The sequence below is a fragment of the Petromyzon marinus genome, chromosome 55, assembly GCF_048934315.1.
Source record: "Petromyzon marinus isolate PM22_M1 ecotype Great Lakes invasive population chromosome 55, UKy_Petmar_22M1.pri1.0, whole genome shotgun sequence".
In the NCBI taxonomy this organism is placed as follows: Eukaryota; Metazoa; Chordata; class Hyperoartia; order Petromyzontiformes; family Petromyzontidae; genus Petromyzon; species Petromyzon marinus.
The window spans coordinates 5665882-5737970 of record NC_133721.1 but is presented as its reverse complement, the minus strand read 5'-3'; the positions used below and the strand labels follow the sequence as shown (position 1 = coordinate 5737970).

Sequence of the window (72089 nt, the reverse complement as noted above, 5' to 3'; positions counted from 1 at the left end):
ACAGAGGTTCTTTGTAAGCCATCTGGCTACCATGAGAGATTCGTTCATGAGGCTATCCACATATACAAGCACAGAGACAATTTCAACCGAGAAGATGGATTCTGGCTTAGCAATCATTGGAAAGATTTGATAAACCATTTCAGGTCTTAATTGATTGTTCACGCTTATGGTGGCTTTCAGACAGCATACATTAATTTTTCGTCTCCCCCCTCCTCTTTTCAGAACATATATGGACTCGTCCTTCTAAATAAACTGCCAAATCGCTGCGTGTGGCGCTGACGTTTTTTATAAATAAATAAATACACCATTTAAAGCTTTCGTGACTGCAATGATTCATCTTCTTTGGTTCTTTCGGTAAAGTCACGTAGAATGTGAATAAAATAATAAATTGATAAAATAAAATAACACAATAATATTCTCACGACGTTTCGGCCACAACACAATCGGCCTTCATCAGCTGAAGGGACGAGAATGTCTGGAATATTATTGTGTTATTTTATTTTATCAATTTATTATTTTATTCTCATTCTACGTGACTTTACCGAAAGAACCAAAGAAAATAAATACACCGTTTAAAAATAAATAAATTTATGCAAACCGACACACCTGATGACGACCGTTTGTGTTATGGTCGAAACGTCGTGAGAATTTTTATTGTTTTATATATATATTGTTATTTTATTGTTTCCCTTCAACGTGACTTTACCGAAAGAGCTAAGAATATGAATTACTGCAGTCACGAAAGCTTTAAATCAAAATTTAAGATCATCACTAGTTCAACTTCCCTAATTGAACCAACCAAACGTCCCTCTCTAAAACCCTCCGCTGCAAGACCTCCCAGATTCTATGGTCTTCCCAAGATCCATAAAGAAGGTACCCCACTACGACCCATCGTGCCCATTATCAACTCACCTACATACAAGCTAGCCTGTTTTCTGTCAGATACTCTGCTTCCCTTCACTGGCAAGACCAGCTCGGTAGTACTCAACTCAACCCAATTGGTCTCTATGGTTAAGGACATTGTACTGTCTCCTGACGATATACTCGTCAGCTTTGATGTGGTCTCTCTGTTTACTAAGGTCCCAGTACCTGATACCATCACAATAATTGAAGATTTAGTCCAACATGGACTTGACCCCGATGTACCGACTTTGGTTAAGCACTGCCTCACCAACACCTACTTTACTTGGAATGGTACCTTCTACAAACAAAATGAGGGTACTCCCATGGGTTCCCCCTTGTCACCAGTGATAGCCAATGTTTTCATGGAGAAATTTGAATCAGACGCCATCCAGTCATCCACCCTCAGCCCTTCCTTGTGGAAGAGATATGTGGATGACACTTTCGTCATTTAGCCACATGGCCTCCCAGCTTTGAACCTTTTCATAGACCAAATCAATTCCAAACACCCTTCCATTAAATTCACCATGGAAGTGTAGAAAGATGGCAAGCTACCATTCTTGGATGTTCTGTTTGAGAGAAGGCCTGATGGCTCTTTGGGACATTCTGTTTACATGAAGCCCACCCAATAAAGACTCCTACTTGAAACCTGATTCCCACCACCACTCGACTCAGAAGAATTATCTCATCAAAACGTTAATCCATAGGGCTCATTGCATTTCTGACAAACACCACCTGACTAGTGAATTAAAACATGTACATATGGCCCTCAAGATGAACGGCTACTCTGACCGTACCATCCGCCAAGCTGTTTCTCCCACCACACAGAAACAACCACTTGACACTCCGATCAAAATCATCACGTTACCATACATATCAGGCGTTACTAAAAAGATTTCCAAAATTCTAAACAAACACAAGATCCAGGTCCGGTTCAACACAGTGCACAAAATCCGCGATCTGATCCCGTCAGTAAAGGATGTGATATTTGACCTACAGTACACTGGTGTTTACAAATTGAGTTGTACCTTCGGGGACTGTTATATCGGGGAGACGAAACGACATATCTCTGACCGAATCCGTGAGCACAAATCAGATTTTAAACGCGGCAGAACGAATTATTCTGCCGTAGCTGATCATTGTTACAACGCTGTGGGTGATCATGATATCGTCTTCTCCGACACCAACGTGCTCTGCAAACCTACAGGCTATTATCAGAGATTTGTCCACGAGGCCATCCAGATTTACACGGATAGACACAACTTCAACCGATAGGATGGTTTCAAATTGAGTAATCACTGGAAATATGTTTTAAATCAAGTCAAACGTTAGCTGCCTTTCAATTTTTTGTACAGCCATTCCTCAGTGGTTGTATATCATAGTGCCCTTTGATCGCGTTCACAGAGAGCTCACATCGGGGAGCCCTTGGATGTGAGCTCACATCGAGGGGCCCTTTGATGTGAGCCCTTTGATGTGAGCTCACACTGGGGGACCCTTTGGTGTGGGCTCACATCGAGGGGCCCTTTGATGTGAGCCCTTTGATGTGAGCTCGCACTGGGGGACCCTTTGATGTGAGTCCATATCGGGGGGCCCTTTGATGTGAGCTTTCAGAAGTGGGTGTTACCCGCAGCATTCTATCAAAAGGCAGCTTAGCCCAGCCCTCCCACCCACCCACGCCCCTTTACTGTCTCCTCCCCCCTCCCTTTACCTGTATATAATCCAAGGTCGTCTCTGAACCGTGCTCCTGACACAGATATTCTGCGTTGACTTTTCCACCTGAAGACGGAAGCTTGTGTTGCCTCTGAAACGTCGTGATTTAATTGTTTTATTTTCATTTTATTTTATCTACGTGACTTTACCGAATAAACCAAAAAGTATGAATACACACACTGTCGCAAATACACTATAATCACAAATACACTATCGTCACAAATAAACTATAATCACAAATACACACACTATCATCACAAATACACACACTATAATCACAAATACACACAGAAACCCAAAGCACAAACGCACATGTACACAATCACATACACATGCACTCCCCACAGACACTCACTGCCACAAATAAACAAAACAAAGATGCCCCATTTGGCCTCTTAAGAGACTGTGAGCGAGCACCTATTAAGGCCGGCACGGCACACGATAGATACACACAAACCACTCACTCTCACGTGCACATAAAACATTCCCGCTTAAAGTAGCACACTCAAACAATGACACACATGCACTATCACTTCACACACTTCACACTCACAATTAAATGCACGCAAAATAACATTGCTTTAATAACATTAATAACATAAATATACAAATTATTTTAGCCACAGCATAGGCGTTGACGTTACGGTGGCCATGTTGCATGGGGACTTGAAGGAACAAGTGTAGCCATGTTGCATCGGGATTGTTTTCCTTGCAGCTGATTGGCTGGTGTAGCAGGAGTGATGACGTAACCCCTCGCAACCACTGACGCGCGTTTTTGTGAAGTTACACACACAGATATTCTATGTTTTGCACTACACACTTGCAGAGTGCACGCATATCAATGTCTAGCAGGATTTACGCAGTTTTTTCTGTACCCAGCCCACATATCTTAGCACGGTTAGCCTTCATAAAATATTTTTTTCTCATCAAACTTGACACATTCATCATAAGTTTAATGACTCCCTTGCAACATTCATACTACACGCTCGTCATATTAACTGTGCAGCCCAGTTTTTTTGAGTTATATTGATCATGGATGGATCAATATCAAACGAATTTACTTAATTTATATATCCGACTGTCGCATATCCACCCTGACCAATTAACCAGCCACCCCAGTGTAGGCCTCTCTGCATGTTGTTAACAGTCACTTTGTATAGATATTCACAAATGTGAACTTTTCACACAGGTCATGTGTTCACGTACACTCGCTCACTTCTAAAGGGTAGTAAAACATTTCCCCACGTTTATCGCAGTTTGCAATGTGCAGGTTTTGTTGTCGACTAACATATTTGTGCATGGTATAACTATAAATCGTGTTGGTATATATATATTTAGCTGTTCAGATATCGGACCTTTTCACATTTCCGCCGATACCCCAGTCACCAGCAAGTGGAATACGCGGCGTTGTACCGTACTGCCGCCTACAGCCACTTCTGTAGAGGTGGGAGGCTTTGTTCACCTGATCATCGGTGTCCCGCCATCGCTACCTCCAGGTTGCCAGATGACAGGGGATGTGCCAGCATACCCGGCCATCATGGGAGGATTATCCCATGGAGGCTTGGAACCTCAGTCACGTGAAGCATTGATCTGGGGCTCATGACTGTAGATCCAGTTTGGGTTGCCACCTGTCAGGGTTTGCCCTGGGCAAGTCCGGCAATCGGCGTCTGTGCTCGGGTTACAGGAATGGTGTTTCAACCAAGTTCTGGTACCGGCATCGCTGTATTATGCAGAGGGGGCACAGTGTTGATGAAATACCGAGAAATGAAACGTGGCGATTCTACTGGATAACGTGTTCACCATTCAGGCACCGGTAACGAACTTAATTGCTTCGTGCTTCGTGGCAACTGGGGTGGACTGCCCTGATTTATATCAGTGTTCTGATTTACATCACTGGTCTGATTTATGTCACTGCTATGATGTCTATCACTGCTCTGATTTCTATAACTACTATGATTTATATCACTGTTCTGATTTACATCACTGCTCTGATTCATATCACTGCTCTGATTCATATCACTGCTATTATTTACATCACTTTCTGTGATTTCTATCACTACTATGATTTCTATCACTGCTCTGATTTATATCACTGCTATGATTAATATTACTGCCATTATTTATATCACTGCAATGATTTCTATCACTGCTCTGATTTATATCACTACTATGATTTATATCACTGCTCTGAATTATATCACTGCTATGATTTCTATTACTGCAATTATTATATCACTGTTATGCCATTACATTACACATTTTCAACACAAGGGGAAGGATTCGTTTAACTCAGAATTTAAACCAAATGTGGTATTTCAAATGTGGTATTTCCTTTAATAACGCATGCATGAGAAAATTACATTGATCAGAAATACAGCATTCGTTTCAGGTTACCATTGTAAAACATTTGATGAAGATGTTTATTCCAGGTTAAAACAAAATGTCAACAGTGCGATTGGAAAAATAAAATCACGACATTTCACGGGCGAGTTTGTTTGCATTCTCAGCAGACAGAGCCAACTCAGCGGCTCAGCAAGATATTTCAAAACACATTCATTAATCCACACGCGGGAGCAACCGATGAAGCGACATTCCATTCGAAGACCTGACAAAGTGAGTCCAAACTACGAGGGGACGCATCGAATAGCACAAGAGACAGATTGAACTGCCACAGAATAATATGGGCTAAGGCATTAGCTTAGAGAGAGAGGACTTATGTTACCAAGGCTACCAATGAACGATGATTGTGAAAGGCTAAAACATGTGCAATGACAATGGATCCTGCATGCATTGTGAGGGGACTGGTGGCCACGGGAGGTGGTGAAAGGGGTGTCAGTTGTGAGTACGAAGGGACTGGTGGCTACGGGAATGTTCGAGAAGGGAGCGTGGTCAGGTGACGGAAGAGGACAGCAGAGTCTTCCGGTAGAGCGAGGGTCCAGAGTCAGCAAGAATGATCGAGAAGGGGGGCGTGGCCTCGTGTTGGTATATAAGGGAGATGTGCGAGACACTCGGGGCTATTACAGTGTGGTCTTCGCCTGATGTCAAGTGAACATGTATTCAACAAAGTGCCATCTCAAGAGAAGTGTGTCAAGTCGTCACATGTATAAACTAGGTATCTCAGATTCGAACTCCTTGAGTCCTGCGGTAGGGAGGAACAGTGGAGGAAGTTCTATGATCGCATGCCAAGATGACACCGGTCCGTCGCTACGCCTCGAGCTTGCATAGGACGCTGTGTGCTTGCTACGTGCCTGCAGTTGTGCTGCGCTTTGCGCTGTGTTAGGCAGGGCCACAGCCGCACTGTGGAAGTTTGGGGAGTCTCACGAGCGAGTGGTTCCCCGCGATTCTGGGATACATCGCCGATAGCAACCGCGACGTTCGCCCCAAGATTACGTCACGGTCACAACTGGATCCACTAAACCATAATTACATTTTCCGATTTAAAGCTTTCGTGGCTGCAGGGATTCATCTTCTTGGTTCTTTCGGTAAAGTCAAGTAGAATGGGGATGAAATAATAATAAAAATTCTCACGACGTTTCGGAGGCAACGCAAGCTTCCGTCTTCAGGTGGGACAGTCACAGCAAGATCGCTGCATCAAGTGGGGAGGCTCTGAGAGCCTCGAGCTTATATACAGGTTAAAGGGGGGGGGGGGGGGGGAAGGACGGCAGGGCCAAGTGGGGGACATTTATGGGGTGTGGGGCTAAGTTAATCATGCAATTAATGATCAGAATAATAAGGTTTCATACTCGTTGGTTCTTTCGGTAAAGTCACGTAGTTAGAAATAAAATAAAACAAATCACGACGTTTCAATCGCAACACAAGTGGTCGAAACGTCGTGATGTGTTTTATTTTTTATTTAATTTCTAACTACGTGACTTTACCGAAAGAACCAATGAGTATGGATTCCTGCAGTCACGAAAGCTTCAAATCAAGATCATAACGTTTGTTTGTACTGGAGGAATCCGATGAACTTTAAAGTTGTTTATCACAGATGTCCAGTAGAGGCTCGCGGAGCCAGACTGAGGCACCGACCTCTAGGTAATAGAACATTTAAATAAATAAAAGCAGCTCCTCCAAAAGGATAAGTGCAATATATACAGTATATTTATCTCGATATGCGCCACGATGAATAATGATCAGAATATGTATTTACACTGGAGGAATCCGATGAGCTATAAAGCTATTTTTCACACATGTCCAGTAGGGGGGGGGGGTAAGAACGTTACAACAAATAATACAAAAACATAACAGTCGTTAAAAGTACAAGAAATGTAAAAAACATCACCCAAACACATACAAATTAAATGAAACCATCCCCATCCTACCAGGCAAAGCCCCCACTGAGGTATTAACTTATTGTTCAGAAGCAACCTGGCCACAAATGATCGCTCAACAAAGTGGCCCGTCATTTGGACATTCATAGCACCTACTGCCTCTCACTGCCTGCTATCCGTGCAGTACCGCGCATTTAAAGGGACCACCATCAGCACAATCAGCATTTCTGTCACCTGCACGACTGGAGAAAAGCGCAGCCCGAAAAAAAAAACGCCGGGAATTTTGCACCCAAACTATTTCGGGTGCCTCTTAGCCGCGAGGACCCGGCATGAGGACGTGTAACAGCTTGAATGTGAGACTTTTTGTCGCTCGCAAGTGAATGACTCCTCACTTCACTATCGCCCACACTCTGTGAGGCCTCGAATCGCGAAGGCGCCTCGGGAACATTTTCCGAAGCAAAGTCGCCGCCTCCTTCCTGAGCGCTCGCGTTCTGAAGAAGTAAATGCCGACGTTCGCGATCGGGATGAAGAAGGTCGCGAACTGCGACGCGCAGCGGATGTTCCTCGCGCGTGCGTTCGGCTCGTTCCTCACCAACCTGGGGACGAGAATGGAGATGAAGAGCGTGCTGAAGAAGACCGTGAGCAAGAAGGAGTGCGTGAGCAGCGTGTGCGTCGCCTTCCTCCTGAAGCCGCTCGCCTGCGTCCTCTTGCACTCCAGAAGGATCTTGCAGTACGTGACGCTGATGACGCACAGCGGCAACACGAAGAGCAGCGCGACCATGCCCGAGCTGTACGTTTCTGGGACGCTCGTGTCGTCGGCGGAGAGACGCATGAATCCCATGTAGTCGCAGAAAATGCCCGGCATTTGCCGATCGTCGTCCTTCAGCGTGAGTGGCGCCACTAGGATCGTGAGCGGCACGAGCAGCGCCGCCGTGAAGCTCCACGCGGTCACCACGACGAGCAGGGTCCGTTTGGCGGTCACGATGGCGTGGTAGTGCAGCGGGTGGCAGATGGCCACGTAGCGGTCGACGGACATGACCGTGAGCGTGACGCACTCGGTGCAAATGAACACGTTCATCAAAAACATCTGCGCGACACAGGACGCGCGCGACACCTCGTTGTCGCCCGTGAGGAAGATATGCAGTTGCTTGGGCAAAATGACCGTGCAGCCGATGAGGTCGCCCAAAATGAGGTTGCACATGAACGCGTACATGGGCTTGTGCAGCTCCCTCTGCACGGCCACTGTGCCGAGCACCAACAGGTTGGACAGCGCCGTGACGACGAAGAGCGGCAGGCACAGGCCGAACGCGAGCAGCTGCACGCCGTACGGGGCTTCGAGTGTCCCGAGGAGGATGAACGATTTGTTGCCTTCCATGGTCGCCTTCAGCTGTGGGGAACAAACAGAGGCACGCATTGCAGCTCGCGCTCGTCGTGACTGCGCACTAGATTGCGATGTGTGAGACAAGGGCTCACATTTCGTTTTTAAAAGAGTATAACCAATCCTCTTATGTGCACTGCACTCAACACTAATGCAAGACGTGCGAACAACCACGTCAGATATATCTCGAGTGAAATTGGGCAGAGTGAATACATACAGATAAGCATCATCTGCGCACAGCCTGTGATGCACACTGCCTGCCGAGACGGATACAGCAGCCTGTGTTAAATCCAACCTGTTGTGCATTGCATGACCTTGTCACAAAACAAAATATAAAGATGCCCCCCTATACTGTTGGGGCAAGTGCTGTTAGCGCGCACTGCACACGAGGTGGTGGGTGGCCAGCACCACGCCCGGCCGCCTTTGTCTCCCTTGTGGCAATGTTTATACACCGCATCAAGTAGTAATTTGAGGCTGAGTCGACCTAGGGCAGGCCCAGAACAGATTCTGATAATCGTCACTGGCGTTGTTGGCCGTAAACGAGAATCGAACTCGGGTCGCTGAGTTCGAAGCGCAGCACGCTAACTTGTGCACCACCGTTCCAGGTCACACACGCACACTGGAAATGCTGTTTTGCATGAGTGTATGCACTGGCTCTCCTAGCAATGCAGTGCTCACTGTATTCACTAATTATACGTTTTGTTAGGCAGTGTCAATGTACAGAGATGGGTAAACATGTTTTATTTAGAAATGAAAGCTTTATTGGTTGGAGACACGTTAAAATTTTACGTCTCATTTAACACCTTCCATCCCCACCAGATTCCACTTGACTTACATGTGTACTGACACCCATAATGAAAGACTAAAAGTCAACGTTGCATTGCTTTTGAATGTCCTTCCCAGCACAATCGTAGGGTTTGTTTTTTTGAGGTTGTGAGCAAGCTGGCCAGGACTGGGCGAGTTCTTCGAGACTCAGCACCGCCAATACTTAGCCAAGCAACAGAGGACACTTCTCTCAGATATTATTTATTGACATCACTAAAACAACACTTGCAACACATTTAAGAATGCACAATTAAATACTGCATATACAGTACGTATAAAACTAAGGCTTGAAAAAAAAACGATTAAACTTAAAATACTGTGCCTCGTATTTTACCAGCAGCATGATTTTACTCAAAGGTTCATCTGGCCTCAATGTGGCTCTCAACGGGCAATATAAAGGTGACTATGGCACAGATATTGACACCTTACCTGCTTGCGAGGGTTTTTCGCTGTGGTGGGTTCTGCGAGGGCTGCATATTTATACACCTCCGAGCATCACGTGATCACCCCATCTAACGGCTTGCCGCTCAAGGAATTCTTAATTGACCCCGCCGCATTAAGGTATTTAATTTCCCCTAACAGCTCCCCCACACGTAACATGTTTTTTGGTGAAGGACAATTTAATTGCTTCACTCAGACTTGTGCTAAGCATCCCTTGAGGTAGCCGGTTGGCGTCAGTGCACTCACCCTGAATGCCACCGACTCTGTATACACGTCACGTAGTGGGGAGCGATGTTCCTGTGATTAGTGCACTACGCTACGAACCCGGCGGGCCCGAGTTCAACTCCCGTCCACGACCAAAAACAGTGGCGAATATTCGTAACCGGTCCTGTGCCTCCGCTGGGTCGATTGAGCCTGAAACGAGGACCTGGTGTGGTGTGTAAATATCAACACTGCGGAGACAAAGGTGGCTGGGCGTGGTGTTTTACACCCACACTCTCGTGCGCCGTGGCTACGTGGGCTGACATCCGCTCAGAGGAATGTCGTTGTGCAGTCCTGTACAACAGAATGCCACGGTGGCGGGATGTTAACCACCTCGCTTGGTATGAAGGGGGTCGGGGGGGGGGAAATGAGGACTCAAAACAATGCCATGATTTTTGTCCAATTTTCTGTGGGTGTCTCTCCGCCCTATCTCTAACCATATATAGTGGGTTTCTGAACATCCGTTGCCCCCACGGTGGCTGCACCCTCGCTGTCTACACTAAACCCCTTGTCGTGACCTCTGTGAGCGGCCGCGGTGGCGAGATGTTAACTACCTCGTCTGGTATACAGGAGATTGTGGGTTTGATCCCGACCCTGACGCCTGTTTATTTGGAGTTAAGATGTCCTTCTCGTGTTCGTGTGGAATTTTTCCGCGGGTCCTCCGGTCTGTCCCTCCACATTTGGCTGCTACAAATGTCCACGCGATAACAATCCACTTCACTGAGCTATCATCTGTGGCCAGGTCGCTTCAGAAAAAGAGTTACACAACTCAGTGGGCCTTACTTGGTAATAACAGCATTCGTGAAATTAAACGACGACGACGATGAGGAGCACAGATGAGAAAAGCCCTGCTGTACGTGCAGGAGGTGCAGATGTGGCTGCACCACAAGGCGGGAGTGGGGTCCGAGCAGCAGCACACACGTAGCACCCCTTCATTTTCCTCCTGGTACACCTGCACGCACGCGCGTATCAGATAGCCCGATTTGTGTCGGTGGGGATTGTGCCACGGACACCAACACGCCGGTGGAATTCTCCTCGGGCTGTCCCTAGCTTGGGACGCATTTGTGGAATGGACTCGTGCCCCCCGGGCCATCCACTATCGCCCCTTTATCGCTGGCCCATCTTCGTGGCACGGGAACTTTTCCACTGGTCATTTGCCGATCCGAGCCAGAACCAAACCGTTATACACTGGCCTCACAAAACATTAAAATTTGTCTCGGGGCCAAGCAGGGCCAAGGGTGGGGCTAACGGTGCTTTCATTTTCATGTGACGTCTGCAGGATGACTCGGCGTCTGCTATGGGAAGGACAAAAAATACAATGATAATATAATTAATTTGGGGCCTCTTGAGCCATGCTGGGCTGGCTCGGCACGGCCCTGGCAGCTCGGTTGCACCGTGGATAAGGGGTAAACGTGAGTTAGGCTCGCACCAGGGGTCGGCAACCAAAATAACAAGAAGAGGCATTGTTTTTTAGAATTCGGCAAAATAAACCAACTAAATATTTCAAGAGCCTCCGTAATGCGTTGTGGTGAATACGAGACGGTGGTGGTTCTTAATAAATAACTGTCACGTAGCATAAGTCCTTTAAAAGAGCTGCATGCTGCTCCGAAGCCACAGGTTTCCGACCCTGGCCCACGGTAAACTGGACTTCCATTGCAAACTGGGCTTCCATGGTGTACTGGACTCCCATGGTGAACTGCACTCCCATGGGAAACTAGAACTTAAACCGGTCTTCCATGGTAAACTGGTCTCCCATGTAAACTGGACTCCCATGGTAAACTAGACTCCTACGTTAAACTAAACTTCCATGGTAAACTGGACTCCCATGTAAACTGGACTCCCATGGTAAACTGGACTCCCATGGTAAACTAGATTTCCATGGTAAACTGGACTCCCATGTAAACTGGACTCCAATGGTAAACTGGACTTCCATGGTAAACTAAACTCCCATGGTAAACTGGATTTCCATGGTAAACTGGACTCCCATGTAAGCTAGACTCCCATGGTAAACTGGTCTCCCATGGTAAACTAGACTTCCATGATAAACTGGACTCCCATGGTAAACTGGACTTCCATGATAAATTGGACTCCCATGGTAAACTGAACTCCCATGATAAAAGGCCGGCAACCAAAATAACAAGAATAATCATATTTTTTTCGAATTCGGAAAAACCCCTCAATATTTCAAGAGCAGCAATGCAGTCCTTAAAGAGCCGCACACTGCTGACCCCTGGGCGAGCAAAAAGGTCGTCATCGCGGAACCTTCCACAACACCGGAATCTGTTTGGTTACGCGAATTGCACCCCTGATATTCGTTTTACTCCGCCCACACATCCCAGCCTCTGCATTATAAATACGCATCACCGCCACCGTGTAAGCCGCTTTGATCATTCCACCCTTAAGAACCCAGACCCTTGAAACAGTAAGAGGAGTTCTGAACTACTGAACGATTTCCACCGTTAATAACCACGCTGTAATAAGCAAAACGTTTATTGGAAATGTTATATTTGTTAGTTTATCCAAAAAAAACTTTGTAAATTATTTTGACATTTTTCAGAGAAAAACGACAAGAAATTGTGTCAGTAAACAAATATACGACATCGATTTTGCGGAACAGCTGACAGTGGCAGTCATAAACTAAACTAAAAGTATTTATTTTTTTATTTTACGAAGTATGGGCCATTGAGCTATTAAGCTCTTCTTCAGAAGCGACCTGGCCAATGAAGTGGCTTGTCATGTGGAAATTCATCGCAGCCATATACCCTAAGGGGCCGTCCATAAATTATGTCATGCGATTATGGACCATTTTTGACCCCCCCCTCGTCACACATTGTCACAAATGTCTGACCCCCCCCCCCCCCCCGGTGCTTGACGTCATTTATGGACAGCCCCTAAACGCATGTTGATTCTCAATGTGGAGCGAAAAACCGGAGGACCCGGAGAAAAATCCAAGCAACCACGGAGAGAAAATGCAAATTCCGCATATAATGGCGTCAGGCTCGGGATCAAACCCACGATTTCCTGTATATCATGCGAGGTAGTTAGTTAACATCTCCCCTCCGCGGCCACTCACGGGGTCAAGATAAAGGGGATTAGTGCAGCCACTCTGGGTGCCACGGGTGTTCGGAAACCCCTAATAGGATTAGAGATATGTCGAAGAGACATCCACAGAAACTTGGACGAAAATAATGTTTTTGTTTGAAGTCCTAATCCTCCCCCCCCCCTTCAAATGGTACGTACGTATATATGTTGAACTTCTTTCGCATCGTACGCATCCAATCTTGCAATTAAGAGGTGCGTCGCGAAACGCGTTAAAATGCGGATCATCCTGATGGATGGAAACCTTCAACTGCACAGTAGAGCACCAAGAACGGATAGGCTCAGCGTCAGAACGCAGTCGTTGCGTCGAATTAATTTAATTATGACTCCATAGAACTTCAGTTGTCCGTGACGTAGTGGAGGGTGAACCTCGCGTATCCCATCTGTACTCGAAACCAAACAGCACAGGGAAACACACAGCAACAACAACCTCCATTCTCCACTAAGTGGCGGTGACGTCACCATGGCGCTCGTGCCAGGCTACGTGCACGTTGAGGCCACGTGAAGTGTCGAACGCCCGCTGGCAGGAGGTCACGGGGCAGACCCAGGTGCACCCCCTGCTGTACCAACATGCTGTGTTTTATCCACCCGGCGCTCTCCTCGTTGTTGTGAAACAGACGCCTCCGAGGACGGCCCCAACTCCACACGGTTGTGTCCAATACAAAAACAACATGACGCTACTTTCCATTCGGATTACCTGCGCGTGTTGTATTCACACTTCGGAGACGAATATTTAACACAAGCGCTTGGGGTAGTGGGGGTGGGGGGAGTCATCAGGGAAAGAGAACGTGAAATTATTATTCAGAATCGGAATCTTTATTTCGACTGGAGGAGGAATCCGAAGAGCTATACAGCTCTTTTTCACAGATGTCCTGTATGGGGCACGGGGTCAGCGAGTAACAAGGACAAAAATCTAACAAACCAATAATATATACGAGTGCAACATAGAGAACCAGGTAAGCAAATCACAAAATATTAATTAACACGAAGTAAATTTATTATGTAAGCTTGGGCAAGGCAGCAAAAACAACAAGAAAACAGTGCCAGACCACAGAAAGATCACATGCAGTAGTATTGTTTAATTCGGGTCTTTCGGTGAAGTCACTTAGATAGGTTAAAAAAAATAATGAACCTATCGATGTGACTTTACCGAAAGAAAACCCCCGAGATTTGGAGCGAGTGCATGTCGCAGGCCCATCGTAGGGGGCAGGCGGCTTCCATAGTGGTCCAGGCGGGGCAGGTGAGTCGGCAGGCACACCCGGGGAGGCCCGTGATGATTCGGCATCTGCAACGGGCGACCTTGCGTCATCTGCAGGAAGGGCGACACGACTGCGAAGTGGGTTAGGCACCAACGAGGCATCACTCAGCTCGTCGGATGTGTCGCACGCTCGGCCCCCATGATGTGTGTGTGACGTGGGAATGCGCGGCGCAACGAAAGGCTTCAACCAGGAGGGGTGAATGAACCAGTGACGCTTTCCCCATCGGATTTTAATGCACTGGGGCTGAACAACCTCAACGATTTCGACCGGACCCCACCATGGCTTAAGAAGTTTGGCCGATGTGGACACCGGCACCTGGGGGCGATGAAGCCAGGCTTTGTCCCCCGCTGCCCACGCGTGTGTGGACGTCCTAGGGGTGCGCAGCCGCAAATTAGCAGGCTGGCGAGAGGCCGAATTCTCAATGGCAACCTTGCACGCCATCGACAGTTTATGAAGGTTGAACGGCAGATGGTCTGCGAGTTTTGATTTTTGCGGTGGCTGGTCGATGAGCAAGCGAACGTCAGCTGGGGGGGACTGCATCCCTACCATACATTAAGAAAAACGGCGAGAAGCCGGTCGCCGCGTGCGGCGCCATTCGATATGTGGCGAGAACCCAGGAATCTGCAAGTCCCAGTCGAGCTGGGATTCATCAACCTACAGGCGCTCTACCATGCCGTTGGTTTGAGGGTGTTAGGGTGAAGTGCGCACCTTCTCTGTGCCCAACAGGCTGCACACATCGCGCAAAAGGGCACCCGAGAAATTCCTTCCCTGGTCGGTCAGCAGCCATTCGGGAGCACCCTTATCCAGGACGTAGCCCTGAACAAAGGCGTCCACGATGGCTGCTACCGACTGGTTGGGGTGAGGCCAGGCCATGGGCCAACGAGTGAAATACTCCACCCCAACCAGAAGATACTTATTACCTCTCGCGTAGTAGAGAAAGGCCCCAGTATGTCCAAAGCCACCAGCTCATTCACGCGAGACACAGAAATGGGCTGCAAGGGCAGACATGAAGGCCGCACTGGTGGTTTCCGGTGTGCACACTGGGTACAGCCCTGCAGGATGTCGGTTACGTCACACAACATACCCGGCCAAAAAATTTGCAGGCGCAGCATACCAAGGGTTTTGTGGGTCCCCAAGTGTAGAAACCGCTCATGTGCTACCGACACGGCCTTACCCCATAGGGCAGAGGGTACGACAATCTTATACTGACAGGAATAACTGTCCCAATGCATAAGAAGACCCTGTCGTAAAATGACGGAAGCAACCCGGCTCCGGCGCTTGGTCGGATCACCGACGTGACGTCGTATAGCCAGCAGAGACACGTCTTCCAACTGGTGGCGCCCCCATTCCGCTAGCGTCAACCCTAGCAGGTCGTCACAGCCCGTCACATCGACGGGGGCGTCAAGCGGAACCGGTTCAAGGGGAAGAGCGACAGCCACCATCGCAGGGGGTGCGACAGACTCCATCAGCGGAGGCTTGCAACAGCCCGACCCCAAAAAACAAGCACATTTTTGAACCGGCGGAAGACGAGACAACGCATCGGCATTAGTGTGTCTGGTACCTTTACGGTAAGTGACGGTGAAATCGTAGTCCTGAAGGACTTCCAGCCACCGGGAAAGCTGGCCCGATGGTTGGTCTACCCGCAAAGCATATTGCAACACGGAGTGGTTGGATAGAACAGTAAAATGCTGACCATATAGGTACGTCCTGTACTGTTGAATAAAGAACACAATAGCCAGCAACTCGCGGCAGGTTACACAGTAGCGTTTCTCAGCAGGAGACAACACTCTGCTACCGTATGCGATGACCCTTTCGACGCCACCAACAATCTGGGAGAGCACCCCGCCAATCCCAGTGTTGCTAGTGTCAGTGTCCAGTATGAATGGCTCCGAGACGTCGGGGTAGGACAAGGGCGGTGCCTTCATGAGGGCATCGCGCAAGGATTCGAACACGGCCTGCTCGGTGTCCCCCCACTGAAATTTCACCCCTTTTGATGTGAGGGCATGAAGTGGCTTGGCGATGGTCGCAAAGCCAGCTACAAACCGTTAATAGTAGGACACGAAGCCAATAAAGCTGCGAACGTCCCTCAATAAAGGTGGGGGTCGGCCACGAGCTGAAACATTTTGTCTTCTTGGGATCGGTGGAAAATCCCGAGCGGCTGACTATATGGCCCAAGTACCGCACAGACTCGCGCAGAAGATGACATTTCTGTGGCTTGAACTTCAAGTTAGCAGCGCGCATCTTTAGAAAAATAGCTAGCGGACGCTCAAGGTGCTCGTAGAACGTGCGGCTAAAGAAGATCACGTCGTCAAGGTAAATGAGACATGAGTCCCACTGGAGCCCAGCAAGGACAAGTTCCATGAGACATTGGAACGTCGCTGGGGCCGAGTGGAAACCCATGGGCAACCAATTAAATTCGAAAAGGCCCTGCAGTGTCCAAAAAGCAGTCTTAGGTTTCTATGCTGCATCGAGGGGGAGTTGCCAAAACCCCGACAGCAGGCCCAGCGTGGAGAAGTAACGTGCCCCTGCCAGGGCATCCAACGACTCATCCATACGCGGAAGATGGTAAGCGTCGGCTACAGAAATTTTGTTCAACCGCCGAAAATTAACACAAAACCTGAGGCTGCCATTGTGTTTCTTGACCAACACTATGGGAGCACCCCAGGGGCTAGTCGAAGGAAAAATGAGGTCTGCAGCCAGCATGCATCAACTGCCAATTTAACATGCTGTTTCTCTGCTGGAATGAGCTGAAATGGGTTTTGCCGGATAGGGGCAGCATCACCGATATCAATGTGGTTACGCAGCAGCTTGGTGCAGCCAATGTCAAATTTAGTCTTACTGAAGACATCAAAAAATTCCCGCAGAAGAGCACTCAATTTCACGCATTGCGATCCGGACATGTCACCAGTGTCCCCACAGAGCGAATCAAGCCAACTCTCATCTGAATTAGGAGGAGGCTGAGACTGTGGATCGATATTTACGTGCCCTACAACCTCGGTCTCCAGGGGTGCCGGCGTTGCGTGAGTGAGTACGGTTCCCTATGGAACGACGGTTTTGGACAAGACCTGCAGGAACGGTACTCTGTCTGCTGCTACGAGAGTCTGTGCAGCCAGCAGTTCGAGGCCCTTGATTGCTGTGTTGGAAGGGCCCAATAAAATGCCATGTGACGAGGTGTCTGGAGCAAGCGTTTTGCGCAATCGCAAAGGCATATGCATCTGCGCCCCTGGCGGAATGCATATTGTGCAAGCAGCCAATGCGTGCGCGGAGGCATTGGCTGTGCATGAATGCGTGGAGGAAGGCAAAAACGCCATGCGACGGCCTGACAGAAGTTCAATACATCCTTGGTCGACAAGGATTTAAATCGGCATTTTGGCAAGGAAATCCGTGCCCAGCAAGCACGGCACCGTGAGAGATGATGAGACTAAAATAGGCCCGGCCAATTTGATGTCGCCAATTGAAATTTGAGTGTAAATTTGGCCGATAATGCCCAGCGAGCCTCCATTTGTGGCAAAACATGGGACAGACACCCGTTGCAGGGGCTGACATTGAACGGGCAAAATATAAATTAAATCTGAAATGATAGTGGCAGACGCATCGGTATCGACGAGAACGCGGAATTCCACCCCTTCGATGGAACCGATAACCAAGAAAGAACCCGCGTTGGCAGCGACAACCCTATGGGCAAGCTCCGACCACTGAACAGGTTGAAGTGCCCTTGTCGAATCCCTCCGACACCCCGTTACATTCGCCAAACCGTGAACATCAATGACGGCTCGTTGGTGTGTGTATGGTGCAAGTGAGGGCCAAGCGTGTGAAGCGCTGTGACTAGCATGAGTGTGTCATGATGTCGGGGAAGCCTTTTGGTCTTGGCCCCAGAGGTCCGGAAGTGCGACGTCGGGGCGCCCGGCAGTCGGGTCGACACGTGCCCTCATCGGCCACAGTTGAAGCAGGTGATGTAGGTGCGAGGAGAAGGCCGTCCCCGCTTCTGGTCGTCGCGTCGCCCAGTGCAGTCGGACGACCTCCGGGCAAAAGGCTGGGTTGTTGCGAAGGCCTGGTCGGAAGAGGGCCCATCGTCCATGCAGGCAGACTCCGACGTCGAAGCCAAGGTGGCAATGGTCGAGTCCCGGTGGAGCAACAGGTGGGCATGGATGCTCCGGGCAGCACGAAGTGAACACATGTTCTCATCATCCACCGCCTGGATGATGATGCGAAGTTCACGTGCCAACTAGAGAAGTTTTTGGAGGACAAGGGCATCGATGGTCTCGTCGTCCATCTGCGGATAGCCATGATGTCGAACATCTGAAGGCGGTCCGTAAATGTCGGACATCCGCCGAAGTGCTGACTGCAGCGTCGCCCTTTCCCGTTTGGGAACGGTGATGAAGGCGGTGAGAGCATCGTCATCCATGGAATTGGACCACAACATTCCCAAGATGCATTTGGCTTTCATGTCCGGCAGAAGCACGTGGTCCCTCAGCGGGAATTTCAAATGTGCGGGCTGTCCAATGGCGGGAATGGCCGTTGGCGGCTGCTCCGCTCCACCTGCAGCCTCCAGCGCCGGTTGATCTCTTCAAAAATAGAAGCCGCAGCATGGAGAAGTTGGGCGAGGCGGGAGTGCGCGGCGCGGACCACGCCGCCCACACCAGGAGGGGCGATCTGTGGCCGGGCTGGTGGTTGGGCGGCCGGCAGCATGCCGGCATCTTCTGCAGGGTTTTTAGCCCCCGCAGGTAAGTCTGAGTTATCTTCATACGGACTTCGCACGCGGGTCGTTCATTTTGTTTCCATGTTTTTAACCACTTTTGACTCCAGTTGTAGTGTTGTATTATGACGAATAAACTTCTTTATGAGGCACACGTTGTTTATTGTCTTTCACTACAGGGTCCCTAGTATGAAGGGTATATCGGTCCCTTCCACCGATACCTGGGCGCTATGGCCTCCGAACTATACGGGACCTAACTCTGGTCACCCGTTCCCTATCGTCCTCCGGCTGGGACCTAGGGGAGGCTAACTGACCTCCTAGTCCGTGGGTCCTGACCACTGGCCTCACTGAGCTCCAGCCCTTAGAAGGACTGTGGAGCTTGGGGTCCAGGGTCCTCTCTGCCAGGGACCTATTCTCCCTTGACTACTGGCCTCACTGAGCTCCAGCCCTTAGAAGGGCTATAGAGCTTGGGGTCCAGGGTCCTATTCTCCAGCCCGGTCTTCTGTCTTCGGCGTGTAGATAACTGAGCCAGAGGTCTCTGAGCTCTGGCTTATATACCCGTTAATGGCCAGCTCCGCCCAGGCCACGCCTTCCTTATGGAACCTTCTGGAAGGTCACATCATTCTCCCGGTTCCCCCCCACCTGGGGGTCCAGGGAATGTGTCCTAGGATCCGTTTACCAGGATTTACCGTTGGCCTCTCTCTGGCCCATGGCATTTGCCCTGGTGAGGAAACGCCTCTGCACTCTATTGACAGTAAGTGGAACTGCAGGGCTGTTGCATGGTGAGTGACAATCACTCCTACACAAGCAACAGTCGCACAGCATGTGTCATATCATGTCACGGGGTCCTCACCTTTAGCCATTGATCCTCTATTGAAATGTAGACATGGTGGGGGTAGTGGTGGTGTAGCGGTCAGCACGCTGCGCTACGAACCTGGCCACCGCAGTTCGATTCCCGCTCACGGCCAACGCCAGTGACGATTATCTGAACCGGTCCTGAGCCTCTCCTAGGTCGGCTCAGTCTCAAATGAGTACCTGGTGCTGTGCGTGAAAACATCGCCACTAGGGAGATAAAGGCGGCCGGGCGTGGTGCTGGCCACCCATCCCCTCCTGTGCCATTCTGGAATTCATAGGTGCTCGCTAACATCACTTGCCCCAACAGTCTGTTACAAGCTATACGGGGAATCTTTGTCTTCGTTGGTGGGTTTGTTGAACGCCTGTTCATGGGGGTGTTGGTGTTGGTGAGGGTGTTGGTGGGGGTATTGGTGGGAGTGTTGGTGGTGTTGGTGGTGGCATTGGTGTTGGTCGGTGGTGGTGTTGGTGGTGGTGTTGGTGGGGGTTTTTGTGGGGGTGTTATTGGGGGTGTTGGTGACTTGGTAGTATAAGCGCAATGTGCTCAGAAAACGGCAACCAGATATTGATTTCTGGCCACTGCTAACAAGTTTCAAGTTTTTTTTCATTTCAAGTTTCATTTATTAGGTATAGCCCTGTGAGCCATGCGGCTCTTAAGTCAGGTGCAACCACAACGAACAAAATATGAACAGAGAACATCTTAAAGCGACGACGCGCAACAGAAACATCCTGGATAAACCAGCAAATCTTCCAGAAAAAAATTACAACGCTGTGTGCAAAAATTCCAGTGTGATGCAAGTCAAACAATAACAACCATAAGACAATTTAGATTAAAGTTATCAGGCCAACTCCGCACTTCCGCAAGAAACGTGGCTTAACCAAATGTTTTCGAAATCACCAAAATAAAGCTATAAAACAATGTAACAACATCAATCATAGGAACTGTGATTCATATTTAACAATAAACGATATACATAACATGTATGACCAAACTTGCAGCCATAGCTGGCAGCATGACACTCCCAGTGTATGATGTGTGAGTGAGTCAGCGGTAGTGTGAGTCAGTGTATGATGTGTGAGTCAGTGGTAGTATGAGTGAGTGTATGATGTGTGAGTGAGTCAGTGTATGATGCGTGAGTAAATGTATGTGTGAATCAGTCAGTGTATGATGTGTGAGTGAGTCAGTGTAAGATGAGTGAGTGTATCACGGCATCCTCCACACCATCACGGCCTCCTCCCCGCCATCACGGCCTCCTCCACACCATCAGTCTTAATAGTGAGGATTTCATGGATAAATTACTAGACAGGCAGTATGTTGTAGTGCATGATGGAGCTGCAGTCGTATGGAGTTACTAAATCATGTGAAGTTGATACTATCTTCACAACGTCACCCTTCCACTCATCTTTCACGTTCTCTGACACCACCCAGACGTGGTCGTCACGGTCGCTGCGGCAGTGCTCGTGGTGGAAGTGATGAGTGATATTATAACTGGCCTAGGCACCCCCTATGTCAAATCAACAATATAAACAAGCTCATGGTCTCACGCTCCACACACAATTCGCAATCTCCTCTCCATACCAAAAGGACCAGGAACTTCCCTACCAGGCGTGGTTTCTCCACGGTCGCCCTCCGTTCTGACTGGAACGCAATCACACAGCATGCACCTCGCAGCATTCAATCGACACGAGGGCCCACCTCTTTCGCCTGGCTTTCAAGTGGCACTGAGCCCCGCGGAGTTACGGTCATTGAAGTCCACAGAATATCGCGTGCGTTATAAATGGCATTGTTCAACGTGCACAGATGCCGTGTACGGATTGTATCCAGCTCCGCATGGGAAATAGCCAGTGGAAAAGCAACCATGCCACGAGGACCCCGCGTTGGCTCGACTCAGATGTGCCACCCTTTGTCCTACCTTAGATTGGCAGCCGGTTTCAGTGTGAATTGGCATCCATCCATCTCATGCCTTCCAGCAAATTGAACAGAACAATATATTTCTGTTGCGACAGAACTAATGGTAAAAAAATGGAAATCGCTCATCATTCCTGCGTGGACCTGAAAACTTGTGAAGAAACGTGAAAATATCATACCATTTTTTGACGTTAAAATATTTAGAATTTCAAACAACAACACGAAATCACGCATGCTGACCAGACATTTGTAGCAGATAAAACAGTTCACCAGGCTCAACACGGACAGAGGAAGCCCCATGCCTACATCAGCAGCGGTGAGCATGTAATTACACAAATACACAGGTCACTTTCTCACCCACTCTGCCAATGAGAGTAGTACTGTTGGTCACTTGACATTCAAATTGACGTTTGTCATTTGCTGAGCTAGAATGTTTGTCCACATTCAGTGCAGGAACCAAATTGAATCTGAAGTCTGCTTCTCGTGTAGACATTGGTATACCAGGCTGAGACCGCTACGCTTGAAAATCCCGTTTCATCACAAGCGGCTGCCTGATTTCTTAACCCTTGGATCTCAGAGGTACTTTTCTTAGCTTCACGCTCTGATCACAGCCACCCAGACGCCTCAAGGCATCAGCATTAAGAGACCATCGTCCAGCAATGGATAACAACTGATGCCTCTGATTAGCACGGTTGGCTATGTACGGTGCGAAAGAAGTTCAATATACATACAATGATAAAACATTATTTTTCGAACAAATAAAATTCGGTAAAAAAAGTATATTCATGAAAATATGATATTACCTTTGGAAGTAGTGCACAAACACAAATAAAAAAAATAAGTCAAAAAAATGCTCCTTTGATTTAAATGATCAGGCAGAGAGCCTGATTAGCTGTTCCACAAACATTAGCCGACGACGCAATACATTTAACTTCGTTATGAGCAGGGTTTAATATCTCACTCAATATTTTCTGTGTCGCTGGTAGACTGGATGCGCCCGTGTGACTCTTGTAGCCAGAGGCGTAGTGAGAGGCACACTGGGATGTGGTGTGCCGGACATCAGAATAATTTTCTGGGAAGCTGACCTGAACCTAGGGCTTAAGTTAAGCCCTCAGTTCAGAGTCAAAGATGATGGTGCAGGTGGTGAGAGTTTTTTTGTTTGTTTCAAATCGTGTCATTAATTTACGTTTGAGAAATATTGCAGTTCTTTTGAGGAGATATAAGAATAGCTGATACCATTCTGTGGTCAAAAGCCAATATGAGGTTAAGGCGAGATGTTAACGCCGTCGCCTGGTATACAGGAGATCGTCGGTTCGATCTCGACACCAACCCTGAGGTATGTATATTTTGAGTTTGCATGTCTCCTCCTGGCCGCATGATTTTTTTCTCCAGGTCCTCCGGTTTTCCCTCTACATTTAAAAACATGCGCTGAGAGTATTTGGCTCCTGCTTTAAATTTCCACATGATGATAGACCACTTCGTTGAGCTATCATTTGTGACCAGGTTGCTTCTGAAAAGAGATGTACAGTATAGGTCAGTGGGCCTTACCTGGTAAAATGAAAAAAAAAGTTGTTTTAAGAGTATAGTTTTCGCTACAGGTGGCACAAACGTAGGGCGAGAAGCCCGCTAATGGACGGTTGAGAGTTCAATTCCTGGTTGGTGGCTGACTCAACCCATCATCCTACTGGGGCCAATAAAATAAGTGCGACTTTGTGGGAAAGTCACAATCGGTTGTCCTGTGAAAAGACTTGCCCCCGTCATTGGAATGTGGCTTCTCGACCACTGGCTCGGAACTGTAAACAGGAGGTTAGCACTGGCTCAATGCTCATTTGAGCAGAACATCACTTTGACTGAAGCTTCTACGTGACCGACATTTTACCCCGCTTACGACGTTGCTCTGTGCTACGTGCCATCGCACTGACCGTTCAGGAAGGAGTGTTCAGAACCCCTCTAAACGATTGCCGATACCTTGTGGACCCTCGCTCCGCAGAAATCGCTCGGAATAATCGCACGGAGGCAATGCGTCATCTCCCTCCTCAGCTCCTTCGTTCTGAACACGTAGATGCTGACGTTGGCCATGGGGATGAAGAAGATGGTGAAGCCGGCGGCGTAGCGCATGTTCCTCGCCTGGGCGCTCTGCAGGTCCTTGACCAAGCGTGACACGAGGACAGACAGGAAGATCGCGACGAAGAAAACGGCGAGCATGAAGAAGTGCGTGAGGAAGGTGTTCACCGCTTTCGCCTTGAAATCGCTCCGCCGCGTCCTCGCACATTCGACAATGACCCTCGCGTACGTGTACGCGATCAGCAACAGCGGCACCACGAAGAGCACCACGACCATCGCCGTGCTGTAGACCGCCTGGAGCTGCGTGTCGCCCTGCGACAGCCGGACGAACCCCATGTAATCACATATCACGCCTTGTATCTGCCTGTCGCCGTCTCTCAGCTTCAGCGCGCTGACGAGAATGGTAAGGGGCACAAGCACGGCCCCCACGAAGCCCCAGATGGCAGCGATGGCCATCAACGTCCGTTTGCCAGTGACGATGGCGTGGTAGCGAAGTGGGTGGCAGATGGCCACGTAGCGGTCGACGGACATCGAGGCGAGGGCGAAACACTCGATGCCGATGAACAGGTTGATGGAAAACATCTGTGCGATGCAGGAGGAGCGCGGGATGCGCGTGTCCCCCGTCAGGAAGATGTAGAGCTGCTGGGGCAAGCTGACCGTGCAGCCAATGATGTCGGCCGTCATGAGGTTGCACATGAAGGCGTACACGGGCTTGTGCAGCTGCGGGCGCACGACCACCGAGAGCAGCACCAGGAGGTTGGCGAGCAGTGAGGCAACGAACACGATCAGGCACAGGGTGAATGCGAGCAGGCGGACGTTGTGGGGAGCTTCCAATGTCCCCAGGATGACATAGGAGTCGTTGCCTTCCATCGCGCGCAAGTCCTACAAATGGAATACGGTCATCTCCTAGGGCCTGCATGGGGGTGACATTTATGGGAACGCAATGCAAGGTTCTGGTTAGTATGGCAGTTGCGTCTCAATTGAACATTTATGAATTCTGTAAAATGACTGCAAATAATACATTGAAATCAGATACAACCATATTGGCTATTGTGTTCAACAATCACACTGCAGGTCACCTCCCTTCTCTTCTCTTTCTTACCTCGCACAGCTTCCGCTTTGTAATTCCCTCCTCCCCATAATTGTTTCTTACCCCCCCCCCCCCCAAAGTCTTTAAAATAACCTTTGCTATTTTTTTGGTCTTACGTAACAAAAACAATCGAGAATTGGTTTTACCTCGCAGTACACATTCATTCGTGCTTTATCTCTTGCTGGGCGCTTGGCATGCCGGGCTTTGGGCTGCGCTCGGCAACCCTAAAGATGACGATCCGAGCAGAAAACCGCCGCTTCGCGGTGCCACTTTGAGTGGCGCGACGCTTCTGTCGTTACAGCGAGCGGTCGCACGCGAACGCAGTGGCAGTGATACGCTCTGAATAAAGCGGACTTTTCTCTCTGTCTCTCTCTCGTCGGCACTTTCCAGGAATAGCCTCTGCCTGTTGAAGCGGCATTAGATGGGGGGTTTACTTAGGTTGTTTTTGGCATAAAGGATAATTGTGAAAGCTTTCACGAAAAAAGATTACAATGGATTATTATTTTTTATTTAACCCATTCCTGGTTCTCAGATTCAAACGCTATGTTGGTTTTCATTTTACAAAAAAAAACGCAAATGCTCCACTTGGCTAAAAAGTGTTCGCACACCGGAGCGAGCACCGCTAAAATTAACAAAGTACCACCGTGCCTACGTGTGTGCCATTGCACTGAGCACTGTGTGGCAATGCTGTATCGCTCCTGCATGCTGACATTGGAAGTAAATGCGTATTGTTAAATTTTTAGGAGCGTTCGTACCTGCGGGTTACGGAGTTTGTCAAATGGCTCTTCACCGTGGTAGAAATAAAGGTGACCGGTCCCCGCATGTGTTGGAATCTAACCTCGGCGCCAGGTGTCTTTACAGTGACGGGAGTTGCGGCGTACCGACGGAGGGAAGATTTATATACACCGCAGAGCACCACGTGGTCACGTCACCTGATTGGTGTGGCCAGCAATGTTTAATTATCTCTTCTTGATCTCGGCGGTTTTCATGGATGTAACGACTCCCCGTGCGGCCAAACAAGATGCGTGTGTGTGTGTGTTTTTAAATATAAACTGCAGTTTTAATTGGTTCACCGACGTGGCTTGGGTGGGCCCAGCGGAAGTTGCGGTGCTGGCAGTTTAGTCTGCAGTGGAAGGTCGCTCGCTCGGTGATTTCTGCAGGGAATTTTAAAAGAACGAATCTTCTTTTATATATATGTAGGTAAACACGCAGACAATGTCTCCTGCCTATGTCTGTTCCCAACATAAAAAACACAGGTATAATATAGTTTTTTTTGGGTTAGATCACGTAAATATAAATGTGTCAATAAACCCACCACAACCCGACACAGCCAATTAATAAGGTTTGTCATGTAAACAGAACATGCCAATTCGTTACTAGTACAGCACACCGGTGTAATGGACAGCAAATCCACAACATTTACAATCTGAGTACGACGTTTCATCAGTAATTGCAACTAGCTTCATCAGGCGATAGGCAGTAGTAACTATTTTGCACAGAACTTCAACATTTTCAAAATCAATTGAGTGTCCTTGTTGGCACGCGTGTTCTTCCACTGCCGACAGTTGTATTTGGAGTATTTTATATTTATTTGGTGTTTTTTTTAGTCTCTTTAACTCATAATATATAAAAAACACAATATTATGGATGATTTGGGTCGCGAAAGACTACGTGTTAAACAAACACAGGTATATATTTACACATCCCATCAGACACACATTTACCAATACACAACCCCCCCCCCCATAGCCTTAATAACTTTTTGGGACAAGTGCGGTTAGCGAGCACCTAAACAACTATTTTTTTTTATCTCAACAGGTGAGGCCCACTCAGCTATACAGCTCTTTTGCAGAAGCGACCTGGCCACGAATGATAGCTCAACGAAGTGGCTTATCATCGTGTGGAAATGTAACTTGCTGACCCGCCCATGCCGGACAATTGTGAAAAAGAGCTTCATAACTCATCAGATTCCTCCTGCAGTTTAAATAAAGATTCTGATTCACTATAGCGGCCAAATACTCTAAACCTATGAAGACACATACGCAGAGACATGCAAACTATCTTTCTTTTTTATTTTCTTTCTTCTTCTTACCTATAAAAGGCATTTTTGTCTGTCTGTCCCTCTGTGTACGCGCGCTTGCGAGGGATTTGACGCTCTGACGGTGGGGTTTACATAGAAAAACATTTGCCGGGCGGCACACCCCAAGCCCCGCGGTGCGAATAGGCTATTCTGTTTTCCCATCCGTCACCTTTAAAGTAGTAAAATTAACGATTTAGTTCGATTTATCTTTATTAATTTATTTAACTTTTGTCGCTCGAAGCTGCTGGTGGTTGCCCCTGGCAATGCATGCGCGTCATCGGTTGAGGGTGGGGGGGATTTGTCCTCAACGCTGAGTTAAATTCATCAAAGTGTCACGTCCTCTCGCCACCCCCACCCCAATGTGTGGACTTACTACTATAGCGTCGGTAGATACTAAAATTATAGCGCTTAGACAGTACTATTTTAGCGCGGGGGGTAGCGACCCAGCCCCACCCTCGCCTGGCTGGGCAATCTAGGCGAGGCCGGGGGCTCTGCACGGGACCAGGCCTCACCACGGCACTCTGTCATGTGAGTACTTTGTGCTATAGAGTCGATATATGCTGCTCCTAGTGGGAAGTACCCGACGTTGCCCAGGGGAAAATATATATTTTAAAACTTCTGAAAATTGAAAAACATAACATATACAAATGAAAATAAAACTTTGATCATTACCTCATTAATTAAAAATCTAATAAAACCCAATGCGCCGTGGAAAAAAACAACTTTCGCTTGCGCGCCAAGATTCGAATCTTTAAATCGTGCAAAGTAATCGAAGGTTGTAGATTTCTTTAGAATCAGCCTATTCCCGTTTAATCGATACCACAAACGCTCACAAGATATCGATTCTCGCCAGTCCTGTATGCGGGTTGACGCCACACACTTCATGGTAATTTAACCACCCCCCCCCCCCAAAATACAAAAGTCTATTTTTATATTTTTTACGTTGTGTACAGTCCGGAAGCTACCCACATGCCAAATTTAAAGTTTGTTGCATGTCGGGAAGTATGCTAAACATTTCCAACAGACACACAGATTCATAAATGTCCTTTTTTATATATCCATTATTGCGCCCCCCCCAAAAAAAAATATATAAAAGTCTATTTTTATACTCTTTGCATTGTGTACAGCCTGTAAACTACCCACATGCCAAATTTCAAGTTTGTTGCTTGTCAGGAAGTATGCTAAACATTTCGAACAGGCACACATTGGTTAAAAAATTACCTCTTTTCTCGCACCCAAACTGTATTCACAGATGGTTGGAGGTCAAACAGTGTTAAGATAACAAAAGGGGTTCCACAGGGTTCCATCCTCGGCCCCCTCTTGTTCTCTCTTTATGTCAATGACTTGGGCACTGAACTGGATCATTCCAGGGTAAATCTTTTTTCAGATGACACAATACTGATTACTGCTGGCCGCTCTCAGGATGACGTGATTGCTAAGCTCCAGGGTGATTTCAACAAACTACAACATCAGCTAGTTTCTCTTAAACTAGTCTTGAATACCTCCAAAACCAAGGTGCTATGCTTCTCTCCGGGACTAAAGCAGGAAGTTATTTTTCCCCAATTACATTCCTTGAATAATTATCAAATAGAGCAAGTCAAGATCTATAAGTATCTTGGGGTCATCCTGGATTCAAAACTTAGTTTTGACGATCACATTGATTATATTGGTAAAAATAAAATTTGGTTTTCTGTATCGACACAAGCACTGCTTCCCCCCAATGTTCCGTTTGGAATTGATAAAACCTACCATACTGCCTCTACTTGACTACTGTGACATCGTGTATAAATCAGCCCCAAGTACTGTACTGAAGAAGCTTGATTCCATCTATCACTCGGCCTTAAGATTTGCATTGAACTGCCCATATAGGACTCACCACTGTGATCTCTACATTGGGTCAAACTTAACATATCTTAATGTTCGACGGCTTGTGCACCAGATCTTATTTATTCACGATGTACTTACAAAAAATTCCGCAGACTACCTACTGGATCTCCTCTCTGTTTCAAAGAACAAATTTGACCTCAGGTCTTCGCTCATTTACCAGCTTCACATTCCCTATTGCCGTACAAAAACTGGAGGAAGGGCCTTTGCTATTGATGTCCCCAGGGTCTGGAATGCTATTGCCAATAAACTGCAACTTGAATCACTACCTATGAGATCTTCACTCAAAACTGCTCTAGAGGAGTTGTACAACCCTAGCTGCCACTGCTATTCAGTGGCCTAAAATATGGCTCTAGATTTTGGTGTTATAATTTATTTATGTAGTTTATTGTAAAAAATTCGGTCACAGTCCCTATGATCACTGTTACATTGGATTTATGGCTTTTATTTTGGTGATTTCGAAAAGTTTTTTTTGTTTTGGCCATGTTTTTGTTTATTGTGGTACGGAGTTAGACATATGGCCTTAATCCTAGTTGTCTTGTGGTTGTTGTTGTTTGACTTGCTTCCCACTGGGATTTTTGCACACAGCGTTGGTGTACGGTGCTATTTCAGGAATATTTTGATATTTTTTCCTATATTTTCTGTTTGCACAGTCACATAATCACTTTAAGATGTTTTCTTGTTCATGTTTTTGTTTGTTGCGGTTGCACCCGATTCAAGAGCCGAATGGCTCACAGGGCTATACCAAATAAATGAACTATGAACTAACATTCACTAATTTCCCTTTTATATATAAGATACTAGTTGCACTACCCGGCTTTGCCCGGGACCTGGATCAACCGGCCGCCTTTGTCTCCCCAGTGGCGATGTTCACACACCACACCAGTTACTAGTTTCAGGCTGAGTCAACCTAAGGGAGGCCCAGGACCAGTTCAAATAATCGTCACCGGTGGTGGTGGTGGCTGTGAGCGGGAATCGAACTCGGGTCGCCGGGTTCGTAGCGACAGCGCGCGAATCGCTACGCAGTCGCTGCCCCCCCCCCCCCCCCCCCACACACACAGGATAAAGATCCCCCATGTAGCCTGTGAGACTGTAGGGGGCAAGTGCTGTTAGCAAGCACCTATGAAGGCCGGCACTGCACACAAGGGGGTGGGTGGCCAGCACCACGCCCGGCCGCCTTTGTCCCTCCAGTGGCGATGTTCACACACCACAGCAGCTACTTGGTTGAGGCTGAGACGACCTAGGGGAGGCCCAGGACCAGTTAAAATAATCGTCACAGGTGGTGGCCGTGAGCGGGAATCGAACTCGGGTCTCTGGGTTCGTTGAGCAGCGCGCTAACCACTACACTACAATGCGTTACGCTTCCACATGAGCGGGTCACATGACAGATTTCACGTCACAGCTCACTTGCCGTGCAAAAAATATAAGAATTATTGAGCTCCCCCCCAAAATAGTGTATTTTTATAATTTCTGAATGGTGTACAGTCTGGAAAGTACCCACAATTTCAAGTTTGTTGCATTTCAGGAAGTACGCTAAATATTTTGAACAGACACAATCATAACTTTGCCTTTCATATATATATGGAGAGTCAGAATGTACTACTGTACATAGCAGATACCACCACAGTCAGTATGTACTGCTGTAATCTTACAGGTACCACCACAGTCGGTATGCACTGCTATAATGAAACCAGGTACCACCACAGTGTGCACTGCTGTAATCATAGCAGGTCCACCACACTCAGTATGCACTGCTGTTATCATAGGTACCACCACAGTCGGTATGCACTGCTGTAGTGAAAGCAGGTACCACCACAGTCGGTCTGCACTGTTGTAGTGAAAGCAGGTACCACCGCACTCGGTATGCACTCGTGTAGTGAAAAAGGGTACCACCACAGCATGCAATGCTGTAATCATAGGTACCACTACAGTCGGTATGCACTGTTGTAGTGAAAGCAGGTACCACCGCAGTCGGTATGCAAGGCTGTATTGAAAGCAGGTACTACCACAGTATGCACTGCTGTAATCATAGCAGGTTCCACCACAGTCAGTATGCACTGCGGTTATCATAGCAGGTACCACCACAGTCAGTATGCACTGCTGTAGTGAAAGCAGGTACCACCATAGTCAGTATGCACTGCTGTAGCGAAAGCAGGTACCATCACAGTCGGTATGCACTACTGTGGTGAAAGCAGGTACCACCACAGTCGATATGCGCTGCTGTAGTGAAAGCAGGTACCACCACAGTCGGTATGCACTTCTGTAGTGATAGCAGGAACCATGACAGTCGGTATGCACTGCTGTAGTTAAAGCAGTTCCCACCACAGTCAATATACACTGCTGTTATCATAGCAGGTACCACCACAGTGAGCATGCACTGCTGTAATCATAGCAGGTACCACCACAGTCAGTATGCTCTACTATTCTGAAAGCAGGTACTACCACAGTCAGTATGCACTGCTGTAGTGAAAGCAGGTTGCACCACAGTCAGTATGCACTGCTGTAGTGATAGCAGGTGCACCACAGTCAGTATGCACTGCTGTAGTTAAAACAGGTCCCACCACAGTCAGTGTGCACTACTGTAGTCATTGCAGGATACGACCACAGTAAGTATACACTGCTGTTATCATAGCAGGTACCACCACAGTCAGTATGCACTGCTGTAATCATAGTAGGTAACACCATAGTCAGTATGCACTGATGTAGTGAAAACACGTCCACCACAGTCGGTATGCACTGCTGTAGTGAAAGCAGGTACCACCGCAGTCGGTATGCACTCGTGTAGTGAAAAAGGGTACCACCACAGCATGCACTGCTGTAATCATAGGTACCACCACAGTTGGTATGCACTGTTATAGTGAAAACAGTTACCACCGCAGTCGGTATGCAAGGCTGTAGTGAAAGCAGGTACTACCACAGTATGCACTGCTGTAATCATAGCAGGTTCCACCACAGTCAGTATGCACTGTTGTTATCATAGCAGGTACCACCACAGTCAGTATGCACTGCTGTAGTGAAAGCAGGTACGACCATAGTCAGTATGCACTACTGTGGTGAAAGCCGGTACCACCACAGTCAGTATGCACTGCTGTAGTGAAAGCAGGTACCACCATAATCAGATATGCACTACTGTGGTGAAAGCAGGTACCACCACAGTCGGTATGCACTGCTGTGGTGAAAGCAGGGACCACCGCAGTCGGTATGCGCTGCTGTAGTGAAAGCAGGTACCACCACAGTCGGTATGCACTTCTGTAGCGATACCAGGTGCCACCACAGTCAGTATGCACTCCTGTAGTGATAGCAGGAACCATGACAGTCGGTATGCACTGCTGTAGTTAAAGCAGGTCCCACCACAGTCAATTTACACTGCTGTTATCATCGCAGGTACCACCACAGTCAGTATGCACTGCTGTAATCATAGCAGGTACCACCACAGTCAATATGCTCTACTATTCTGAAATCAGGTACCACCACGGTATGTACTGCTGCAGTGAAAGCAGGTACCACCACAGTCGGTATGCACTGCTGTAGTGAAAGCAGGTTGCACCACAGTTGGTATGCACTGCTGTAGTGATAGCAGATGCACCACAGTCAGTATGCACTGCTGTAGTTAAAACAGGTCCCACCACAGTCAGTGTGCACTACTATAGAGATTGCAGGATACCACCACAGTAAGTATACACTGCTGTTATCATAGCAGGTACCACCACAGTAAGTATGCACTGCTGTAATCATAGCAGGTAACACCACAGACGGTATGCACTGCTTTGGTGAAAGCAGGTACCACCACAGTCGGTATGCACTGCTGTGGTATAAGCAGGTACCACCACAGTCAGTATGCACTGCTGTGGTGATAGCAAGTACTACCACAGTCGGTATGCACTGCATGTAATTGAAATCAGGTTCCACCACAGTCGGTATGTACTGCTGTAGCGAAACCATGGACCACCATAGTCAGTATGGACTGCTGTAGTGAAAGCAGGTACCACAACAGTCTGCACTGCTGTAATCATAGCAGGTAGCACCACTGTCACTTTGCACTGCTGCTATCATAGCAGCTACCACCACAATCAGTAAGCACTGCTGTAGTGAAAGCAGGTATCACCCCAGTCGGTATGCACTTCTGTAGCGAAAGCAGGTACCATCACAGCCAGTATGCACTGCTGTGGTGAAAGCAGGTTGCACAACAGTCGGTATGCACTGCTGTAGTGAAAGCAGGTTGCACAACAGTCGGTATGCACTGCTGAAGTTATAGCAGGTGCCACCACAGTCAGTATGCAATGCTGTAGTGATAGCAGGAACCATCACAGTCAGTATACACTGCTGTTATCATAGCAGTTAACACGACAGTCAGTATGTATTGCTGCAATCATAGCAGGCACCCCCACAGTCAGTATGTTCTACTTTTCTGAAAGCAGGTACCACCACAGTAAGCACTGCTGTAGTGAAAGCAGGTACCATCACAGTCGGTATGCACTGCTGTAGTGAAAGCAGGTTGCACCACAGTCGATATGCACTGCTGTAGTGATGGCAGGTGCCACCACAGTCAGTATGCACTGCTGTAGTGAGAGCGGTTTGCACCACAGTCGGTATGCATTGCTCTATTGATAGGAGGTGCCACCACAGGCAGTGTGCACTGATGTAGTGATTACAGGTCCACCACAGTCGGTATGCACTGCTGTGGTATAAGCAGGTACCACCACAGTCAGTATGCACTGCTGTAGTGATAGCAAGTACTACCACAGTCGGTATGCACTGCATGTAATTGAAATCAGGTTCCACCACAGTCGGTATGTACTGCTGTAGCGAAACCATGGACCACCATAGTCAGTATCGACTGCTGTAGTGAAAGCAGGTACCACAACAGTCTGCACTGCTGTAATCATAGCAGGTAGCACCACTTTCACTTTGCACTGCTGCTATCATAGCAGCTACCACCACAATCAGTAAGCACTGCTGTAGTGAAAGCAGGTATCACCCCAGTCGGTATGCACTTCTGTAGCGAAAGCAGGTACCATCACAGTCAGTATGCACTGCTGTGGTGAAAGCAGGTTGCACAACAGTCGGTATGCACTGCTGTAGTGAAAGCAGGTTGCACAACAGTCGGTATGCACTGCTGAAGTGATAGCAGGTGCCACCACAGTCAGTATGCAATGCTGTAGTGATAGCAGGAACCATCACAGTCAGTATACACTGCTGTTATCATAGCAGGTAACACGACAGTCAGTATGTATTGCTGCAATCATAGCAGGCACCTCCACAGTCAGTATATTCTACTGTTCTGAAAGCAGGTACCACCACAGTAAGCACTGCTGTAGTGAAAGCAGGTTGCACCACATTCGATATGCACTGCTGTAGTGATGGCAGGTGCCACCACAGTCAGTATGCACTGCTGCAGTGAAAGCGGTTTGCACCACAGTCGGTATGCACTGCTCTATTGATAGGAGGTGCCACCACAGTCAGTGTGCACTGCTGTAGTGAAAACAGGTACCACAACAGTCAGTATGCACTGCTGTTATCATAGGTACCACCACAGTATCCACTGCTGTAATGTTAGCAGGTACCACCGCAGTCGGTATGCACTGCTGCTATCATACGTGCCACAACAGTCAGTATGCACTGCTGTAGTGATTGCAGGTACCACCACAGTCAGTATGCACTGCTGTAGTGAAAGCAGATGCCACCACAGTCAGTATGCACTGCTGAAATGAAAGCAGGCACCACCACAGTCACTACGCACTGCTGTAATCATAGCAGGTACCATCAAAGTCAGTATGCACAGCTGTTATCATAGGTAACACCACAGTCAGTATGCACTGCTGCAGAGATAGCAGGTACCACCACAGTCGGTATGCACTGCTGTAGTGAAAGCAGGTATCACCACAGTCGGTATGCACTGCTGTAGCGAAAGCAGGTACCATCACATTCAGTATGCACTGCTGTGGTAAAAGCAGGTACCACTACAGTCAGTATGCACTGCTGCAGTGAATGCAGGGACCACCACAGTCGGTAGGCACTGCTGTAGTGAAAGCAGGTACCACCACAGTTGGTATGCACTGCTGTAGTGATAGCAGGTGCCACCACAGTCAGTATGCACTGCTGTAGTTAAAACAGGTCCCACCACATTTAGTGTGCACTGAAGTAGTAATTGCAGGATACCACGACAGTAAGTATACACTGCTGTTATCATAACCGGTACCACCACAGTCAGTTTGCTCTGCTGTAATCATAGCAGGTACCACCACAGTTAGAATGCACTGCTGTAATCATAGCAGGTACCACCACAGTCAGTATGCACTGATGTAGTGATGACAGGTCCACCACAGTCAGTATGCACTGCTGTGGTATAAGCAGGTACCACCACAGTTGGTATGCACTGCTGTGGTGATAGCAAGTACTACCACAGTCGGTATGCACTGCATGTAATTGAAATCAGGTTCCACCACAGTCGGTGTGTACTGCTGTAGCGAAAGCATGGACCACCATAGTCAGTTTGGACTGCTGGAGTGAAAGCAGGTACCACAACAGTCTGCACTGCTGTAATAATAGCAGGTACCACCACTGTCACTTTGCACTGCTGCTATCATAGCAGGTACCACCACAATCAGTAAGCACTGCTGTAGTGAAAGCAGGTATCACCCCAGTCGGTATGCACTGCTGTAGCGAAAGCAGGTACCATCACAGTCAGTATACACTGCTGTGGTGAATGCAGGTTGCACAACAGTCGGTATGCACTGCTGTTGTGACAGCAGGTTGCACAACAGTTCGTATGCACTGCTGAAGTGATAGCACGTGCCACCACAGTCAGTATGCAATGCTGTAGTGATAGCAGGAAACATTACAGTCAGTATACACTGCTGTTATCATAGCAGGTAACACGACAGTCAGTATGTATTGCTGCAATCATGGCAGGCACCCCCACAGTCAGTATGTTCTACTGTTCTGAAAGCAGGTACCACCACAGTAAGCACTGCTGTAGTGAAAGCAGGTACCACCACAGTCGGTATGCACTGCTGTAGTGAAAGCAGGTTGCACGACAGTCGATATGCACTGCTGTAGTGATGGCAGGTGCCACCACAGTCAGTATGCACTGCTGTAGTGAAAGCGGTTTGCACCACGGTCGGTATGCACTGCTCTATTGATAGGAGGTGCCACCACAGTCAGTGTGCACTGCTGTAGTGAAAACAGCTACCACCAGAGTCAGTATGCACTGCTGTAATCATAGGTACCACCACAGTATGCACTGCTGTAATCTTAGCAGGTACCACCGCAGTCGGTATGCACTGCTGTTATCATACGTGCCACAACAGTCGGTATGCACTGCTGTAGTGATTGCAGGTACCACCACAGTCAGTATGCACTGCTGTAGTGAAAGCAGGTGCCACCACAGTCAGTATGCACTGCTGTAATGAAAGCAGGCACCACCACAGTCACTATGCACTGCTGTAATCATAGAAGGTACCATCACAGTCAGTATGCACAGCTGTTATCATAGGTACCACCACAGTCAGTATGCACTGCTGCAGAGATAGCAGGTACCACCACAGTCGGTATGCACTGCTGTAGCAATATCAGGATACCACCAGAGTCAGTATGCACTGCTGCAGTGATAGCAGGTTCCACCACAGTATGCACTGCTATAGTGAAATCAAGTACCGCCACAGTCACTATGCACTGCTGTAATCATAGCAGGTACCACCACAGTCAGTATGCACTGCTGTAATCATAGCAGGCACCACCACAGTCGGTATGCACTGCTGTAGTAACAGATACTGTTATCGAGTTGGTAGATACTGCTATATAGAGTTAGTAGATACTACAACAGTCAGTATATACCACTTCGGTCAGTAAATACTACTATACAGTCAGTAGCTACTACTGGCTTAGTAGATACTACTGTACAGTCAGTAGATACAACTACAAAGTCAATAGATACTACTTACTTTGTTGTATGTAGGTATGTAGGGATATATACCTACGCGGGGGTAAAGATATTTTTCAATTTTCGGAAACCTTTTAGATCAACTATTTACCCCACACTTTATATTACTTTTTGGACTTTTGCAAGCCTCTTATAATTTTGTTGTTGGAGAAATGGACATCTGGGCCACCGGACTTTCACAATACCTTAGTATATGTGTATGTATATGTAAGGTTTTTAAGAGAAGTTTTGAAATATGTTTTTCGCCCGGGCAATGCCGGGTACTTGCCGCTAGTCTTCTTCTTTCTTCTTTCTTCGTATATATAAAAGTCTCCACGTGCGCATTTGCGAGGGATTTGGCTCTCGAACGGTGGGCTTTACATTGAAATTTTTTTGCCAGCCAGCACGCCCTAAGCCCCGCGGTGGGAATAGGCTATTACTTTTTCACATCTGTCACCTTTTAATTAGTTAAATTAGCGTGTTTTTGGATATCTTCATTAAATAATTTTGTTAGTTTCCATATTAATTATTTAATTCCCTTTGCCGCACATTGGGTCACAACGCAGCCAGCTGCACTTGCGTCAGAGCGCCCACGAGGTTACCCCCAGCAATCCACACACGCCATTGCCCAAGGTAAGTCGCACACTATTTGTTTTTATTATATGCATTTATATAAGACGTAAGTCCCACAAATTAGTCTTATAAGCATTTATATCATTACACTTTGCACTGCTCACATGGGTTGCCCCTAGCAAAGCACACACGATCGACACACATTTTAATTCGCCTTACACATGCAGCAAAAACACACCAAACATGTTAATTCTTCACAGTCCGATGTTCTCTTCTCCCCACCCCACCCCAATGATACCCCAATGCGTCCTGAAACTACTATGGAGCCCTACATATGTACCATTATTATAGCGCTTACATCCCATTATTCTTGCATAGCCGGGGGGACTGGCCCAGCCTGCCAAGGTGACACCTCGGCGGGCTGAGAAATCTAGGCTAGCCTGGGGGCTCTGCACGAGACTAGGCCTCACCACGCCACTCTGTCTGCTTACTACATTGTGCCATAGATTCCAATATACTGCTGTACAGTCAGCATGTACTACTGTAGTGCTAGCAGGTACCACCACAGTCACTATGCACTGCTGTCATCATAGCGTGTACCACCACTGTCACTTGCCCTGCTTTAATCACTGTTAAATATGCTGGGTATGAAAATTTTTATGCAGATAATTAAAATTAAATGAAATTTGTAAAAATGCGTAATTACCCGAAATTATGTTAATTAATGTAATTATGCGCATAAAATATGCTACTTAGAGAGATAATCGTATTATTTTATGCGAATGTATGCGATTATGCTTATGTGGGCAGTTATGATCATTAGGCTCAGTTTCGTTGCCCAGGGTCGTATCATCCATCGGGATAAGACAATAAATTGTATGACGTTATGCAGGTATGCTGTAAGTATGCTAGATTAAGCTCGGCTTCGTTGTCTAGGTTTGTATTATCAATCGGTATAATACAATTATTCTCGCTTTAACATTTACTGATTATGTATTAGTGTGTTTATGTCAGGTCTCCAATTAAAATCTGACCGCAAGATACAGTTCTTATAACTAAGATTATTATGCATGAACTTAGGAAGGCACCACGCAGACACTTCTTGTGTTAAGCAATTTTAATTTCTAAACAAAACCTTAACACTCTAATATGCGAACGCTTATGCTTGGAATTGTCAACACAGTACTCCTGGAGATGTTCCCCTCATTGATCCATACATTTAACCTTCAATGATCACGTTTGTTAACTGAGTAACAGAACAATCGAATATTCCTCAGAGTACGCGCACATACACGGCGATAGGAACAAAAAGTCCTGCAACGACATTCATACGAAGGTATTAAAGAAACATGTCCTGAAGGCAAGAGTAGTTATAAATTAATTCACTGGGAAGATTATGCAATTAATGAAAGCGACATCACGATTGATTAAAAAAAATTGGCAAAATCATTCTTAATCTCAAAAATGGAAAAAGGCCTATATATATACACCACAGTATGCACTGCTGTAATCATAGCAGGTGCCAGCACATTCAGTGTGCACTGCTGTTGTTAAACCATGCACCACCACAGTATGCACTGCTGTATTAATAGCAGGTACCACCACATTTAGTATGCACTGCTGTAGTGAAAGCACATACCATAAAGTCAGTTTGCACTGCTCTGCTGATACCAGGTACCACCACTGTCAGTATGCACTGCCTTTGTCATAGCAGGTTACACCACAATCACTAGGCACTGCTGTAGTGATACAAGGAACCACCACAGTCGGTTTTCACTGCTGTAGTGAAAGCAAGTACCACCACAGTCGGTATGCACTGCTGTAGTGATAGTGCATACCGTCGATGTGTGTATGTTAGTCAATGTGTGTGCGTGCTGTACGTGTGTAGACTACTATTTTTAAATTAAGTTACTTATTTTCAGAATGATAATGTCTGCGTCTAAGTCCATGTGTGCGTGATGGGTCGATGTTCGTCTCTGCGGCGATGTGTGTGTGTAACTCGATGTGTCTGTGTGTGTGAGTCAATGTGTGTGTGTGTGTGAGTCCATGTGTCTGTGTGTCAGTGTCGATGTGTTTGTGCGTGTGAGTCGATGTCTATGTGTGTGTGTCAGTGCATGTGTGTGTGGCTCTATGTGCATGTGTGAGTCCATGTATGTTCGTGTGGGAGTCTGTGTCAGTCGATGTGTGTACGGCAATGTGTGTATGTGTAAGTTCATATGTGTGTGTGTGAGTCTATGTATGTGTACGTGAGTCGATGTGTGTCTGTAAGTCGATGTATGTGCGTGGGTCCATGTGTGTGTGTAAGTCCCTGTGTGTGTGTATTAGTCGAAATGTGTGTCTTTGTAAGTCCATATGTGTGTGTGTACGTCAATGTGTGTGTGAGTCTATGTACCATCGGACACTCCACCCCCAGAACTCCCAATTGGTGATGGGACAGTTGTGGAGAGAGTGGAGAGTATCCCATACCTTGCCAGTGTGCTAATGACCAGCTCCGTTTTAACAGCAGAGGTCTTACTCCGAATCAGTCGAGCGGCATTATCTTTTCATCGGTTGCGTAACGCTGTGTAGAAGCTACCTGCTCTATCACTCTGCACGAAGCTTCAGGTCTTCTCGGCCACGGTCATTCCCTCCCTTCTCTACGCTTGCGAAACTTGGACCCCCCTAATGGAACATCTTCGCCGGTTAGAAAAAATTCGGTTTTCCTGCCTACGGTCCATCCTGGGTTTAACCAAGCTAGATTGTGTGAGGGGCTCACAAATCCTTGAAAGATGTGGACAAAGTCCCATCGGTGAGCTCCTCCGGTAGGCAAGGCTGCGTTGGCTTGGTCATATAGCCCGCATGCCCAGCCACCACATGCCTAAACAGCTTTTATTCAGCCGGATCGAGGAGGCTAAACGGGCGCGTCAGCAACAACGGAGGGCGGAGGAGCGACGCTCACGACAAAGAGCGGAGCGCCGGGTGGCTAAAGCACAGCAAGTTGCCACATTAGGGGGCACACGTGGTGCATCAGCTAGTCGTCTCTGTCAGTCGACCTGTGGCATCTGGGTCTGCCTCGTGACCTCCTGCCAGCGGGCGTTCGACACTTCACGTGGCCTCAAGGTGCAGATAGCCTGGCACAAGCGTTGTGGTGACGTCACCGCCACATAGTGGCGAATGGCGGTGGTTGTTGTTGAGTCTATGTATTTCTAGATTTGAAGTTTTCGTGACTGCAGGGATTCATACTCTTTGTTTTTTTTTTATATACAGCAATTTTGCTGTGACGGTTCCACCTGAAGACGGAAGCTTGTGTTGCCTCCGAAACGTCATGATTTAATTTAGTTGTTTTTTCATTTAATTTTTTACCTACGTGACTTTATCGAAAAAAAAACAAAGAGTATGAATCTATGTATGTATGTGTGAGTCAATATGTGTGTAAGTCTATGTGTATGTGTGCTAGTCGATTTGTGTGGGTATCTACATGTGTGTGTCTAAAGTCGATGGGTTTCTATGTGTGTGGGTCGATGTCTGTGTGCAAGTCCATGGGTGTGTCTGCCTTTTTCGCCCGGGCAACGCCGGGTACTTACCGCTAGTACCTAATAAATGAACTGAACAACGGATAGGCTCAGCGTCAGAACGCAGTCGTTGCGTCGCATGAATTTAATTACGACTCCGTAGAACTCCAGTTTTCCATTGACGTAGTGGAGGATGAACCTCGCGTATCCCGTCTGTACTCGAAACCAAACAGCACCGGAAACACACAACAACAACCGCCATTCTCCACTAAGTGGTGGCGACATCACCGCGGTGCTTGTGCCAGGTTACGTGCACGTTGAGGCCACGTGAAGTGTCGAACGCCCGCTGGCAGGAGGTCACCGGGCAGACCCAGGTACCATGGGTTGACTCACTGAGATGACTGGCCGATGCACCCCCTGCTGTGCCAACATGCTGTGTTATATCCACCCGGCGCTTTGCTCGTTGTTGGTGAAACAGACGCCTCCTAGGACGGCCCCAACTCGGTTTACCTGCGCGTATTGTACTCACATTTCGGAGACGAATATTTAACACAAGCGCTTGGGGTGGAGGGGGTGGGGGGAGTCATCAGTGAAAGAGAACGTGAAATAATTATTCAGAATCGGAATCTTTATTTCGACTGGAGGAGTCCGAAGAGCTATGAAGCTCTTTTCACAGATGTCCAGTATGGGGCACGGGGTCAGCGAGTAACAAGGACAAAAAATCTAACAAACCAATAATATATACGAGTGCAACATAGAGAAACAGGTAAGCAAGTCACAAAATATGAATTAACACATTATGTAAGCTTGGGCAAGGCAGCAAAAACAAGAAAACAGTGCCAGACCACAGCAAGATCACACGCAGTATTATTTAATTTGGGTCTTTCGGTGAAGTCACGTAGATAGGTTCAAAGAGAATAATGGACCTATCTACGTGACTTTACCGAAAGACCCAAAGAATATGAATTCCTTGAGTCACGAAAGCTTTAAGTCAAGATTTACGCAGTTGTAGTCTCTCCATAAAATTGCAAATTAACATTGAGCTATCGATATTTTGTTGTTTCCCTTCAACGTGACTTTACCGAAAGAACTAAGAATATGAATTACTGCAGTCACGAAAGCTTTAAATCAAAATTTAAGATTTACGATGTTAAGGGAGGAAAGGGGTTTTTTTCCTGAAACGTTGGTGCTGCAACGGCAAATTCTTCGGCACCGATTACAATTCTTGCTCGGGGGGGGGGGGGGTATTTAAAAGTCTATTAGATGGACGCCTTACGCCTTCGGTTTCATGGGCGTGGCAATGGCGATAATGAATGAGCTAAGCGGAGCGCAGATTTGCAGAAACGGATTTCATGGATGAACAGGGCCCGCTGTAGGTGTCTTCTTGCGTCAAGTGATGCGAGATTTTGATTTCAAGTCGAGGTCACAGCGCTTACGTCAATCTCATCAACCGTGGGCCCTCACGCCAGGTCTCCGTACAAGCAACAGTCGCACAGCATGTGTCATATCATGTCACGGGGGTCCTCACCTTTTGCCATTGATCCTCTATTGAAATGTAGACATGGTGGGGGTAGTGGTGGTGTAGCGGTTAGTGCGCTGACGATTATCTGAACCGGTGCTGGGCCTCCCCTAGGTCAACTCAGCCTCAAATGAGTAACTGGTGCAGTGCGTGAAAACATCGCCACTAGGGAGATAAAGGCGACCGGGCGTGGTGCTGGCCACCCACCCCCTCGTGTGCCATTCCGGAAATCATAGGTGCTCGCTAACATCGCTTGCCCCAACAGTCAGTTACAGGCTATACGGGGAATCCTTGTCTTTGTTGGTGGGTGTGTTGGACGCCTGTTCATGGGGATGTTGGTGCGGGTGTTGGTGGGGGTGTTGATGGGGGTGTTGGTGAGGGTGGTGGTGGTGTTGGGAGTGTTGGGGGTGTTGGTGGTGGTGGTGTTGCTGGTGGTGTTGGTGGTGGTATTGGTGGGGATGTTGGTGGGGGTGTTGTTGTGGGTGTTGGGTGTTGATGGTGGGTGTTGGTGGTGGTGGGAGTGTTGGTGGGGGTATTGGTGGGGGTGTTGGTGGGGGTGTTGGTGTGGGTGTTGGTGGGGATGGTGGTGGTGGTATTGGGCGTCCGTTTCCAAAATAATTGCTCAAAGCCATCTCGCATGTGTGTGAGACAGCGTCTCCTGCTCTTATATAAACTGAACTTATAAAGCACCTTGAGCAAGGAGCTTAGCAAAGAATTGACAATGGCACAACAACGCGTGTGTGAATGTAATGGTGGAGATGAGGTGAATTAAATAGATGAGAGAGGAAGCAATGGGGGCGAACCTTTGATGATGCGTGAATTCGGTGAAGGCGAAATTGATGACACTAAATGACGAGGAATGGAATGAATGAATGAATGGGGAATGAGTGATAGCCATATAATGAGAATATGAAGAGGAAACAGTAACGTTGGTGGTGGTCATGCGGGGGGTGGGGAGGGGAGATTAAGGGGGGGGGGGGGGTCGTGTGGTGAGCGGGAGAACAATACAGTAAGTGAGTTTAGAATGAGAAGCGGAAACGAGCGAGCGAAGGTGACTGCTTGATGTGGAGTGGGAAGTTTGTTGCCTCTCTCCAAGGTACCCGCATCTCACTCATACCTGCCAGTATCTGTAACAGTCATACAGAATGGACGGACAGGCAAACTAAACGGGGGAGGGGGTGGCAGGACGCCGTCACGCCTAGAAGAGATAACGATGCACGATGGTCGGGACCCTTCACCTACCTTTAAGCGCCCTCTCGAAATATTTGTTTTTTTTTCTTTTACTTTTAACTGACCGGATTTCTGAGCTGTTCATCCGCGCCTCAGGGTCGCCGCCTTCGGGCAAGTGAGCATTGTTCGCGTTGCCAATGAGCATTATTATTTATGGTAAAGGAGCGGCAGCCAAGGAATGTGACGCTTCCGAGGGACACGTCCACTGAAGGGAGATGGAGCCATGGATTCAGATTGCTTTCAGGCGCTATCTAGATGATTACATCGCAGGGATATCGAGAGGTGGCGGGGTGGCTTAGGGAGGCCAATCATCCAGCAGTGGATTGACCAAGGCTGATGACAATTCAAGTCAACTAATGCTTAAGTACGGTATAATCTGGGGGTAATGAGACACTATTGTGGACACCATGTAGGTTATATACGTCTCAGTTAAGGATCTACTATAATCTAATTTTAACATCGGCAAAGCCACAGCTGCGATCCGTGCGAGATTGTGCTGTGAATGCGTTGGTGCTGTGGACCGACCGCCTTGCATTATTGAACAATCTCCCCGTGCGGAGATTGTTTACCGGGCGATATGTTGCGCACCTTGTGCGACCTCGAACGACCGACTCCTCTGGGATTCATCTGCTTAAAGCATTTCACCATCTCTCTCCTTAGCTTCTTGTTCCTGACGAAGTAAATGCTGACGTTTGCGATGGGGATGATGAAGGTAACCAGCTGAACACCGCAGCGCAGGTTTTTGATCTGCGAGTGTTGATAGTCCTTGATCAGACGTGGCACCATGGTCGATACGAAACACGCGACGAAAAACATCGCGAGCATCAGGAAGTGGGTGAGCAGCGTGTGCACGGCCTTTCTCTTGAACTCGCTCTGCCCTGTCCGCTTGCACGCACAAATGATTCTCAAATACGTGTAGGCGATAACACACATCGGTAAAGCGATGCACACAACCAATGCGCTCGATCCGAATATGTCCAGAACCTTCGTATCGCTGACGGACAGGCGAACGTATCCCGAAAAATCGCATAAAATGCTCTGTATCTCCCTATCGGTGGCTCGCAGTTCCAACCGAGAGACGAGGAGGGTTTGCGGTACGAGGATGGCCACTGTGATGAACCAAGTCGTCACCACGGCGAGCAATGCCCGTTTGCCCGTCACAACGGCGTGGTAGCGCAGCGGGTGACAGATGGCCACGTAGCGGTCCAAGGACATGGCGGCCAGCGTGAGGCTCTCCAAATCGACGAACACGTTGATCCAAAACATCTGCGCGATGCAGGACGCGTGCGAGATCCGCGGGTCGCCCGTCAGGAAGACGTGCAGCTGCTGGGGGAAACTGACCGCGCCGCCGACGACGTCGGCCGCCAACAGGTTGCACATGAGCACATACATGGGCACGTGCAGCTGCGTGCGTGCCGCCACGATCGCGAGCACCAGCAGATTCGCCACCACGGTGACGACGAGCAGCAGCAGGATCAGGCTGAACGCGAACATGCGCACGCCGTCGGAAGCCTCGAATGTTCCGAGCATTATGAACGAGTCGTCGAGCTCCATCGCCGTCTTCGAACGTGAAGCGCTATAAAAAAAAATGCGAAATAAAGAGAGTAGCACTCATTCTTTGGGTGATTTTTTTTTTCCTCCTCGGGTCAGGTCGCTTAACTAAAACTCCGTGTCGTAAACCTTCCACCACCTGGCACAGCCAGTTTGTCAAGTCGTCGCGTGATGAACAAACGTGCCAGTTAATTGCTGCTTCGACACGCATTCAACAACTGGGTACGACGTGCTGATGGTAGTTACTGCCAGCATCATAGGCCAGTTGACAGAAATCTGATGTTCTGCCTGATGACGCTGGTTGTAACCACCAGCGAGCGAATTGTCATACCCAGTTAACAGCATTTGTGTTCATTGTTGTAGAGCATTGCCTGCTCTTTGGTTATTTCGGTCATCAAGTCTGATGACGACCGCTTGTTGTGGCGATCGAAACGTCGTGATTCGTTTTATTTTATTTTATTTCCAACTACGTGGCTTAACCGAAATAGCCAAAAAGTATCGATTCCTGCAGTCACGAAAGCTTCAAATCAAGATCGATCAGTGCGTGTTCATCAATTGTAAAATACCATGGCACAATGGTTGTGAAGCACCCAAGAACAGGTACACCAACAGTGATGTGGTTTATTTGTTGAACATCTTATCTTGAAAGCATTTATATAGCGACTTAGCAAAGGCGCTTGACACAGGTACACCAACAGTGTTGTGGTTTATTTGTTGAACATCTTATCTTGAAAGCATTTATATAGCGACTTAGCAAAGGCGCTTGACACATAATTAACAATAGTACATGTGACTGTCATGGTGGAGGTGAGGTGAATGAAATAGGTAAGAGGAAACAATGGGGACACATCTGTGATGTGTGAAATCGGTGAGAGCGAAATTTATGACAGTAAACGATGATGATTGGATTGAATGAATGGGGAATGAGTGAAAGCCACACAATGAGAATATGAAGAGGGAAAAGTAACGGTGGCGGTCGTGAGTTGACCTCGGGAACAATAAGTGAGAGTTGAGTGCGGAGCAGAGAGAGAGAGACACAACTTTAGCGAGGAAAGTGGCGCATCGGAAATGCCAAGAGAAGAGCGAGTAGAGAGAAGAGGAGGATGGTCAACCGTGTCAAAAGCTGAGGACAGATCGCGGAGTATCGGAATGGAAGAGAGACCAGCACGAGCAGAGTTAGCCGGGTGATTCTGGACCGAAAGAAGAACCGTTTCGGTTGAATGAGAGGGACGAACCCCAGATTGGAATTGGGGTTAGAGAGAGAGTCAGAAGATACGTAGTGGTTAAGACGAGAGTGTACCAGGCATTCGAATGGTTTGGATGAATAGGGGAGAAGGGAAATGGGGCGGTAGTTGGCAGGAAAAGGGGAATCAAGAGAAGATTTATTGAGGAGTTGTACAATAATGACTGACATAGATGGCAGGAAAGACACCAGTGGAGAGGGGAGAATTGAATAGGGACACTGGGTAGGGGAGAATGTAATCTAGGGGAGAGGCAGTGTGTTGGGCCTTAGAGATGATATTAGAAAGTTCAGTTCAGTTCCTTTATTCCGTTAAACATTCCGGCTTACCATGAATTCTGGGTCTAAGCTGTTTTGACTGTGTACAATTAATACAATTGTATTTTCAGAACCCATTCTTCCCACATTTGCCTCTTCACGTTATAACCGATCTTATCTAGGGTTTTATGAAGCGCTTTCGTCAAAGCGCTTTACAAGAACTAAAACGGTGCGTTAGTTATTGCCTGATGGGGGGAAAAGGATGGGATTTGAGTGTTGGGGAGGGGAAGGGATGCCAAGTGAGGGTGATGATAGGGAAAGGGAGGGCTGGCAAGGTTAGGAGAGGGAAGGGAGAGGATGGTTTAGGGTTTCAAGGACGAGGACACCACGTAGTAGAGGGATAGGCTTTTCGAAAGTTGCCTTTTTGATGCGGAGTGGCAGTTTATTCTAAAGAAGGGGAGCCAAGTGGGAAAAGGAGCGGAAAGTGACTGAGCACAGAGAAGGGTGGGGAGGGGCGTAGTGAGGGATATATTAGATATTGTGAATGCAGGGGCCGAGATGGGAAATCATCAGAAATAAGAGAAGCGAGATGGGGCGGGGCGGAACCATGGAGGGATTTGTAATCTAGAAGTCCTCTCTTTGTTACGAACGAGCGGCTGCCCAGCTACCTGGGAGTGCATCACAGCAGGATTGGGCAGTGAGCTGTGTATTTATTTTTTAATCATTTACGTGGACAGATATATTTTTTACTAACATTCTCCACAACGATGGTTAATGATTATGACTATTATTATGCGCTACGTATTGTACAGTTTCGTGTCGAATTGGGACCCATTTCTTACACGAAGGGTATTTTTCCTAAAAAAAAAACATTGGGCATCTCACCAGCATTGATCCAAGCAAGCGTGACTGTTGATGAGGCACTGAATGTCTAAACCTGCCCGGCGTTTGCTGGAAATGAACCAATACTGCTGGTAATACGCACCCCTCAGAAGACCTTCGGCTTGATGTGATGTGTGAAATGCACGTTTTTTATTTATTTAAGTTTCGTCAATTAATATTTTGCCTTTTCCGCGTGGAGAAAAATCATGACAAACATGTCAAGAATATAGACAATGAACATGGAGTAATTTAAACACAGATTAATATAATTGGCACTAAGAAACCGACTCATATTACTTTCCAGTAAAATACTCACAGCGCACGTATTAAAAAAATAACGATACCCCTGTGAGCGTTGGGACTCCATCACACACGCGCAAGGCAGCGTTTTTTTCAAGTTTTTCAGCTCTGTCTAAGAATAGCCCTTCAGAAAAACCCTGTTCCACTGGAGATGCTTTGCTAGGGTCTCGAGTGCTCAGAGTAACAATGACATATACGTGCACACTGCTTGTTAAAATAGGCAATATGCTTCGTTTTTCACGTACATCTCACGATATCAGTGTGTTCCATTGCGTACACATTGTAGATCGTGAACGTAGCTCATATACTCTTCAGTTATTTCGGTAAAGTCACGTAGGTATAGCTTATATATGTATGTGTGTGTAAATAGTACGTGTTCGGTTGTTTGAATTTAACATGATCTGTAAATTATTTAGAAAATACCGTAAAAATAGGGACGCGCATGCAGGCTGCAGACTAAATAAACGTTTGTCAGCACACATTTACGTGTTTTACCTCGATTATCTCTTCAAGGAGCATAAACCATCACGAACAAAGACGGTCACCGCATCGCATGCATTCAGATGCGTCTCTTTGGCCGTCTGGAATGCTCTTCCTTCATATATTGGGAAACAATTGAAGCTATGCACGTTTAAATCAAGATTGAAAACTCATTTCTTTAGAACTGCTTTTTGTGTTTAGAACAGCGTTTTGTGTATTTTGTGTGGTTGGCAAGGTACGGTGCGAAAAAAATCAATATACAAACGTACGTTATTTACACCTGCTTTGTTTCTGTGTTGGTCATTTATAGTCTTACATATGTACGATACTGATACCTTGCATTGCAGGTGTAGACACTCTAATCTGAACGGGATCATACCTGGTTGCACGACGGTGATTGACATGTCGGAATCTTACCTTGCAACCTGATTTCTGCACAGCAATGTTCTCTGTTTTTAACCGGCTGCATATTTATACACCTTCTGAGCATCACGTGGTCAACTCATCCAGTGGCTAGCTGGGTCATGCAATTTCTAATTAACGCTCTTACGTCAAGAATTGTATTACTTAACTCCCTCGTGTGAAACGCGTCTTGATAACCATGCACAATTTAATTGGTTCCCCAATCTTCTGTGATTCCCCGGAGCTGGTGGGGGGGATGGGGTGTGTGGGGTAGTGGGGTGTGGACACTGCCATTGCGACTGGGCCACTGTGGAAGCCGAGCTCTGAATTCTAAGCACCTCGTCTGTCACTTTACTTTGCTGTAAGGTGGTACAGGTGCAGCCTTGCAATTGGGGCACCCATGGTGGCGAGATGTTACCTCCATCGCCTGGTATACAGGAGGTCGTGGCTTCGATCACGACCCTGCCGCCTGTCATGTCTCTCTCTCTTCCTGTGTTTGCGTGGATGTTGTTATCCGGGTCCTCCGCTTTTTCCCTCCGCATTTAAAAAACGTGCGTTTTGGTCATGTTGCTCTAAAGTTCCACACGATAAGCCACTTCGTTGAGCTATCATTTGTGGTCAGGTCGTTTCTGTAGAAGAGCTATACAGCTCAATGGGGCTTACACTGTAAAAATAAATTATAAATAGTTTTAGTATAAGAGCATTCGTAAAATTAAACAGCGAAGATAATGAGGAGCATAGATGAGAGAAACCCAGCTGCACGTGCAGGATATGCAGAGGTGGCTGCACCACAAGTCGGGAGTGGCGTCCCTGCTGCAGCACCCCACGTAGCACCCTTAATTATCCTCATGGCACACCTTCAATCTACGATCGATGAATTCAAATGAAGGGGGCTCACTCCGCCACTGCTCTGCTGTGTGCTTACAAGTACAGGTAAATGGTGCGGCCCTGGAATGTCTTGCTCACGCCACTACAGGTGGAATGCCTCTACTAAAGAGAACCGCTTTGGGTGGCATTCAGCCTTGCACTTCCACACTGCGCCTGACATCTTCGAAGAGGTGGATGGACCCACACTTTACCCGCCATATGCGCCCTGCCAACCCGCTGCGGTATGACCCGCTGGGGCCACTTCGTTATAATCTTCGGGGCTGAAATGGCGCCACCACCACCACCACAACTCTCTTTCAATAGCCGGGCCCTAACTGGGCATAACTTTCATTCAGGTGTACCTCGCGTAACGAACACCATCGACACTATGAGCATGCGGCAAACAGACGGTAGGTGTTCAGAAAACGGGGGCTGTAACTGACCCCGCTGCGCAATGAGTAGGCCCTCCCAGCAGTGCCGGATTATCCTAGTAGTTAAAGTAGCTACATATGCTACGGGCCCCGCACTTTCAAGGGCCCCGCGCTAAATGCTTTCAAGTTATCAATTCTAGTTCAGTGATTCTGCACTTGCTCTATTACTGTCGTACTATACTTCCTTCAACTTTTATGAACGACTGGGTGTTTAAGGTTAGCGATTTGTCGTGTTATCTGGCTGTATAGCAAATAAAAAAAATACAATTACTTTATTATGCAAGTAAAAAATGTGTCTTTTAATATTTTTGTATTTATTAAATGTAGGGCCCCTTTATAACATATGCTACAGGCCCCGCACTAGCTTAATCAGGCACTGCCTCCGCGCCCATAGCCGTCGCTCAGAATATTTTGGCCTTCGTTCTCTCATCACCAGCGAGCTCAAGATCCCCTTTGGAGCCACGAGCGCTCGATCTGCCGCCCGTTCACGGACAGCCCCTGGCGAGCTCCTCCCAACGCAGAAAACTCCGATTGGCTAACTTGTGGCCGGGCGGAGCCTAAAACTCCACGTGGAGGTGCGATGCGCCTCGGCTACCTTGACTCTAATGAACTCACCCACAAAGCGCTCGCGCGCACGACACACGAGACACGTGCACATACGCACCGAAACCGACCAGCACGAATATTGATCACACACTTTCTCTGAGTCCAAACAAGAGATATATGTAGGCTTTCGCGACCAATATTATTCATAATAAAGGTTTTTTGGGGGGATTAAATCGCGTAAGTATAAACGTGGATTTACTCCCCAACACACCGGTGGGCTGAAGTAGCAACTAATTGGGACGTTTTGTTTACGTGACAAACCTTACTCACTGACCGTATCGGGTGGTGGAGGGTTAACGACACATTTATACTTACCTGATACAACCCAATAAAAAAAACCTTTAGTTCGAACAATACGTTTATGAGTTTATTTTTGCGCCACACAGTACTCAACTTTTCCTGGATTGACTGCCGTGATAGGGGACGACGTTGAGGGTGGAACTCTGCTGCGACGCTCGCTCGTGCCTCAACGCGGTGCTCGCACCTCGACAGTTTGCCGCAAAGAATGCGTCACTTGGACGACTCAGCACGGCCGGCAGCCCAGAGATTGACGCTCGCGGGTCCGGTCGCGTTCATGGCCCGGCGACGCAAAGTTCCCGAGTTTTCCCTCTAGAGAAGCCCTTTTGAATCCGCCCCTTTCGCTCCGCTCCGCTTTGTCCCTTTCTCTGCCAAGCCCCCTAATGGTCCGTGCCTTGATCAACGCAAGAGACTCACATTCAACCGGTGTTCACCCCATCCGCCAATTACTCTGCTAGCGGACACTGCATTCCTCTCAACCCGAGGTATTACCATGCTCGAATTACCATGCTAAGGGACACTGCATTCATCCCTCGTTGAACAATGACCTTCAAAGCGGCTCAGCTCCACAGGCCCCCCCTTTTATCATAGGAGCTGGCCGGTATCATTCCGCTGCATGTCAGATGTGTGTTTGTCAATCCAAGTTAGTTGTCGAAGGGAGTGTGTGTGTGTATATATAGTGTGTGGAATGTGTTCCCAGCCTTGGCATCACAGTGAGGTCACCAACACTTAGTGGTGAATTAGGGCTGTTGTAGTTCTGCCACATGGAACAGAATAATTTCCATAACCCATGTGAGTTGGAAAGAGATAGTAGTATGGGCAAGGAATGTGTCATGATGCCATGACGCTGCAACAAAATCCCCTTGACTTGCTCCCAGCTTAGGGTCAGGTTGTGTGTTTTGAAGCCGACTTGAACTCCGCTGCTTCTTCTTGTCCTTGTTGATGTTGTACGGCTGATGTAGTTGCAGAGCCAACTACTACAATATCACATTCAGGTGGTCAAGCCAGACAACCGCGTCAGGAGCAGCGGAGTGTATCGCTTTGATGTCTCCTTGGCATTTGTGGATCGGGCATCGCATCGTTATATGTTTTACAGTCTGTTCTGGATGACCACAGTCGAACGCTGGAGAGTTTTAAATGTTCAATTTGTGCATCAGGTATCCGCATCTGCCATAGTTTCTGCAGATGTGGTTGAAGGCGGACTGTGAGCTTCGCAGAAGATCTAATCCAAGGATATTCTGGGTTGGGTCTTTCATAAGGAACTCCGCTTGTTGAACAGGACAAAGGGTACGCAAGGAAAACTGAAGAACACCAACAGTTCACCACGGAAAAAAAAATTCCCGCTATAAGAACTTTCATGTTAACACATACAATCGAGTAGGTCACGGTTTGAATATGCATTCGTTGATTTAATCAACTGAACGAGACAAAAGGATGGTCATGAGTGAACAGTCAAGATCTGGTAATGCGACAAATACATTTATTTTCAAACAATGCGAACAGACTGCCAGAGTAAGATACAAAGCAAATTATGGTGGAAGATTTATGAGACCAATGCTCGACTGAAAACGTATCACATAATTCGAGTATCTTCTTACTGGAGCTGAGTAAACGACACACTTTTGAAACGGGCTGCCACTCGTTTTAGACAACAAAAAACAACATTTCAGCGCGTCCTCGATATACCTAAAACGTCAATATAATCGCCCTTTAACTATCCCTAGAACAAGAATTGGAATCGGTGACGAAGCCCTTGCTGTTGCAGCACCAACGTTTTGGAACAACCTTGTTTCCTCCCTTAACATCGTAAATATTCGTTGAAGCAGATGATTAGCGATGGTTACAAATCACATTTGCCAATGTGATTGTAACTTTGATCCTTGCCCGTATATCGATGGTTGAATATTAATGTGCAATTTTATTTAAAGACGACTGCTGTATTATCTTGCTGTGGTCTGGGACTGTTGTTGATATTTTGCTGCCTTGCCAAAGCTTGCCTTTAGTGTTCAAAAACTGGCAGGAGTTAATGTACTTATGCAATTTGTACCTAAATATTGAATGTTTATTTATTGACTTGCTTTCCTTTTCTCTACTTTGCACTACTATCGCGTTTGTTGTTTGGTTGTTGTTGTAACTTGCTGACCCATCACTACTGAGCATCTGTAATAAAGAGCTTCATAGCTCATCGGATTCCTCCAGTATCAATACAAATTCTGATACGAGGCAAGTTCTGGGATAGGGTGCCCAGGTATATCAATTGTATTAACCAAGACCCCATGATTTATAAGGACATTAACTTTAGCCCAGTGACAGTTTTTCATATTATTTATATAGTTTTTAATATGAACATATACATATAATAATAAAATAGCAAAAAAGGCTAAAGAAACACTGGAACCACGGGAAGGAATTACACGACGATTCTGTAACATACAATCCAACACACTGACCCAGGACACGCTGGGGTGCCTATGTCACTTGGCTGGCCTGGGAACGCCTGGAGATTCCCCAAGAAGAGCTAGAGTCTGTGTATAGCAGTGTATAGTAGTGTAGTAGTGAATAGTAGTGTAGTGTATAGTGTAGTGTATAGTCTGTTTTATATATTTTTTATTTTATTGTTTCCTTTCTACGTGACTTTACCGAAAGAACCAAGAATATGAATCCCTGTAGTCACGAAAGCTTTAAATAAAAATGTAGTGTATATTCGTTTATAGTGCATAGTAGTGTATAGTAGTGTAGTGAATGGTAGTGTAGTGTCGTAGTGTATAGTGTAGTAGTGTATAGTAGTATATCGTGTAGTGTATAGTAGTGTAGTGTATGTTATTGTAGTAGTGTATAGTAGTGTATAGTGTTTAGTCGTGTCGTGTATAGTAGTGTAGTATTGTATAGTAGTGTATAGTACTGTATAGTAGTGTATAGTGTAGTAGTGCTGGAGTCTGTTGCTAGGGAATGGGACATCTGAACCGCGACTACTCAACACCCTTCCGCCGCGACCCTGACCAGGACAAGCGGATGAGAAACGAGTGCACGAACAATCCAACACTGCAGGAGTCGCGATGCAGTGCAGGGCTCAACTGGGCGCTGCACAGCCCATTGATGTCTCTGTGCAGCGTGCAGACGCAGCAGCGAACAGCAGTATTGCGCTGTACGCTGTTTAAAACTAAAGCTTCGGGTGTCCGATTTCTAGTTGTTTATTGTTTTTTAAGGTTCCCTACAAAACCTCCTAATATGTGCATGACACAGTATATCCAACCACGTTCATGTTTATTATTTTTGTGTGCCTTATAACAACACGTACAAATGTCTAGTTCACTGTCGCCCACACCTTGCGAAGCCGCAGATTGCTAAACGCTTTGGGAATCATCTTCTTCAAGCGGCTCTTGGCCACTTTTCTTAGCTCTTTGGTTCTGAAGAAGTAGATACTGACATTCGCGATCGGCAGGATGAAGCTGACAAACTCGGCAACGCAGCGAATGTTTCTCGCCTGAACGCTTTGAGAATCCCTGACGAGTCGCGGCACCAGCACTGCGATTAACAGCGAGCCGAAGAAAACCGAGAGCAAAAAGAAGTGGGTGAGCAAGGTATGGACGGCCTTGTGCTTGAAGTCACTCGACCGTGTCCTCTTGCATTCGATGATAATCCTAGCGTACGTGTGTCCGATTACGCACAGCGGTAACGCGTAGAGGGTCACCACGACGGCCAAGATGTATGTCTCGTAGACGCGCGTGTCACCGACGGACAGACGAACGAACCCCGAGTAATCGCAGAAAATGCCCGGCATCTGTCTGCCGTCGCCTTTCAGCGTCAGCGACGTGACGAGGATCGTGAGCGGCGCGAGGGCGGCCGTCACGAGGCCCCACGCGGTCAAAATAGCGAGCAGCGTCCGTTTACCGGTCACGATGGCGTGGTAGTGCAGCGGGTGGCAAATCGCCACGTAGCGATCAAAGGACATGATGGCCAGCGTGAGACACTCCATGCAAATGAACACGTTGATCCAAAACATCTGCGCGGTGCAGGACGAGCGCGGGATCCGGTTGTCGCCCGTCAGGAGGATGTGAAGCTGTTGGGGCAAACTCACCGAGCAGCCAATGAGGTCAGCCACCACCAGGTTACACACGAAGGCGTACATGGGCTTGTGCAGGTCTGTGGAGACTGCCACAATCACCATCACCAGCAGGTTGGCGGTGACGGTGACGACGAACGTCAGCAGCAGCAGGCTGACAGCGAGCGCCCGTACGCCGTAGGAGGTTTCGAATGTTCCGAGTAAAATAAAAGTCTTGTTGCTATTTTCCATTGCCTCCATCAAATTGCATGTGCGATATTCACGATTTTTGTTAAATTCAATTATTTCTCAAATCTGTAATTTATGAGAGAAAAAACACCCCCAACTTAACAGACATTATGCTGTTCATCAAAATAACAACACACTTAACATTACACTCTCCACTACTGACAGATTTAAATGCACATAGACTCTGAATTTTTTAAAAATTCCACCTTTAATATCCCAGGAACGGGTCCATTTGTCCACAATGCCAACCGAATATTACGCGAATTGCCGTGTGTGGCGTGTTAAACTCGTCCATGTGCAGCTCTGTAGCATCGCACTGCGGGTATGAGATCATCCCCATGCAGGACGGGTTAAACAATCATACTTTTGCCACGACGGTGCGGGTTCGTGAAGATAGGTGAGGACCTACAAGAACATTTTCCACCTTCAAGGCAACGTCAGAAGTCAATAGATTATGGGAGGAAACAAATATTGATTGAACGTCACCCACATGGGCAAAATATATGGTTCACAACACCCACTACCTATCAGTGCAAACCACCACACGAGGTTGCATTGACCACAATGCGATTCAGCTGAGCTGTGTTATCTATATTTGCAATATTGGCTGAATAATTTTAGTTATTTCTACACGGCTGTTTTACCAATGCAAAAAAATTCCCGTGAAATATTGAAAATTACACGTCACAAATCACACCATCATTCCGTGTTCAAAACATTACTCTTAGTCAGTTTAACAACATTGCTAAATCTTGATTTGAAGCTTTTGTCACTGCAGGAATCCATACTCTTTGGTTCTTTGAAAAAAAGTCACGTAGGTATAAAAATAAAATTATATATCACGACGTTTCGATAGCAACACAAGCGGTCGTCCGCTGAATCAGCAGTTCCACTGCTGGATTATTTTTTTCCGCCTGAGGACGACCGCTTCTGTTGCGATCGAAGCGCCGTGATGTATTATTATTTTAATATTTTTAAACCTACGTGACTTTACCGAAAGAACCAAAGAGTAAACATGGCTAAACATCAGGGCGCCTGTGCTCTTGGTTTGATTGCCATGTTTTTTAACGTGAAATAAATACGTGGCTGTATTTCATATTAAGGTTAAGTAGCTGGAGGCACCGCAGTTGCGATGCGCTCTAAGCTGATCGGGAAAGGGTGCGGCTGACCGATGCACTGCTCTGGAATCTTACCTCGGAGGCGGGCCCCTCACAGTAATGTGCTCAGTGCGTTCACCGGCTGCATATTTATACACCTCTGAGCATCACGTGGTCACTGCGTCTAACGACTTGCGGGTCATGTGCTTATTCATTAATCCTTCAATGCAAAGGAATGTAATTTCCTTAACAACGCCCCTGTGTAAAACGCTTCTCGATGAACTGCAGTTTAATTTGCTTCTCGTACAAACGCGTCCCAAGCGTCTCCTTGAGGTGGCCTGGCTGAGTGGACTACGCGCACTGCCACTGAGCCAACTCACGCTTCATGTGGAGGGACAGATAAGTGGAGGCTTATTATATCTGCCCATATATTGTGCATCGTGTCGTGTTGTTTGACGAGACTACGGGGCGTATAGTGTGATTTTATAATTTACATGCTTGCCTTCAGGTGTATCATTCTAGCCTTCAAGCGTACCAATGATAATGCAATAAAATTGAGTTAGTCTACCCAACACGGGATAAATAGAGATTCATATAAATGTGCACAAATAACGTGTGGTGTGACGTCCGCGACCTATCGCATTGCAGTAAAAAAATAATGACTGCATCCATAGCTCGTGTTGAGCCTGCTGGTTTGGAAGCTATGCTACCTGGTCGTACATGCGCTGGCAGAGGAAAACACTTTTCAACGTGTTTTACAACGTCTTCTTTGGTTCTTTCGGTAAAGTCACGTAGAATGATAATAAAATAATAAATTGATAAAATAAAATAACACAATGATATTCTCACGACGTTTCGGCCACAACACAAGCGGCCTTCATCAGGTGAAGGGGGCGAGACTGTCTGGTAGGACAGCGCTGGAGTGAAAGAGCCACGTTCAGATACGGCCTTTAAGCTGTGTGAGAGGAACAAAGCGCCTTGACAAAGGAATTAGCATATAATTTAGCATTGAAATGGCTGAATGATTAGCTTGCGACTGGTCACAGAAATAGCTATGTTAAAAGTTAAAGCATACACACCCGCAGAGGCACCCATTGTTAAAGGGATTAGCATAGAATTTAGCATTGAAATAGCTAAGTTAAGGCATACACATCTTGACAATGGAATTAGCATAGAATTTAGCATTGAGATAGGTGAGTGATTAGCTTGTACCTGCTGTAGAAATAGAGCTTGTACCTGCTGCAGAAATAGCTACGTTAAAGTCAGAGCATACACATTCACCGAGGCCCTTAGTACAAATCAAACAGGAGAATTTAGCATTGAAATAACTAGGCGAATCCAGCATTGAAACAACTGAGTGATTAGCTAGTGACTGGTCACAGAAATGACTACACATCTGAGCTATTCACAGTACTATATAGTGAACCAATAAAAACTAAAATATAAATTACCTTCATGTTATCAATAAACTCTATATTCTCCAATCAGCTAAGCTACCAACAATAAGTCGTTATATATCACAATGCTATATGGCGAAAAAATGGGTGGATTCTTACCCTCAAATTTCAGCCCCACGGATAGCTACGGGCCCCGCTCAGACGGACGAGTTCGTCCATGGTCGGAACAGAGGAGGGGGAGAGAGACAGCTGCGAGGCCCTAGTATGCTCCATATTGTAAAACTATACCATTAACCGTGGTGTGAGAGGTATTAAGAGGCAATGCTGGCGAAAGAGCTGCGGTCTGAAGGTCATCGTAAAAATACAATTAATTAAGAACAGAAATGATTTAAAACATATTTCCAGTGGTTACTAAGCCTGAATCCATCTTCTCGGTTGAAATTGTCTCTGTGCTTGTATATGTGAATGGCCTCATGAACGAATCTCTCATGGTAGCCGGTTGGTTTGCAAAGAACCTCCGTCTTGGAGAAGTCAATGTCATGTGAGCCCACTGAATTATAACAGTGATCTGCCACGGCAGAGGAGTTCGTCCTACCGTGTTTCAAGTCTGCTTTGTGTTCGCGGATGCGGTCCGAGATATGTCTTTTGGTTTCTCCAATGTAGCTACTACCACAGAGGCACTTTAGTTTGTAAACGCCCGGGTACTGTATGTCTGGAACAGCATCTTTTACAGATGGAACTAAATCACGGATTTTATGTACTGTGTTGAATCGGACCTGGATCTTGTGTTTGTTCAGGATTTTGGAGATCTTTTTAGTGACCCCTGCAATGTAGGGTAAGGTGATGGTTTTGAGTGGCTCCACAAGAGGATCCTTCTTCATGACTGGAGTGATGGCTTTGCGGATTGTGTAGTCGGAGTAGCCATTAGCCCTGAGAGCCTGGTGTACGTGCTTGAGTTCACTGGTAATGTGTTCCTGGTCGGAAATGCATTGGGCTCTATGGTATAGAGTCTTGATGAGGGAGTTCTTCTGGGATGGATGGTGGTGGGAATCCGGTTTCAAGTAAGCATCTGTATGGGTAGCTTTCCTGTAGACAGAGTGGTTCATTGAACCATCATGTCTTCTTTTAATTAAGACATCCAAAAAGGGTAGTTTGCCATCTTTTTCGACCTCCATGGTAAATCTGATGGCTGGGTGTATGGAATTGATGTGGTCGCGGAATTGGTCTAGAGCAGGCTGGCCATGTGGCCAGATGACAAAGGTGTCATCAACGTACCTCTTCCATAAGGTCGGGCGTAGAGTGGCAGTCTGGATGGCGTCAGTTTCAATTTTTTCCATGAATACGTTGGCTACAACCGGAGATAGGGGGGAGCCCATTGGGGTGCCCTCAGTTTGTTTGTAGAAAGTTCCATTCCAGGTGAAGTAAGTGTTGGTTAAGCAATGTCTCACCAGGGGGGGTACATCAGTATGCAGTCCTTGATGAACCAGGTCTTCAATGATAGCGATGGTGTCAGGTACCGGGACTTTGGTGAACAAGGACACCACATCAAAACTGACAAGCAGGTCGTTTGGGGACAGGGAAATGCCTTTGATTGTCGATACCAGGTGAGTAGAATTTAGTACCGCAGAGGTGGTTTTTCCAGTGAAAGGTCGCAGTATATCAGCAAGAAAACGTGCCAGTTTGTAGGTGGGGGAGCTGATAGTAGAGACGATGGGACGAACGGGTGTATCTTCTTTGTGTATCTTTGGAAGGCCATATAATCTTGGTGGTCTGGCATCAGAGGGCTTCAACGAGAACTGTTTGATCTCATCAATTAATGCTGTTGAATCAGAGATTATTTTGTTCGTTTTGGTGACCAGGCTGTTGGTGGGATCTCTTTTTATTTTTGTGTAGCTGCCATCGTTGAGTAGTTCTTGAATTTTGTTGTTATATTCTGTTTTGTCCATGATGACAGTGGCATTGCCTTTGTCGGCTGAGAGGACGACAATATCATCCCTATTTTTTAATTGAGATTATTCAAAACGTTCGTCTTTGCTGATGTTGCTGGGTGGCAACTTAGCGTTTTTGAGGGTTGCAGCGATTTCAGATCTTGCTACGTCTGCAGAGATGTGACTCAAGCCCTTGAGTGCAACGTCGACATGGGCAATGATATCATTAACCGGTAAGTGTCTCGGTGTGACAGCAAAGTTTAGACCTTTAGCTAAAACGGATTTCAGACCATCAGAAATGGAACTGTTACTGCGATTAATTACGACTTTGTTGACGTCTATCTTTTCGGTGTGTGGATCCGATTTTTTTTTTGCTGGAGAGGTGATTGAATTTGGAAATCAAATTGTCCCTACATTTGTTCGACATAGTGGCAGCCGAAGAGGTAGTCATATTGTCTACATGTTCCCAATCCGATGTAGACATTGTTGCTGTCAATTTTAAGTGTGATTTGTAGAGTGTCTTGTCTAACTGATCGAGTTCGGTGCGTGTAAGTCTGATTTTTTCCGAGATAAGAGCGAAGCTAGTTCTAGCTAGAATTCGTTTTGCATTGAGAGAAGTTGCAACAGCAGAGGTTAGTGTAAATGCGGTTGGTATTACCTTAGAGTCGCGGCATCTCTTCAGAAAGGTGAGAGACTCGATTAGTTGAGCCTTCTTATCCCGAAGTCTGTTGAATGATCTTAAGGATGTGTGGAATCCCTCCCCGTAGAGGCGGTTAAATTTCGATTTAAAGCTTTCGTGACTGCAATGATTCATCTTCTTTGGTTCTTTCGGTAAAGTCACGTAGAATGATAATAAAATAATAAATTGATAAAATAAAATAACACAATGAAAATATAGACGTCAACAAAGTCGTAATTAATCGCAGTAACAGTTCCATTTCTGATGGTCTGAAATCCGTTTTAGCTAAAGGTCTAAACTTTGCTGTCACACCGAGACACTTACCGGTTAATGATATCATTGCCCATGTCGACGTTGCACTCAAGGGCTTGAGTCATATCTCTGCAGACGTAGCAAGATCTGAAATCGCTGCAACCCTCAAAAACGCTAAGTTGCCACCCAGCAACATCAGCAAAGACGAACGTTTTGAATTATCTCAATTAAAAAATAGGGATGATATTGTCGTCCTCTCAGCCGACAAAGGCAATGCCACTGTCATCATGGACAAAACAGAATATAACAACAAAATTCAAGAACTACTCAACGATGGCAGCTACACAAAATAAAAAGAGATCCCACCAACAGCCTGGTCACCAAAACGAACAAAATAATCTCTGATTCAACAGCATTAATTGATGAGATCAAACAGTTCTCGTTGAAGCCCTCTGCTGCCAGACCACCAAGATTATATGGCCTTCCAAAGATACATAAAGAAGATACACCCCTTCGTCCCATCGTCTCTACTATCAGCTCCCCCACCTACAAACTGGCACGTTTTCTTGCTGATATACTGCGACCTTTCACTGGAAAAACCACCTCTGCGGTACTAAATTCTACTCACCTGGTATCGACAATCAAAGACATTTCCCTGTCCCTAAACGACCTGCTTGTCAGTTTTGATGTGGTGTCCTTGTTCACCAAAGTCCCGGTACCTGACACCATCGCTATCATTGAAGACCTGGTTCATCAAGGACTGCATACTGATGTACTCCCCCTGGTGAGACATTGCTTAACCAACACTTACTTCACCTGGAATGGAACTTTCTACAAACAAACTGAGGGCACCCCAATGGGCTCCCCCCTATCTCCGGTTGTAGCCAACGTATTCATGGAAAAAATTGAAACTGACGCCATCCAGACTGCCACTCTACGCCCGACCTTATGGAAGAGGTACGTTGATGACACCTTTGTCATCTGGCCACATGGCCAGCCTGCTCTAGACCAATTCCGCGACCACATCAATTCCATACACCCAGCCATCAGATTTACCATGGAGGTCGAAAAAGATGGCAAACTACCCTTTTTGGATGTCTTAATTAAAAGAAGACATGATGGTTCAATGAGCCACTCTGTCTACAGGAAAGCTACCCATACAGATGCTTACTTGAAACCGGATTCCCACCACCATCCATCCCAGAAGAACTCCCTCATCAAGACTCTATACCATAGAGCCCAATGCATTTCCGACCAGGAACACATTACCAGTGAACTCAAGCACGTACACCAGGCTCTCAGGGCTAATGGCTACTCCGACTACACAATCCGCAAAGCCATCACTCCAGTCATGAAGAAGGATCCTCTTGTGGAGCCACTCAAAACCATCACCTTACCCTACATTACAGGGGTCACTAAAAAGATCTCCAAAATCCTGAACAAACACAAGATCCAGGTCCGATTCAACATAGTACATAAAATCCGTGATTTAGTTCCATCTGTAAAAGATGCTGTTCCAGACATACAGTACCCGGGCGTTTACAAACTAAAGTGCCTCTGTGGTAGTAGCTACATTGGAGAAACCAAAAGACATATCTCGGACCGCATCCGTGAACACAAAGCAGACTTGAAACATGGTAGGACGAACTCCTCTGCCGTGGCAGATCACTGTTATAATTCAGTGGGCTCACATGACATTGACTTCTCCAAGACGGAGGTTCTTTGCAAACCAACCGGCTACCATGAGAGATTCGTTCATGAGGCCATTCACATATACAAGCACAGAGACAATTTCAACCGAGAAGATGGATTCAGGCTTAGTAACCACTGGAAAGATGTTTTAAATCATTTCTGTTCTTAATTAATTGTATTTTTACGATGACCTTCAGACCGCAGCTCTTTCGCCAGCATTGCCTCTTAATACCTCTCACACCACGGTTAATGGTATAGTTTTACAATATGGAGCATACTAGGGCCTCGCAGCTGTCTCTCTCCCCCTCCTTTGTTCCGACCATGGACGAACTCGTCCGTCTGAGCGGGGCCCGTAGCTATCCGTGGGGCTGAAATTTGAGGGTAAGAATCCACCCATTTTTTCGCCATATAGCATTGTGATATATAACGACTTATTGTTGGTAGCTTAGCTGATTGGAGAATATAGAGTTTATTGATAACATGAAGGTAATTTATATTTTAGTTTTTATTGGTTCACTATATAGTACTGTGAATAGCTCAGATGTGTAGTCATTTCTGTGACCAGTCACTAGCTAATCACTCAGTTGTTTCAATGCTGGATTCGCCTAGTTATTTCAATGCTAAATTCTCCTGTTTGATTTGTACTAAGGGCCTCGGTGAATGTGTATGCTCTGACTTTAACGTAGCTATTTCTGCAGCAGGTACAAGCTCTATTTCTACAGCAGGTACAAGCTAATCACTCACCTATCTCAATGCTAAATTCTATGCTAATTCCATTGTCAAGATGTGTATGCCTTAACTTAGCTATTTCAATGCTAAATTCTATGCTAATCCCTTTAACAATGGGTACCTCTGCGGGTGTGTATGCTTTAACTTTTAACATAGCTATTTCTGTGACCAGTCGCAAGCTAATCATTCAGCCATTTCAATGCTAAATAATATGCTAATTCCTTTGTCAAGGCACTTTGTTCCTCTCACACAGCTTAAAGGCCGTATCTGAACGTGGCTCTTTCACTCCAGCGCTGTCCTACCAGACAGTCTCGCCCCCTTCACCTGATGAAGGCCGCTTGTGTTGTGGCCGAAACGTCGTGAGAATATCATTGTGTTATTTTATTTTATCAATTTATTATTTTATTATAATTCTACGTGACTTTACCGAAAGAACCAAAGAAGATGAATCATTGCAGTCACGAAAGCTTTAAATCGAAATTTTACAACGTCCCCTGTACATTGAGCACCCCCCCCCCCTCATAATAATTCATAATACAGGTTTTTGGGTTAGATCGCGTTATTTATAAATGTGTCGTAACCCTCCACCACCCGACACGGCCAATCAGCAAAAAAGTGTCACGTTGACAAAAGACAAATATTCTTAGTTTTTTTGGTAAAGTCACGTTGAAGAGAAACAACAAAATAACAAAATATATATAAAACAATAAAAATTTATGCAAACCGACACACCTGATGATGACCGTTTGAGTTATGGTCGAAACGTCGTGAGAATTTTTTATTGTTTTATATATATTTTGTTATTTTGTTGTTTCTCTTCAACGTGACTTTACCGAAAAAACTAAGAATATGAATTACTGCAGTCACGAAAGCTTTAAATAAAAAAAAGACAAATAGTTCACTACTTTAGCCCACCAGTGTGTTGAAGAGTGAATCCACAACATTTACAGTTTGAGTACGACGTTTCGCTGATAGTTACATCCAGCCTCATTATAGATGTCATCAGTGAATTCCAAAGTCATTTGAAGATTATCTCGTCGAAGTCTATTCAAATGCCTTCAGACATGCAGTCTTTGTGGCTCTCTCAAAGTGCTTTAAGATTTGATGGTTCACAAAACAACAGGATGACTGTGATGAGAGTTCTGATTTTTGATGGTGAATCCGATTCCTTCGCTTCCTTCAATGTCTCGTCCCATTGATTGTCGTTCTCTAGTAGTCCCAATGCCAGGCAAGCTGCATGATACGTGTCGTGTTCAACTCTATCGACTGTTCGGAGATCCTTGAAGGAAATTGGGCCTTTGACTTTGTGCAACAACATTCTCAAGTAGTAGCAATCGAAGTTTTTCATTGTGGACTGTGTAAACACAGCCAAGAGCATCGACAGATCGAATGCCGACATGTCCTTCAACAATTGCACCTTGTTTGCGTCGACTGAAGACTTTTTTTGACTTGTCCCATGTGTAATACTTCGGAACTTCGCAATAGAGCAGCGTTTTTACAAAATTGCCTGTTTTGCATAGCTCAAAGAATCCTGTAAATGTTGTGTTTGGTGGATTGGGCAGAAGATTTTGCAAATTGCCTTGATTAAAATAGATGCTCTGAACATGAATATGCACGACTATTGGGCATCGTTCGTGGATCGGAAATCTGAAAATGCGCCATGCCGCTTGGTACTCCGAGATTTAATACATTTCGGCATTGTTACGTGTCGTAGTAAAAACGCCTTGATCGGATCACTTGTGGACATACTTGAGGATGTATTTAATCGATTTCACTGAGTTGTAGTACTCAACGTTGATGTGGGTATCGAACATCTTCAGAAGCAAATGACTGTATAGAACGGTGATTCTAGATTTGAAGCTTTCGTCACTGCAAGGATTCATACTCTTTGTTTTTTTTCGGTAACGTCACGTAGGTAAAAAATAAATGAAAACAACTACATTAAATCACGACGTTTCGGAGGCAACACAAGCATCCTTCATCAGGTGCAAAAAAGGCACAGCAAAATAACTGTAGAGAGAGCTATTTGTGATGATATACTGTTATATAGGGTAAGAGGAGGGGGAGGAGCCAGGGAGGATGGGCGCAGCATGGTGGGGGGGGGGGGGGGGGGTAGGAGCCAGGAAGGTAAAGCTCCTGCTAGAAAATATCGGAGCCACGGATGGGGGGGGGGGGGGACGCGGAGCGGGGGAGAGTAGCAGTTGAGGTTTAACATGGTTAATCACATCTTTCCAATGATTGCTCAATTTGAATCCATCTTCTCGGTTGAAGTAAAAAAAGTGCACTTCAAAGTCATGCTACCAATGACAATCGGAGGAAAGTTTGAATAATCCAATTCAGGATCATAATTGAATGCTTCGTCCTTCAAATATAGCCAGTTTCTTGCCCGTGAGGCGCCTTGTCGAATTCTCTCCCGCTGCAGCCGATCTCTGCGAGCTTCAACAGTTTCAGCCAAAATTCCGTTCTGGTGAGCAATTAAATAACTTTGAATTCATTGCTGTCGCTACTCCTCGCTTACAATAGCTCTCGAGGTGGAAGCTCGTAGGCGTTCGTACATTCGGCGCTCGTTCGTCTTTTCGGCAGTCTCGTTGCTTCGTCTTGTCGTAGTTGGAAATCGTTGTTCAGCAAGTCGCGCCTCTGTTTCCTCAGCAGTTTCGTTGCTTCGTCGAACAGCTTGTTGAGTTCACGTGCTTGTGATCTTTTCTCTTCCGATTGTTCGGCTCGTGACAGCTTTTGACGTTTTGTGTTGATTTGAGTTTTATTAAAAATTGGTCTCTTCTCTGCGGGTATTGCTGTCACAAATATTCGTCGAGTATAAGGAACGCAATGTACGGAATCTGTAGGCAATGTCACAAAAACGTTATCAAGCAAACATTCAATTTTTACTCTGTGTTGATTCGGCTCAGCAATATTGATTTACCTTAGCGTTCCCTTATTTAAAAATCTCAAAAAGTTTCCTTGAATTTACACAAACTTAAATTGTAAATATTTCAATAATGAAACACGCGATGACGAAACACAACGTTAGAACACTTTTACATTTATAAGAATCTCTGACTGAACAAAATTCTGAAGAATGAACGTAGCGAGATTTTTTTTTCTAAATCGGATGTTTTTCACTAAAGGAAATTCAACCTTAACCCACTTACACGTAAGGTCGATTTTGCCAACTCGGGAATGGAATGACGTAGCGAGCTGAAAATAGTCGCATTGACTTAGAAATACCAAACAGCATAAACTGTGCAAATCTCATGACGCCAGAGCTCAGCGTTCAAGAGTTTTTGCTGCTTCACACAAACAAACAGATGTATTTTCCGCTTTATTATGAAAATCCAAAATCGACTCCAAACTTACCTATCCTGGGGGGCGGGGCTGTGTGCTTAGAGGTCACGTGGCCTTGAATTCCGAGCCCCCGATTGGCTCTGGAGCAAAAGGCGGGAAAAAAATTATCGGTACGTGACGTCACCGCGGCGGGAGAAGCGAGAGACGTCAGAACACAACGCCACCGTACTCAGGTAACTATTTAAATTCAACTTTTTATTTTTTTTACCAGGAAAGGCCCGCTGAGCTATAAAGCTCGTTTTCAGAAGCGACCTGGTTACTACAAACGATAGCTCAAGAAAGTGATTTTTGAGCTGGGCTCCGCGCCTCAGGGTAAGTGGCCATTGTTCACGTTACAAATTAGCATTATTCTTATTGTAGCAGCCAAATACTCGAAACGCGTGATGTTGATTTTAAATGTGGAGGGGGAAACTAGATGACCTGTAGAAAAATCCACGCCACCGTGGTGAGAGAGGTACGCAGACTCCAAATATACCAGTGGCGGCTCCTGACATTCCCACGAGGTGGGTCTGTTGTGAGTGACCACTGAATATATGGTGTTCTCATGAAGAAAAACCTCGTCATGTTATTGGCCTACCCGTGAAAGTGATATAATTATCTTAGCTACCAACGGTAGGCATTTGCAAACAATACGAAACGAAACAACAAAGCACTCAAATGCTGTCCCCATGACCCTCAAGTACACACTACACAACCCCTGTGACACTGCCAAAAGCCTAGAGCGTGTAGGCCGTGACCTGCAATATTTGCACAGTGCCACCTCGCGTTGTGACATCGTCATCACAGCCATGGGCGCCTTTTTCACCGCTCTGAATGGGTCTCAAGCGGCGTTGCTAAAATGCGAAGCTGCTACTCGCAGTTAATGAAGAGATATCTCTCACTCGGACGCCTTCACAGCCGCCCCGAGACCTGCCCAAGGCACAAATCAGATTGCGTTGCAGCAGTTTATAATATGAACAACTTAAAATGTCATCTTCATTAGCCAATTCGCGTTTGAAAGAACCATAATATTTAAACAAATTTCAACAACAAAAATTATTCAATTATTCTTCAACCTGAAGACGACCGTTTGAGTTATGGTCGAAACGTCGTGAGAATTTTTTTATTGTTTTATATATATTTTATTATTTTGTTGTTTCTCTTCAACCTGAAGACGACCGTTTGAGTTATGGTCGAAACGTCGTGAGAATTTTTTATTGTTTTATATATATTTTATTATTTTGTTGTTTCTCTTCAACGTGACTTTACCGAAAAAACTAAGAATATAAGCTCAGCAAGCTTTTGTGGTTCGTTTGTAGCGAGCAGTTTGTAGCCACCACTGGACGGATATGGTCGGATCTTGCAGTACCTGTCACGCTAACAAATGTATTATACAGTATGCTGTAGCCTATGTTTTTGTTTGACGTCCCATAGATTAACGAGTTGCAAGAGTCCAGCCTCGTCGATACTATTCTACACACCACCGTGTTGGCTATGTCACAACTCAACAGTGGCCGAATGTGTAGTCAAGTCCGAATATGGAAATTGCAGGACCTGACCATATTTTGCACGTGATGATTAAACGACATCATCTGGTCGAGGGTGGTGCCGAGGCTCTTTAGATAAGTAGAAAACGGAATCTTGGAGTCCACAACTTCCACACCCAATTCTCCCACACATATTTCCGCCTGATCCCAGCTGCCAACCTTCAGAACCTCCAATTTATCTGGATTAAGCAGCATATCATTTTGTACAAACCACACGAGTACTGCTTGCATGCAATTGTCGAGGCTACAGAGGCTCTGTGTGTCCAACTTTGACTTCACTGCCATGTACAACTGCGTGTTATCAGCATACAAATGGAACTTGATGTCGTGCGAAGAGATGACATCGGCGATCGGAGAGGCGTATGTTGGAAATAACAAAGGCCCAAGGACGGTTCCCTGTGGAATGCTGACCAGGCACGAAACAGGCGACAACTGATCTTCAGCCAGCTAAATGAACTGTGATTGACCATGTAGGTATGACTCAATGCATCCCAGTGCTATGGCGGAAATGACAAACCTTCACATTAACCTTCCGATGAGTATCTCATGGTCGATGGTGCCAAAGGCGGCTGGCAGATCCAGGCCGACCAACGCTGAGATGCATAAATTGCCTAGGTTCCTGTAGAGGTTGTCAGCGATCTTCAGTACAGCTGTCTCAGTGCAGTGGGACTTTCGATATGCGGACTGCAAAGGGTTGAATCTGCCCATCGCGGCGACGTGGGGCCACTCTACGGCCTTTGAAAGAGTGTTCAGGTTTCAGATGGGACGACAGTTTGTGGGGTCACGATAGCTCTAGCATGCTTTTCGTAAGAGCGGTGTGACCTGTGCCATTTTTAAGGTGTCTGGGAAACAGCCCTCGCTGAATGGATAATATTCACCACGTGGACAATCGGTGGCACGCCCACGTCCGAGCATGATTTAGGAATCGACGTGTGAACGTATTCTCTTGGCGACGTCTTGTTTGGCAGCCATGCCTCAAAACCAACAGCACAGATCACACACAAAAAACGCATAGCGAAGGCTCGGGCTTTCCACAGTCAGTCCCGGATTAAGCTAGTGTGGGGCCTGTAGCATATGTTATAAAGGGGCCCTAAAAAATAGACACGTAAATATTAAAAGACGATTGTTTTGCATGGTAAAGTAATTTGTATTTTTTCATTTGCTATACAGCCAGATAATACGACAAATCGCTAACCATAAACACCCAGTCGTTCATAAAAGTTGAAGGCAGTATAGTATGATAGTAATAGAGCAAGTGCAGAATCACTGAACCGAAATTGATAGCCTGAAATCATTTAGCGCAAGACTCTTGAATTTGCGGGGCCTGTAGCATATGTAGCTAGTTTTGCTACTAGGATAATCCGGCACTGCCCACATGCTGTCCTGTTCAAAGGCACCAATCAACAAGCTCACCGAACAATCTGTCTGGAAACAACTCACGTTTACCTTGAATAAAATACCACAAGTTATAGATATAACAAGACCATACATCGTCGCCCAAGTAAAGGAGTGGCATGTGTCCTGGGACTATATGGACAATGGTTTGAAAACCTCTTGAGCTTCATAATAAAGGTTTTTGGGTTAGATCGCCTTATTTATAAATGTGTCGCAACACTCAACCACCCGACACTCTTTGGTTCTTTCGGTAAAGTCACGTAGGTAAAAAAAATAATAGATCAGTGAAATAGTAGTGAAATATTTGTCTTTTGTCGACGTGACACATTTTTTACAGATTGGCCATGTTGGGTGGTGGAGGGTTGCGACACATTTATAAATAACGTAATCTAACCCAAAAACCTTTATTATGAATAATACTGGTCGCGAAAGCCTACGTGTTAAACTCTTGAGCTTCATACACAGGACAGGCAACTTTCCAAAAAGATGTAAGCAAGCCGAAATCATTGCCATTCTGAAACCTGGAAAGTCATAAGACCTGCTCTCCAGATACTGTTCCAATATCCCTCTAGTCACCCACCTCCAAGCTGATGGATTCTGCTGTGCTTGCCAGACTTTCCACCATAATCAACCCCCAACTGCCTCCCGAACGGCCGTAGCTGCTGTGAACAGATCCTTGTCTTCCCCACCCTCATAGAAGCTGGTTTCTAGTGTCAACAGAAGACTGGCGCAGCAGCGACTGACCTCCCTGCTGTTGCTGCTGCCGATGGCACTGTTTGGCATCATAGGCTGCTATCGAAGTTGTCCAAAATCATCAGAAGCTGTTCTACTCTACACCTAATCGATGCAATGCTCAGCAAACTATACTTTCAGGGTACACCTCACCAATAAACATCCACAAGGGAATTCTGAGAAATCACCTCCCTCAATGCTTGGTACTAGCACCAATAATATGTAACATGTATATAAGTGACCTGTCATGTACATTATCTCAAAAGTTCATATATACAGATTATGTTTTCCTTGCTGCACAGGGTACAAACCTCGAGAATGTTGCACATACACTTAACGGCTGATCTAACGTTATTGGAGACATATTTCAGCCGCTGGAGACTGGCCAAATTATTTCAAAACCACCACAAGTGCTTTCCACTTGAGCAATCTTGCAGAAGATACCACTCTTGATGTATTCTGTGGTAGTCCAGTGTGCTATGACCCCACTCCAAGACATCTGGATATGTGAAAAGACCAAATGAAGAATCGACCTGCAACAGAAACTAGCAGGTATAACCTTGGGGGCTTAGTGGATGTGCTGCATCCTGCCACCCTATCATTGATTTACTCAGTAGCAGAGTATCATGCTTCAATCTGATCTGGAAGCTCATACAAAAGCTGTTAGATGCAAAATTAAATAACGCAGTGCACATCGATAACCAGAACACTGAAACTGACACCAATACCCTGGCTTCCTGTTCTGGTAAACATTCTTCCACCAAATATCCGCAGACACATGCAAACTGCAAGGGAGTTTACACAATGTTATGCCAATGGCAACCACCTATCCATCATCAACCAAGATCCCAGAAATGTTCCTTGCTGCCGACTCAAGTCCTGAAACCCGTTCTGTGATCGCTCTGTCAACATCCTAGAATCCCACCCAGATCCGGAAGAAGGCTGGTGAACAAAGTGAAACCATTTGGATATCCAGAATAAACACCTAATTCGAGACCCAAACATCGCACCTCGTGGCTTCGACTTCCTTCGAAGACACTGGTGCACGATGGACCGCATCGGAACATCAGTGGGCCAATGTCCACGTGTTCGTAAGTTTAACATTAAAGACACAAGCCATGCTGCAGCTGTGGCAATGTAAGCAAAACAATGGACCACACAGGAAACCACTGTGGTCTGCTCTCCTTCAATGGAGGAACAGGAAAACTACACCAGCTCTCTGCTGAAACCCTCTAGTAGGTAGCAAACCTCGACATTGGCATTTGGCTCCTGAACATATTTCTGTAACTCTAGAATAGAATAACATGGCAATGTCTGACCAGTGTGGAATAGTAGACCAACATACCCTTGAGTGGAAGCCCCTAAACCAACAGTGGTGTGACCAAGCAATAGCAGAGCTATGCCTTCACTTTTGTATTTTACAAAGTGGCAAATACAAATTCGACTATTGCTGCTGTGTAAGGATGGGAGAGAAGAGTGGTGAACCAGCACCTAACTGGTAGACTCTGGTCGTGGCCAGGGATTGCATAATAATGCTGAGCTCGGTTCAGCTCACCGCACCACCAGACTCTGATTGGTTATTGCAAGCAGAGCAAATATGTACCTCACCCACCACCTGTTCAGGTAAACACAGGAGCCGGAGCAGGTGTAGGGTTGCCACCTGTCCAGGTCTGATGCGGACGGTCGAGAATTTTCACCTGTTTCGTTGGCAGCAGGGGCGAAGCCAGGATTTCAGGCCGGGGTGACATTCAACAAATTTTAATTTCAAGAATGATTAGAGAGTCAGGCTGTTGAACTAGACGCCATCGGTTGGCGACACACTCTGACAATGCAGTTGCACAGAGTCCGCCAGATCGTCGTACACTTATACGCAGAATGTCACCCCTGTCACCTCCCCTGGCTCCGCCCCTGGTCGGCAGGGATTGATTTGTACCGAGATTCCGGCACTGGTATTTTGTTAAACTTTATCACAGTACACTACACACTATTTTATAGACATAGGGTGACTGAGAAATATGTCCGTGTTTGATTTGTGGAAAAGCAGCAATCCTATTCATTCGACAAGCTAGGATAGCACTCTGCTTTACTCAATAAATAGAAGAAAAAACTAATTGGTAGCTAGTTTTCCAATGTCATAATTTCCTAATGCTGTAATCTATGCCAAGTTAAAAAATCGCATTGTTTTTCAGTTTCAGTTTCTTTCTTTTGGTATAGCCCTGTGAGCCATTCGGCTCTTGAATCGGGTGCAACCGCAACAAACAA

The 72089-nt window shown here is 46.5% G+C and overlaps 4 protein-coding genes across 4 annotated transcripts; all 4 read right to left on the bottom strand.

The window, feature by feature from the left end:
* Positions 1 to 3607: 3607 nt before the first annotated feature.
* On the bottom strand, positions 3608 to 9168 carry LOC116954544 (olfactory receptor 1M1-like). Its single transcript, XM_076052273.1, has one exon. It carries the CDS (start codon positions 8563 to 8565, stop codon positions 7270 to 7272), a length of 1296 nt encoding a protein of 431 aa, XP_075908388.1. The 5' UTR covers positions 8566 to 9168; the 3' UTR covers positions 3608 to 7269.
* Positions 9169 to 22875: 13707 nt separating this feature from the next.
* LOC116954609 (olfactory receptor 2AT4-like) lies at positions 22876 to 24580 on the bottom strand. The gene has a single exon (XM_032975268.2). It carries the CDS (start codon positions 24533 to 24535, stop codon positions 23552 to 23554), a length of 984 nt encoding a protein of 327 aa, XP_032831159.2. The 5' UTR covers positions 24536 to 24580; the 3' UTR covers positions 22876 to 23551.
* A 16420-nt stretch (positions 24581 to 41000) lies between these two features.
* On the bottom strand, positions 41001 to 45030 carry LOC116954561 (putative olfactory receptor 7A2). The gene has a single exon (XM_032975159.2). The coding sequence runs from the start codon at positions 45005 to 45007 to the stop codon at positions 43988 to 43990; it is 1020 nt and encodes a 339-aa protein (XP_032831050.2). The 5' UTR covers positions 45008 to 45030; the 3' UTR covers positions 41001 to 43987.
* A 7200-nt stretch (positions 45031 to 52230) lies between these two features.
* Positions 52231 to 58756, bottom strand: LOC116954556 (olfactory receptor 10C1-like). The gene has a single exon (XM_076052272.1). It carries the CDS (start codon positions 55068 to 55070, stop codon positions 54072 to 54074), a length of 999 nt encoding a protein of 332 aa, XP_075908387.1. The 5' UTR covers positions 55071 to 58756; the 3' UTR covers positions 52231 to 54071.
* Positions 58757 to 72089: the final 13333 nt, after the last annotated feature.

Bases quoted from the DNA above. Each gene is read 5' to 3' on its own strand.
- LOC116954544 (XM_076052273.1), bottom strand. From the start codon at position 8,565: ATGCACAACAGGTTGGATTTAACACAGGCTGCTGTATCCGTCTCGGCA.
- LOC116954609 (XM_032975268.2), bottom strand. From the start codon at position 24,535: ATGGAAGGCAACGACTCCTATGTCATCCTGGGGACATTGGAAGCTCCC.
- LOC116954561 (XM_032975159.2), bottom strand. From the start codon at position 45,007: ATGGAGCTCGACGACTCGTTCATAATGCTCGGAACATTCGAGGCTTCC.
- LOC116954556 (XM_076052272.1), bottom strand. From the start codon at position 55,070: ATGGAGGCAATGGAAAATAGCAACAAGACTTTTATTTTACTCGGAACA.